We start from the raw sequence: 72,089 nt of genomic DNA on the forward strand, positions 1-72,089 counted from the left end.
CATCTCATGATTGTCTCTTAGGGCTAATTACTAACAGTTAGAGGCAGTTGGGTTAAGGAATTACAAGTGTTTTATGGGCTTACCAAACTACATCTTGGGAGAGCACGGTGATAACCCCTTTTCACTTGGTCTATGGCAGAGAACTGGTAGTTCTTGTGGAAGTTGGCAAAGAATCCGCTCGGCGAATGCTATATGACTATGAAAATGTTGATCATCATCTCCTAGTGTTAGATCTCATCAGTAAAACCAGAGAGAAGGTTGCCACTCGACTCACATCTTATCGACAGAGAATGTGCCAAAATTATAATCGAAGGATTATTCTATATTTTTTTTCAGGTTAACGATTTAGCATGGAAGAGAATTAAGTCAGTCGAGGATATCAACAAGTTGAAACCTCAATGAGGCAGGCCTTATAAGGTTGTTCAAAAACTAGTTTATGGCACCTATTATCTTCAAGATTCCAATGGAAAGGAGTTGGATAGGTCCTGGAATGCAAACTACCAACAACCCTATCGAACATGAGGGTATTCTTGTACTTCTAAGAAATATTCGCTACCGTGTATATTCCTTTTTACTTATGAAAATGTAGGCTATTTTCACTCTTGAAAAAAGACTTAGCCCCATGCTTGACATAAAGAAAAGGAGTGTCTTATGACAGGCAAAAAGACCAAGAGTGCATTGTGACAAATAAAGAGACTAGGAGTGCCTTATAATAGGTAAAAAGAAAGGAGTGTCGCACGCTCGGCAAAAAAGATTATGGTCGTAGGCTCAACTTAAAGGAGTGTCTTACGACAGAAAAAAAGACCAAGAGTGCCTTACGACAAGCAAAAAGAAAGGAGTGTTGCACGCTCGACAAAAAGATTGGCCGAATGCTCAACATAAAGAAAAGGGGTACCTTACTAAAGGTAAAAAAAATCAGGAGTGCCTTACAACAGGTAAAAAAAAGGAGTGTCGCATGCTCGACAAAAAGACAATGGCCACACACTCGATATAAAGAAAAAGAGTGTCTTATGACAGGCAAAAAGACCAGGAGTGTCTTACGACAAGAAAAAAGAAAGAAGTGTCACATGCTCGGCAAAGAGATTATGGCCACACGCTTGATAGAAAGAAAAAGGATTGTCTTATGACGGATAAAAAGACTAGGAGTGCCTCATGATAGGCAAAAAGAAAGGAGTGCCACACACTTAGCAAAAAGAATAAGAATGTACGCTCGACATTAACATTACTATCGCTCGCTCGACATTAATATCATAGCCGCTCACTCGACACTAACATAATAGCCACTCACTCAACATTAGTAACACAACCATCTACTCAACATTAATATCACAGCTGCTCACTCGGTACAAACATCATAGTCACTCGCTCAACATTAAGAACACAGTCACCCACTTAGCATTAATATCACTGCAACTCGCTCATCATTAACAACACAGTCGCCCACTTGGCATTAACATTACAACCTCCCGCTCAACATTAACAGTACAACCACTAGCTTGGCATCGCTCGACATAACCCTGGCCACCTCTCGTTCAGCATAAAGGCTACTATTGTTAACTCAGTAAAGGAGTGAATGTGTCATCTTATGAAAACACAACTTTATGTGTAGCCATGAATAAAAACTTACTCTTTTAACTTCCGAGCCTAGATTAAAATCTTCGATAGAATAGGAGCATCATTCATTAGAAACAGAAAAATTAAAGCTAGATTTCATAAGTTGAGGTCCGAAGGTGATATTGAAAAATAGCAAAGTTACAAATCAGGCAAAGTCAAGGAGAACATCATCAGGAATATCTTTATATATCTTTGGGAGACTTATAAAATCTTTAGAAAGGCCGATTGTCAAATGTCTCGCTTCACGGAGTTGCTTTATATCTCCTTCAGCTCCATAGGAAAATATTTTTACAATATGTATGCCTAAGAGATGATTGAACTCCACTGATCAAAGTTATTCCACCATTTTGGCTTCATATCATTCAGCTTCTCCGGCCTTATGGCTATCCAGCTTGGCTTTTAGAGCTTCCAATTCAGCCTTTTGGATTTTCAATTCATTTTATTGGTTTTGGATAAGCGCCTCCTTTGCCATTAGCTCGGTTGTCTTTTTTGCCATTTTCCCCTCATAAGTTTGTGCCTTTTCCTATAGTTCAATGGAGAGAGCTTTAGTCTCTACAATTTTCTTGTCTAGATCGGCTAGCGTTTGTTGCCTCCTTTTTTGCTCCGAGGAAAGTTTGTTCTCGGAGTTCTTTAAATGGGCTTGAAGCCTATCCATAGCCACCATTTGGGTGACAACCTTCTCCCTCTCCTCCTCTAAAATCCTCCTTGCTTGTTGCAGAAGCTCCAGCTGAGTTACAACCTCTTCTTGCAACTTTGCTATTTTGACACGGGCCTCTTGCAAAGTTTGGTCTTGTTGGGCCTGAGTGGCTTTTAACTCTTCTACACACTTCTCCAAGTTTTGATTGGTATGAACCAAGTTGACGAAAGAATGACAGACAACCAAGTCCTCAGTCTAAAACTGATGAAAGACAAAAGGATATGGTTAATTACACTAGCAGCAACGATGTTTTTCAAAATATAATCTTATCACAGTTAAGTCTTGGGTGAAGTTATCCACCGACCCGAGCGACGTCCTATTCTTAGGCCTGCCTATACCCGCTTGCCGGGCTTTAGTGAGCTTGCCCCTCATGCTTATGATATGTTGGACTTCTGATGGATCCTAAGAAGGGACTAGAGCTCCTTTGCGTGAAGGAACTCTAAACATTACACTCAGCTTAACGTGAGTCCCATGTGAACAGGATGAGGTTGGATCAATTGATGCGGCGATAGGACCAGAGTTGGACGAGGGTGACAGGACCAGAGTCGGACAGGGGCGACATTGATAGGGCAGAGGATCATTGAATAAAAGATTGATTGATTGGCCATGGGGGGGGGGGGGGGGGGGGGGGAAGTTGGTCGATCAAGAGTTTGCTAGTAGATGAGTCAATCAGGCACGAGCTCAGTTTGCCTGACTGGGGTACTTCCTATGAGGGCACTATTTGCTCCCCTTGGCTGGATAGGGAAGGCTTTAGAGCCTCCGTTGAAGGAGCATGCACGGTTGGACTTGCCGGTCGGTGTCTCTTTCAGAAGATCTTAACGGTTCTTCGGACTCCAAAGACTCTAAAGAAATCTGCACTAGCCTCATGGAAGGCCTGGGTGGTGGCATTTCTCTAATATTCGTTGTCGCGTCGCTACCAGTTGTCTCGCTGGCAGCCTCTTCACTCATTGTTGCGTTGCTTACGGAGTTGGTCGGCTGCACATCATGTTCTGCTAGTACAACCTCTCCATGTATTTTCAGCTCAGCCTTATCCTACTTCATGATCTAGCCAATAGAAGATTTCAACATTGTTCGAGCTACAAATAAGAGAGAGAATTTTAGTTAGCTATCATATAAGTTTAAGATAGAATCTCTTAGCAAAAGTGAATTGCAGCTTGACCTCGATTAGACTCAGTAAAAAAATATACAGAATACCCTCCTGAAACAACTTAGTAATGTCGAACTTAAGGTCGGCCAAGGTTACAACAACTAACACGAACATGAGCTCTGATTGATAGTTATGTAGATCAAGAGCCTTGGGTAAATACATTTGCCAGCCAATCGACCATGACACCGGAGGAACAGAGTGGATGTAAATATAATGAGATTTTCATCCCTTATTGGAGGATGGCATCTCATCAAAGAAAATACATTTTGATCGGACCTAAAAAAAGAAAACCCCCAATTCCATTTTCTTGGGATAGTAGAAATAATAAAAGATCCGAGGAGTAAAAGGGATTTTGTATAGATGAAAAAGGATGACTATTTCATAGAGTATTAGGATATAATTAGGGGAAAACTGTTGAAGGAGAATGTGAAAATATTAGGAGATTTATGGGGAAAAATTGGGGAGTGGAAACCAAAGACCTACAAGAAATTGGTCATTGAAAAAGGTCATGAATTCCTTAGGAGGAACGTGAGGTCAATCCGAGGCATTTGAAATGATGATGTGATAGTTCTTAGGGACTACAAAAGCCAACCTATTTTAGTTTATGCCCCGTCATTGAGGTCTAAGGTGGTGGAGGTATACCACAGTGTGGAGATGTGTAGGGGAATATCAAGGGTCGTGGTTTAAGAAATAAAAGAAGGAAATGAAAGGCGGAGAAAAGAAAGCCTACAAAGAGAATGGGAGGCTTATGGAAAAATAAGAGGCTAAGGGAAACCTTGAGGGAGATTGCCAGAATCACTACTACTAGAAACACTATCGCCGAACACCGGAAGACAGAGACAAACTCGTCTGTTCACCCCCAGCATTAGCCCTTATAAATCCAAAGTCTCTCAAAGTATAGTCATATGTTCTAGAAGGTGAAAAGGTGGGATCCTCACTGCCACCACTCGATCGCAAGTCAAATCAACAAAATCTCAACAATCGCCTCAAAAAGACAACCTCTGTATGGCGGTGCCTCAGGGTGATTTGTTATTAGTCCACATTTATAGTGAATTTAATAAGGTCAATCATCACACAGATACTCTAATGCGGCGATAGAGGGAGGTCTACCTGGCACGGGGTCAACTGCCAAGGTGGAGGTCAAAGTTAAGGTGGTCAACACCTGTGTGTCAAAGGGTCGGATGGAGAATAATTGCAATGGCCGGTCTGGTAGTCAGGGCCCGACCGACGGGAGACATACCCGAGTAGACCTCTAGTCCAACTCGGGATGATACGTAAGACAGCTGATGCTCAATACGGAGTAGCAAGATGTCGAGGGAGATCAGATAGCTGGTCTGAACGGGGAGGACATGTTACTACACAGTCATAACACGGAAGAGCCGAACGACGTAGCATGAAGGAGTGACATCGAATAAAAAGACTCGCCGAATGAGCGATCATTCATTAACACTTGCATAGTTTTTACAAGACCATAAGGGCAGTACAAAAAGGGGGGGCTAGCGTTGCGAGAGGCTTGCTCACTCAAGGTAGTCCAACACATCGTCAGGCAGTGACTCGGCTAGCTGGTCTCGACTGATGACCTTGTTGGCCAGAGCAGAAGGGACATAGCCACCCCTCTTCAATTGGTTGAGTGTCCTTAGAATAGCGAGGTTGAAGAGATCAAGTGCCCGCTTGGTGAGCCGATCGTTGAAGGGGTCTGATCGGAGCTAGTCCCACTTCATCGCCTCAAACCGACTTGACTTAGCACCCTGATAAACTTCAAGTGCCGAGCGGGAGGTCACAAGTTCAGCCTTCAGGGTTACCAGCTCGACGTCCTTGGCGGCCAGCTAGTCCTTGTTGGTTGCTACTCGGAATATCGTACCGGTTCCCCTGTACAAAAATTTTGTACAAGTCCTGAACCATTCCTAACAACCTATTGCGTTCTTTAGAAATTAAATTTGGAATCGCAAACAGAACTTAACATTATTGATTCCAAATTCAACTTATCTGTTCTTAGTAGTTTAGACTTGGATCACAAACGACGCTTAACATTGTTGATCCAAATCCACCCATGTTACAAATTCAATTAAATATTAATTTCAGAGATCAGCTTCCAGGTTAAACATGGCGAGGCACTAGGCCTTCTTGGGTATGGGAGCATCCACCACTTCCTAGACAAAGCCTTTCAACGAAATTCAATATTTAATTTCCTTATAGTAACCCTAGGTTTAACCAAAAAGAACAATCGAATCACAAGTTTGAAAAATAAAAGAAATATAAAATCGAAAACATAAATTCGATAACCTAGATTCATTAGCCTCTTGTGTTTGGTATTTTAAGATCTAAATAAAAGGATGAACTAGTTATGATGCGGAAACTAATAACTAGTTATACCTTTTATAGCTTATAGACCTCATGATCTTCTGTCGTATTCCTCTTCTTATCTCGGACATCATGTGGGCGACGATCTACCGAGACGAGAATCCACCCAAGCTTCCTTCTTCTCCAAGCAAGTTTCGGCCACCACCTATCTTCAAGAGATGATAAACTTTGGGCCACCAACCAAGCTCCAAGGGATGCTAAGAAACAAAGCCTCCTATCTCTCCTTCTTCCTCTAATAAGATTTGGCCACCACTAAGCTCCTTGAGATGAAGATGCCGCCGGCCACACAAGGAAGAAGAATAAGAGAGGAAGAGGAAGAGAGGGCCGACCACCACCAAGGAAGAGAGGAATACTAGAGGATATATTGTTGTGAGGTGAGACACCTCTACCCTCTCTTTTATATTCCTTGGTCTTAGCAAATAAGGAAAGTTTTAATTAAAACTTCCTTAATTTCCTTGCCATTGAAAGGAAAATTTAATTAAAAAAATTTCCTTTTCTTCTCTTAGTGTGGCCGGCCACCTCAAATCCTCCAAATAAGGAAAGTTTTAAACACAAAATTAAAACTTTCTAATTTGTTTCTGGAAATTTTTAAAATAAAAATTTCTCTTTAAAAATTCCCTTCATGGTTGGTTATAAAAGGAAACTTTTATAAATTAAAATCTCTCTATTAAAACATGTGGATGATTTCAATAAGGAAAGTTTTCTCCAAAATTAAAATCTTCCCTTCAATCTACAAATAAGGAAAGATATCAAACATTTCTCTTAATCATTTGTAGAAACTATAAAAGGTAAAATTTAATTTTAAAACTCTCTTTTAAAATCATGAGGATGGTTAAAAAAAGGAAAGTTTTATCAAAAATTAAAATCTTCCTTTTAACTACAAATAAGGAAAGATATCAAACATTTCTTTTAATCTTTTGTAGAAAGTTGTAAAAGGAAAGATTTAAATTTTAAACTCTCTTTTAAAACCATGGATTCCACATAAGGAAAGATTTTAAAATAAACTCCTTTTATTTTTTATGTGGCCGACCACCTAAGCTTGGCCTCTAAGCTAGGGTCGACCACACCTCAACCCATCCAAGCTTTATCTTGGCCGGCCCTTGCTTGGGCTCTAAGCTTGGCTTGGTTGGCCACCTAAGGATGGGTAAGAAGGTGGGTATAGGTGGATATAAGACTTTATAAATAAGAGACTACGACAGGGACCGAGAGGAGGAATTGGTTTTGGTCTCCCGATGAACTTGAGCTTCCCGTGTTCGCCCCGAACACCTAACTCGAGTTCATCAATAATATCTTATTCCACTAAAGAGTTATTATTGAACTACCGCACCAAACTCATATTACTATATGGGTTCTTTCTTATCATGAGTGTGTTAGTCTCCCTGTGTTTAATATATAGAATGCCCACTAATTAAATGAGTTACTGACAACTCACTTAATTAATATCTAGCTCCAAGAGTAATACCACTCATCTTCATTGTCATACCAGACTAAGTCCACCTGCAGGGTTTACATGACAATCCTTATGAGCTCCTCAAGGGGACATCATCAACCTACATTACTAGGACATAGTTTCATTCTATAATCAATAGCACATCATATAAATAATATCATTTCCCAACTTATCGGGTCTATTGATTTATCGAACTAAATCACACCTTTTGATAAATTAAATAAATGAATATTGAGTATATGTGCTTATTATTATATCATGATTAAGAGCACACACTTCCATATTAACAAAGGTCTTGATATTTTATGCAGTCAATATAAAAAGAAACTACCTCAAATGGTCCTGCTCAATACACTCAGAGTGTACTAGTGTAAATTTATAGTTAAGATAAACTAATACCAAATTATACTACGACTATTCCAATGGTTTGTTCCTTTCCATCTTAGTCGTGAGCTACTATTTATAATTTATAAGGAACTGATAACATGATGATCTTCTGTGTGTGACACCACACACCATATTATCTACAATATAAATTAATTGAACAACTACACTTAGCATATAAATGTAGACATTTGACCAATGTGATTCTTTATTTCAAAATAAATGTTTACAAAAAGTTAGACTTTTAGTATACACTCTAACAGTCCTGCACCGCCGCTTTCTCAATTGATCGACCCTCCCGTTCGGACTTTAGGGCGGCCTCCGCCTCCTTCAAGTTCTAAACCAGCATTGAAACTCTTTGTAAAAATACCAGATCTTTGATAACTCGGAGCTTCCTAGTGTTGGTCGAGTGGATCTTCGCTTCGAAGGAGGTGGCATGTTTATTGAGCCTTGCCAGTTGCGTTGCCTGCTCGACACTCTTCCCCTTCTCTACCTCCAACAGCTCGGAACTATGCTACAGGTTTACCCTTAATTGGGTCGCTTCGGCGCTCATCTCCTCTAAGCGCACTTGTGAAGCAGACAATTGTCCGCTCGAAGTGCGCAACTGCTGGACTTCATGCTCCAAATAGGCGAGCCTATGGTACATGGCCAGACTCTCTACCCAGAACTGTAACAACAGGAAAATGGTAAGCGCCGAACAGATAAAATGTAAATACAAAAGAAGAGTACATACCCTAGTGGACATCTGAGTGTGACTATTGGGGAGCTCCCCCAGAGAGATGAACGTCGCACAGGCTCGGGCATGGGCATTGGCTCATATTTGTGCGAGCGACCCTTGGATCCTTATCTGGTGCTCAGGGGTGAGGGAAGCTGGGTCGTTCGCACTATGATACTTATCGATCAACAAATGTATGATTGTCGTTATTTGCCTCTTGCTGCTCGAGCCAGAGAGGTTTGAAGTCACCTTGCCCAAAGACTGGGACTCTGGAACTGGTCGAATGCGGGACACTTGGACTGTCGGTAAAGATGGTGGCATGAAGGAGACTGACAACACACAAATTGTCCCTTAGGGCAATGCGGATAGCGAGCGTGCCCGATCAGATGACATAGAATCAGGGAGCTTTATGACTCCCTGCTCGAGAGGAGGAATGGAGGTCTCACCCTGCTCGGAGGAGGGTTAGGAGACGACCGGTATTGGGGTTTGCAAGGCAGAAGTTGCAGATTGAGAGGATGCCTTTGCGCGACGTCTCTTGTGCTGTCGCAAGGGTTCACCAGAAGTAGCTGACTCCAAAGCAACCACAATCAGAATCATCAACGGTCGTTCGGACGAAAAGTCTGCTGTACAGCAGCCGAAAGGAGTTCAACACTAATTGATTAAGGGAAATATGAAAATATTTATAGACTGCGGGGAAAAAAGGGTGAACTGGGAATCGTAGACTGACGGTGAACTGATCCCTAAAGAAGCATAAAAAATCTGACGGTGGTTCATGTGGTCGGTCAAAGGCAGAAGGAATGCCAATTTGGTAGCTAGGGGGAATTCGTAAGCAGATTTCAAACTCTCAGCGTTGCCCCGGTTGAACCTAGACTCGGTAGAAGTGTACCAGAGTCCAGGGGCAGGGACACGAGGCTGCGAGGAGCTAGCCATTGAAAAAAGGTTAGGGAGGAACAATGAATAGATTAAATTGACAAAAAAATGAAGGGGCATACAAGAAAGATCGCCGGAGAAGAAAAAGCAGCAAGGCGTCACGGAGAGAGCTCAAAGAAAAAGGCGTGAGGGAAGAAGAAGACGGAGATGCACGAGGGGTTTATAAAGCCTCACGACCGATCGTCCTGAGCCATCTGATTCAGGGTTGTGAAAACCTAGGAGAAGATTCGACCATTGAATTTGAAAAAGTGCATGTCGTATTGCCAACGGATATCCATCTGTCACGTCAAACGTGCGGCGGTAGAAAGGAGGGCACGTGGCACTCAATCACCGGGGGTTATTAATGAGGCTTAATTAAAAGGTATGACCGCGTGCTTAGCCATAATGATGGAAGATTTACATGGTCTTCAAGAAATCTGGATGATGTCAGGATGTTCAGCCAAGGAGGTGCCAGGAAAGGAGAAAATTCACCTAGTATTGTCGCTCAACATCCCGACCGGGCGCAGATAATGGACTTGCACATTCCTTCCATAAATGTGTCTTTTTCTAACCATCTTTCTCATTATTGTTTGCTTCTAGTTCTATGCCTCAGGATTAAACATAAGCCACCTAATGGTGGACCAGAGAGGGATTATAAAATCCTGAAGGAATGCGTCCAAGAGTTGGAACTCTTTGCCTCCAACACGAGCAAGGAGATGACTCGACTATAAAAGGAGATAGAATACTAGGTCGAGCTGCTATCATGAATGGAACAAACCTTAAGAGAGTCTCAGTAACTAGGGTGACTCCTACTCCAAGGCTCACGCTCGTTGAGCATTTACTTTGAGCAATCACTATAATCTTGCAAACTATTACAAAGAAGGTACAATAATTCAAGTGCAGTAAGAAAATATACCAACAACTTTAAGAACAGTAAATTCGAAGCTTCAGGTCGTCGGTGTCTTGCTACAGCTTTATCGGATGGTATTTTGAGCAGTGCACGGAAGATGGATCACATTTTCATTGTTGTTCCTTGCTGCTGCTCGAGACTGCCTTTTATAGCCTGTGAAGGGCGCCTCTAACACCATGGCGGGCACTCTCAACCCCGCCAAAAATGTAGCGTCGATAAGTCTTGACTTCTTCATGTCTTATCCTCCTGAGGGCGCCTCCAACTGTATGGAGGGCACCCTCCACCTGCGTCCAGGGCGCCCTCTGCCCTACTGCGCGGAGATCTTCAACCAGTGACCTGAGGCGCCTCCCAGCTCATCCGAGGCTTTTGCTTCTTTTTCACCCCCTGCAAGATGGGTTAATCCAAAACACAAAACACATCCTGCAAGACAGAGTTTAGCACAATAAAATAAGTTAAATATAATATTTTGAAAGTCACCGAATTGTCCGGTTCTGACTTCGGATTTTCGATCGGAAACCCTAGGTCGATCCGATGCCTATTGTTCCCTCACCGGGGAACGCGCCCTCACCTACTCCACTCAGGAGAGTTTACCTGTTGCCAGTTGATCCTCTAGGCCAACTGGACTTTTGCTCAGTGCCCGAGGCTCCAGGACATTCCACTGGACATCCGCTCCACGATCTGCCCAGTCTTTCATCTGGTTCGCGACACCAAGACTTTTCACCTAGAGTCCTCGACTCTAGGATTTTTGCTTGAACATCTCGACCCATCAAGACTTTCCACGTAGGGTTATCATCCCCTAGGACCTAGGGTTACCACCCTCTAGGATTTTTCCTTTGCCTAACCGCAGCTAGGACTTTTCCTCACCTAAGGTTACCACCCCCTGGGATTTTTCACCTGCCTAACCGTAGCTAGGACTTTTGTCTAAGTACACTTAGAACTTTCCTGTAATCTCATTTAACTTGTTAGATAACAAAACAACTTAACTTACGACCCTTTGACATACTCAAAATATAGGTTCGACTGTCGGATGCTTCCCGTACCAACAATATCATCCGGTTCTTAGAGTCGCCCGAATATATGCTGGGAGTCTGGAAGTCTGAGTGAAATATCGTCTGGTTCTTAGAGTTGCTCGAATATATGCTAGGAGTCTGGAAGTCTGAGTGAAATCATAAAAAGCATGGCCCTTGAGCTCGGTCGACTTTATGGTCGTCCTACTGTATATAGGACTACTCATCTTCTAGAGAATGGAGAATTAAGCCCCTAAGAACTAAACCAATCCTTCGATTGGGTGTCCCTATCATTAGGGACTAGTCCTTGATCACTAAACTAATATCCTGAGTCATGCAAGTCCAGTCGAGCGATTGACTATACCTAGGACTGAAATACTCGTTCCTTAGGCAAGACCGGCCATCCTTGAATTAGGGGTCTTAGTAACCACCACTTTTCTTTGACTTGGACCTCCTCCTCATCTTGACTTCGACTTCCACCTCACCTTAACTTCACGGCTTCACCCTCCACGTCAATCCGAGATTCCCATTTAACACTCTATACTACCAGTAATGTATGGTGATGAGACTATATACTATAGTAAAAATATACCAATTTGACATATCCATATATTGATATGAAATTTAATTAATACGGAGATTACCCTACAAGTATAGATACATCTTTCACTTCGTACATATTTTATATTCTTCTACGGTCCATCTTTTACATTTCCTCTACTTCACTAACTTAAACGTCAGAATAAGTCGGAATACTGTGCCTGAAACCGTTGACCAACTTATTGGCAATCTCTCTTCCTCCTCACCTTATGACCTTACAAGTGATTTCCTTTTAAGATTCTTCTCCTTCGAAGTCCTCTTGTGATCAACTTAACGTTATCTCATTAGTGGTCCAACTTATTGATTGTATATACATATATACTCACAATATTTAGGGTGACCTAAACCCTGACCCATCAGTCAAATCACACTGTCCAATTCATTGACTATAACCATTCCTTATGTCAACGTTCAGATGGACTCCATGAAGAACGCCAACAAAGTAGACAGGCAATTACGTTGAATTAATTCACTGCAAACCCAGACAAAATTCTAGAACTGTATACAGTAGATTTATTTATTTATTTATTTTAAAAATATTTTTTTATAATCTAGATATTTCGTTTTTATTATCCGACTAATTTTTAAAATGACCAATTTAATCCTATAAAAATTTATCATTAATTATTAGGTAAATCAGTAAGTACATATGAATTCTAACGACTAATCAAGTTTCATAAAATTTTCACCCTCCAAGTGGAATGTGTGTCCTGGGCCCAACTAATTTTGTAAATGACCTTCAACTCTATGGAAGTTTTTAGTACCGACTACCAGATAATTGGAAAGCACAGATGAATTATAGCATTCGGTCCAACATCATGAGTTTTTTAAACTCTCAAAATATAATATATCTGGAATGAGATTTAAACCCTCGCTGTCCAGAGATTCCATCCCATCTCTCAGCACTCTAGCTCGAGCAAAAAAAAAAAAAAAAAAAAATCTAAAATTGTACAAGAGTGGTTGTGTTTTGCCGTGCAATAAATTATGAGCTAAAGCGCCATCAATCCGAGTCAAATTGTCATGCTATACAATTTAATTAGTGACAATTTTTTTAAAAAAAAATAAATTATGTGGATTTTACACAATGACTTGCATGTCAAAGTAGGTGAAGGTATTTATATGAACTTGTATGAATGGCTTTCTTGCACGCAATAATTAATGATGCAGTTTGGAGCTTCTTCAAGTTTGGAATTACGGCGATAAATTTTTACAAATAGTCCAATATGTAGAGTGTGTTGTGGCGATCAAGTGCTATTATATGTTTGGTGTTGATGGGCGATAAATTATCGATATATAAGATATGCTTTTTATGCTAGAAACGTTGAAATTCGCATTGAGTATTTATATGATACAATTTTCATCCATAATATCACTCATGAGAAAGATCAAACTAATTGATTGAGCTAAGCTAATGTCATCAAAAAGGTCAGTTATATATGGCAAAAAGTGATGTGCTTACTCAGATGTCTCTCCATATCCATCCCAAGCTTTTGGAAGGGATGTAAATCATGGTAATTGAGCGATGTCTTTTTATATGGAAGAGATTTTATTCTAAAATTTATTTCTCTGGAGTTCAATCTTTGTTTTCACGTGACAATTTACCATCTGAGTACCGATCACTCGTCGGGATAAAAAAAATGGCAATCATTAAGTTTTGATTGGAGTGGGAGAAGATAAGATAGAAAAGGCACAGGAAAACTATTTAATTTAATGTTGCTGCTTGATAAAGTTGGCAACTTGATTGAGTGCACTTCATCAATCGTCACCGAGCATGCTGATCCAAACCTGGAGTTCAAGCAAAGTGCCTGGGGAAGTTAATTCTTTATAAGAAGGTCGTTTTCATGTAATTTGTTTTTTTTAGAAAAAACAAAGTGGGGAAAGTTCCTCAGTGATGGAAATTTTCATTTTTAATTATAATTATGTGCTCGGCCAAGGGGTATCTATATAAAAGGTAGACTAAGACCACATGGACCTATGAAGGAAAGATTGGCTAAAAGAAAAGCCTAGCAAATTAGAGTAGAGAGATTGATTTAAGCTTCACACTTAATCATAGCAATGGAATCCAAGGGCACTTTTTTCCTTCTATTATGATGTTCTTCCAACAAATCCCTATCTTAGTGAAAGGAGAATAAGGGATTATGAAAACCCTTTTTTGGAGGCAAAAGGCAAATATATAATAACTGATGTCTTTCTTAGATGTAAGGATCTACATGGGGAATAATCTTTCCAAACCAATAATACATCAAAGCTTTTTTTAATATTGGATGTACCTATAGGGATGAAATGCACCAATTGAATTCTAACATTCGAATTATGTATATTCAATCAATTGAGAGCTATATTACCTGAATTTTTTTTTTAGAACATTCAAAACAAAGGTATATGTTATCTTACAATGTTTTGGGCACTAAGAAATAACAAACTTTTTAAAAATATTGTAGTTGAAGTGTATAATCCACTCAGGCTTGCCCAACCTAATTGTCCTCCCCATTTATCTTACTTTGCTCAACCAATTTGGTAAGCATAATCAACTAACCTCACTGGTTCCATGTAGCTGCCTTGACCCATTTGTCTCTTTCCATCTGAGTAGTTCTATATGATTTGCCCAATTTCTAACATTCAACCTGTTCAGCCCATTAATGACAATGGATAATTCAACTCGTCTAATCTATCTACTTTGCATAATCTACCTTAGCTCGTTTGAACCATCTAACTCGCCTATGTTTTGACTCACTAGACCTAATCGATCAGCCTATTCCACTCAATTAGTGTATTTTGCTTCAGCTCACCCAATTTGCTCAATTCATCAATCTCTTCAAATAAACCTAGCCTACTTACCCGCTTACACAATATGTTCAACTCCTTACCTCACTCAAACAGTCTAGTCCATTTAATTGACTTGACTTAATCAACTTACCTAAAATGTAAATTCTGTGGAGGATGAAGTATCATAGAAATATGTAATCCTTGATACACTCAATTCAGCTGGCTCATTCTTTAGAATAGTGCAGCAACTAATGTGTTGTTGAAACCTAGGATGACTAGTTGTGGACACAACCCAGACAATTAAAACCTGCAAGTCATCCTGTTGGTTGGTGGTCATAACAAGTTAAAATTATACTGACCGTCTACAACATAAACAGAACATGGCTAGCTCATCCTAATCATGTGCCTAGCCAACTATATTACAAAGATCCAGTACTCATATTGAACGGCTGCTGCTTCAAGAACTATTCTGGAAATTGAACTTGATACAAGCAAGACTTTTGATGGTATACATCAGCACAGCGCCATTAGTTTAACTGTACAAAAACTGGAATGACAAGGTGGGAAGCAAAATTTTACTCTCCTGGATGCAGGTAATTGCACAATGCACCCTTCTTGCAATGCCCACTCTCATAGAACTTGCACACCCCTCTCTGCCCTTGTCCTCTCAGAGGTCGTGCAGGCCCTCCAGCTCCACCAAAATAATTCCGGGTTTGTGAATTATATCTGCCACTATAACCTGAATCACTGCCTTCATGGTATCTATCCCCACCATGTCTTTTCTGAAGGTCCACATTCTCATGGTATATGTTTGCTGAACTCCAGCTAGCACTCTTGCTTCCGTGAAACGTTCCCCCACTAGAGTTGGCATTTTCATTCTGATGTATATATCCTGGGAGTACCCAGCCAGATTCTGCACCAGAGCTTATCTTCATTCTTGGTTCCCACCCAGGATTGGTTTTTTGAGGTGCTCCCCAGCCAGTATTGATGTTTAGGTTGCCTTGAGTATTCAAGGCTTCTCTTGAGTCCCTCACTGCCATTTTTGCCCAACATGTGCTTGTATCAGCAGCATTTTTCATTGTGGGCATAGTCCAACCGGTTTCAGTGGTTGTCTGTTCTGCAGTTCCCCAAGCCACATTGGTTTTCTCTTGAACTATCACTCCACTGACCATACCAGGTCCAGCTCCATGAGCTCCTGCTCCAATTCTTGGGCAATGTGGGGCTATCTCCCAACTGTTGTCAGCAGAATCATCAGCCATCTCACAAGCAGTGTTTCCTGATGACTTAGGTTCAGCAAACATATCTGTTATAGTTGGAGATAGTGGAGGAAGAAAATCAACCGAAGAAACCAATATGTCACTTTGGTTCTTCCCAGAGGCAGAATCAACAGCAGCATTCCATTCATATGGTCCAGAGGTTGGTGTGGTATAAGGTGATGCCAACTCAATGCCCTTTGTATCAATGTGGGCAAGGCCAGAGAAGTATTCTGGATTTTCAGTTTCCATTTGATCCAATTTATTCCCTGAAAATGCAACATTTGTGCCAAAAAAATCAAGATTATCTTGGTCTTTTGTCACTTCAGGTGCTAGTTTGGGATCTGTCAATGCTTCTGATTTCTGAACTGAATCATTGTCTAATGCATCAGGTTTATATGCCGCCCTCCTAATTGGAGTGAGGTTTTGCACCTTGTCATCTGTCTGTGCAAGAGAAGGCTGTTTGTTCTCTGATTCATAAGACAGGGAAGCCAACCTTTCAATCTCAGTAATCTTATTTGTCATTTCAGCCTGGACTTTCATGGAGGCTTGTATGCCATCTATCTCAGCAGAAAGGCAAGGACTAATTCTATTTAATGATCCTGATGCAGGAACAGTAATAACAGGACTCTGTACATCTACATCTTCTGTGGGTCCATCCCTGTGAGAATCAGAGTCATCTATTGGAAAAGAGGAGCCATGCTCCTCACTACTTGGAGTTGGGCTAGGACATGAACTTTCAAAAAATTGGCTGTTTTTCCTAAATGAAGCACTTGAAGAAATTGGATGAGATAAATGCTTTTTCTGCTGATTGCCCAGTGATGAATTACTCAAATTATCCATTTTGCCAAGATCCAGGTTGGTATCAGCAGCTGATATTGGTGTAGTAGACTCTGAGACCCAGCCTTTTGGCTCTGCATATTGATCAAGGGCATTCAGTGATGACTTTGGACTCCATCCACCAACAGCATCCACTAATGGAACACTAACCTTGGTGTCCATAGTGTTGGTGCCTAATTGATGCAACTGAGCACTTGGTATAGCATTCCAGCTATTGCGTACTGTATGAATAGAAGTAACAGATGCAGACGGTGGCATAGTATGTGCTTGATGACTTGTCCAGCTACTACTTGGCTGCAGAGTGGGAGTAGGTGGGCTGTATCCATCATTTTCCCAGTGACTTCTAGGATTATTGGGTGATTGAATTTGTTGGTAGAGTTGAGAAACCTGATGGGATTGTTGGCTTAAAGGGGGGCTCTGACCAGTAGGTATTATGGGTCTAGTCCTAATTGAATTCCAGGAACTCCTGTTGTCCTGGTTCCTGCTCCATCTTTCAGCATTTTCTACTTGCATTCCTATGCTTTGATAGGCTGGAGAATTGTACGGACTTCTACTTGAGGGAGGAGAAAGACTTGGTTTTGGGTCTGGGATATTATAACTTACATGTTGGTCGAACCAAGTATTTATATCTGCTGAAGATTCCCAGACACATGTAGAGGCTCCAACCCTTCCCTGAGTAATGAGTTCCCTGTTTTGCTCAGTGTAATTAGATACCTGAAGAACCTGTTTATCAACGTTTGTCACATTGAACCCAGCAGCAGATACAGTCACATCATTCTGATTTGCATTCGAATGGTGATCATTTTGCTGGATATCTGCAAGTGGCGGTCTCAAACCCATATCCCAGTTATGTCCACTATTAGCTGCACCTGAAAAACTTGGAGACTGGGTAAGATTAGCAGTTTGAGAATTTTGTTGTGAACAAGTCTGGAATTTCAGCAGTGCATCAGTCAATAACATGGATTCTTGATTTTTGGATGCTAGCCATACCCTAAGATCTGGTGGGAAAAACCCAGTGGAACTCCATTTGCGCAACTGCAAAATTGAAAAGGGTCCCTGGATTTTTCCAGATGGATCTTGATAATGCCACACTTTGTCATGCTCACTGCCATATTGTGACACAGAAACACCTAAAGATCTGATCACAGTTTCAGAAGCAGCAGTATAAGAGTTTTCTACTTTAGTTTCAAGTTGGGTACTGTTCCAAACAGTGGCATCGTGTTTCACTGCATGATTATATGCAATCTTATCTGCTGCATCTTCGGGTCTATGATTTTTGTTTGATATCCGATCAGTGCTTAAGGTTCTTGTCGCCTCATTCAATTGGTAACTTGAAATTGATTCTCTACTAGGAGATAATAAATTCCTTCCTCTCTTAAGAGATAAAGGAACACTGGACCTGTTAAATCTATCTGCATAATGGGAGCACATCAACAAATACTGAGGAATGTTATCGACCTAGCAGTTTAATAGGGTAAAAGCTGATAAAAGTTCACCAATAATGCAGGAGAAAATACCTTCTTCCTTATCATATGTTTCTTCAGGAGATTCATAAGTGGGATCCATATGTGGATCAACATGTATTTGTGAAATTTCACCAAGTCGACGCTGGTGTTCCTCAGGTGTGTCCAAAATCTGCAACTTCTCAATGCACTCTCTGAGCGTAGAAATAGTTATGGATATTTCAACAAAATAATGGAAGGTGACTTTAGCAATGTAGTTGATGTGGACAAATATATCAACAACAATCAGATATATTACAAAGCAGAGGAGGAAATAATGACAAGGTCCATTTCTTCTTTTAAGAAAAACCCCAAAAGCCAAACCAATTGTATATTTGAATTACTGTAATGAGAAAAATATCTTATGTAGCAAAGAGAAACCCTAGCTCCGAGGACGGTAAATGAACCAAATGTTCCTTGCCAAGAACTTGTTTATCTTTGTTCAACATAATATCAATTAAATGAACAAGCTAAAACATTTTACTAAGCAAATGAAGAATCTTGAATATATATATGTTCAACTCATTAATGCTTGTGAGAGGATATTGTGCACTATTTGTGAAATATGTCAACAAACAAAACTTGTGAATCATGTTCATCAACAGAGTTCTTATAAAATAAATATACCTATAAATAAACAAAGAACCTCTCATAAGCTTGTAATATGAAGCTTGCTAACCAACCAAACATGCTTAACAATGAAATAATTCAACCAAACTTAAATTAAGAGCTCGATAACATCTAAATGAATCGATCTTGAACAACTATTTCAACAGCCGGACTAATTTTAGACTTGGTTCGACTCAATTAGCTTACCAAACAATCTTGAGGAACAAACACAAAGCATGGTTTGGCTTGACTCATTTGCAGCCCTATCTCCAAGAGTCGTAGGCCTTGGGAAGAAATGGAACAAAGTTACTCAACGTCAAACCATAAAAATGTGCCACATGACAAGCAAGGTTCAGAAGTAGTCATATATCCATACCACCCTCAGTTACAAGTCATGCCAAAGTACCAGATCAACAGACACTACACTGATCCACATAGACATACCACTTAACGTAGCCTCCATCCAACACCACACAACATCAGATGGTAGTCATCAATGGCCTCCCTATCAACAAGTTCAGCACCACCTCATCAAGTTGCAACTAGTGAGATGGGCACTCCACCATAGGACCCTAGGTCAAGATGCAATTTGCATCACTTATTCGTCCCTTATTGTTAGAACAGTTGAAAAAACGGCAAGATGGCTAAACAGTACAAATAATTATCTGAATTCGAGTATCCAAGAAGTCACATGTCAGAGTAGTCTACGTGTCGAAGCGAGTAGAGTTGTCCAAGGAGGCATAAAGGGAAGGGGAATTCTCAATGCCTATTGAGTTGTTGGGCATGACACCCAAAGATGGCTAAATCTTGGACAACATCACTCAAAATTCTATACCCATCATTGATTCTTTTCAGAAGCCCAATCACCACCATGAACTCCTCGCTCCTTGCCAAGCCCTACTAGAATTGTCAACCCCTCACCACCGCAAACACCTCGCACTTCCCCAAGCCCTATCATCAACACCGCAAACTGATGTAAACCCCTATAATTTTAGCTTAGTGAAGATGTAGCAACAATAGTTCCCACTTTCAGTCGTTGTCTGTTCACTGAAACGTGTCCCAAGCTTCAGCATGATTCGCCAAGCCTCTAATTCATTGGGTTCAGCATAATTCCTTCATGGATTTGCCACCTTTGGATCTAGTAAATTCATTCTTACCTTTCTAATTGATGATTTCTGATGTTTTGTATTAAAGGTAGGTTGACTATTGATGAAACTTTCTTACTTGACTTTGATTACCCCAAATGAATAGACTTTTGCTTTCATCATAATTTGATTGGATCCTAACCTGGAATTTGATACTCATAACTCATTTTCCTTTTGTTTATATTGATATTGAATTCTTGTGTCTAGAAAATGCAATTTAATGAAAAGTTTTATGAGACCTAAATTTTTGGAAGGGTTCTAATTTCTGAAAGTGAGGTTTGTCCATAAAGTGCAGAGTGGATACAGCTCATGACATTTATTGATCACCTCCCGTTATCATTTTCATTTAATCTCCATGATTTGTATATTTACAAAAGAAGGGAAGCCTTGGCGTAACGGTAAAATTGTTGTTTTGTGACCAAAAGGTCATGAGTTTGAATCCTGGAAACAACCTCTTGCAAAAAGTTGGGTACCGCATAGCGGGAGCTTTGTGCACTAGGCTGCCTTTTTTTTATTTGTATATTTACAAAAAGGCCCTTAAATACACAAATTGGTCCCTAACAAACCCTAATTGATTCACGATTTCTAACTATAGAACTTAGTCATCTACTTTGAACATGTTCTTGACATCCCTATCTTTTTTTTCCATTTTATCATCTATTAAAATAGCACTCTTCTCGAATGTCAGAATTTATTATTTTATCCTATCTAGGGACTTCACCATCCATCTAAGCATTTTTATCTATATTACATTAACCTTTTCCAAATGTCACTTCTTAATCGTCCAATACTCAATCCATAAAGTATGGCAAATCATACCAGAGTATAATAAAATTTTCCTTAGCCTAAAAGGACAATGATCAACCAAAACATCAAATGAAAGGTTATATACAAATACAACAAAAACAACAAAAATAGCATACTAAAATTAGTTCAGAAACTAATGAGCTAAAATAAAATTAACCAACAGGGGGAATCAAATCACAAGCTAAACCAAGCAAGCATATACAAGGTGTTTGTAGCTACACCATAGAGCATAAACAAAAATGATGTTACTGTCTTTATGCACAAATTTATTTTCTTTTTTGGAAGAGACAAGTAGAAAGGCAATGAAAATAGCTCACTAACAATGAGAATGCTACATCTATCACATGATTCCACAAATATATTGGTGGTGGAGGCTACACTGCACAATAAATTATAGCTTATAGGGTTATATGTGAACGACCTATGAAAGAGGCTTAAGACACAAGAAGGAAAGAGGGGAGAGAGGGAAGGGTTATAAGAAAACGGGGCTTTTACGTGGTTTTTATTTCAGTGGTCCCCACTCACCAATTAATCTTCCATCGTGAATCACAAATGAATGATCATTGACAATAAAGCACAAACTACTATATACCTCATATTTCACCTCTGTGAGTCATATTAAAGATATAATCTCCAAGCAATCAAATTACATATACAAGCAGAACCATTCTCATCATTGATTGGTGAGAAAAAACAATTCATAAATCTTCTGGAATAGAAAATTGGAGTATAAGAGCAAGAACAAGCAAGCAGGTCATCAAAAAGAATTGCTTGCCTAAAAAAAATATTGTTCAAACTGAAATCACCAAAATTCAATATACTTGAAACAAGAAATTCTAACAAATAGTTCAACACAAAAGAATATAAAAAATTGGTAGATTTTAGTTAATCTAGCAAAACCTTATTAGAACAACAACAACCACCACCACCATCAAGTCTTATCCTACTAGATGAGATCGGTTATATGAATCCGTTTATATCATTAGGCTCTATCCCCTACTATAACATTATCTATATTCAAATAAATTTTATCTTATTTTATTATTGTTAAGTCTTTTTTTTATCTTCCTTTTCCTCTATAGATTTGTCATAATTTCACAACGTCTGAAGCAAAACCTTATTAGAAGGGAGTAAAACACCAAAAACATTTGATCTAAAAGGATATTCTTTTCTCCTGCCTAAATCACTTGCTCGATCACGAAGATGACTGAGTCGCATTCTCTCACTTGCTAACCACTGCAGATCAACAATAAGATTCATGAACCATGCAAGTGCTCAGGAATCATCAACAGAAAACTTTCAGTTAATAATATTTTTTGCTGATTTACCCACATCTTTAACTCTCACTTCTTGTATAGCTTTGACTTTTGTTAAAAGATCCCCCTTTAGCATTGAAAATGGAAAAGACATTCAGAAATTGAATTAGGAAACCAAATGATCCTGAACTACTAGCCTAAATGACACATCTTACCACAGTCAATCTTCTAATCAAGCCACATTTTATGCTCTGCCTCAAACGTCTGCATTCCTCCTGAAAACATAAGAATACCATGAGTTAGAAGAACAAATATCAAATTATGATCGGTAAATGACAAATGACTTTAGCAAGCTAAATGCATTATTCACTCTGGTTACTCGTTCCTCGATTTACAGAGGGAAAGGGCAGATACGTTTAACATTACAATACGAAATAAAGCATCACCAAAAGAGATTCACGACGTTTCATATCACCAGACAGAGATGTAGGGTTGATGAAATTTAGCACAATCCATTTACATGATGGTTCAAAACGCAACCTGTAAGACCATTTAGTCTTTTGCATATCTGCATAATATCTTTATTCATCTGATACATCAATTTTAATATTATTAATTATTTAATTTACCTAAATACCTCTTGATTTCCTCAATCCTCAATTGCTTTGTGAATTAAGTGATAGATATTGCTCACTTGCAGTTTCTTGTCCATTTCAAACTTGAGCAGAACAAAGGACTCTATCACTATAAAAATGATTAAAATGTAAATGTTGCAGATAGAATACATTTTGTGTCTCCCTACCCTCATAGGACTAGAACACCAAGACATTTCCTAGTCCTCAAAAGTAAATAGTTGTTAATTTGACCTTTTTTCAGAAAACAATTTCAACAGGAGTGAGTTGTAAACCTAGTTATTCTTGATTCTAGAATCTCCCAATCAATAAATTTTCTCACTAATCATTGATGGTTACAAATGAATTTTATTAACAATTACGCTTTCTACACCATCTTTTTCACTTTATCAACTTTAGCATTGTCTGTCATAATCAAATCAATAAAATGTGTTATACATAGTGACTAGAACATTGTCTGACGTTCCTACACCATCAACTCTCTATCCCTCTTTAACTTGACACTGTCGTCTGCACTTCTCTCAAATTACACCGTTTGTTATATTTTATATGTAAGATACATCATAATATTTTGCAATTGCATCAATAGATTATAAAATATTAACCTTCTAAAGGGCAATCCAGTACACGAAATTCTTGACAATGCAGGGTTCAAGGAAGGGTCGGACCACATTAGGTCTATTATACGCAGTTTTACCTTGCATTTGCAAGAGATTATTTCCGCGACTCGAAACATGGCAATGCAGTATAATAGAAAGTTAATGATCCTTATCCGTGTTGGTCTTGTCAAGTATTGCACATTAGCATAAGCCTTATATGCTCCATTGCTTTTAACATGATAAGATTCATGTTTTGATCTCCTCCACTTGTTCATCTAGATATGGACTAGAAATTTCATACACACTTAAGTGATGGATACCAAACCTAGACTTTAATATTGGGCATCATGCTACAATGGTACATATTATTTGTTCCATTAGATGTAATTCAATTGAACTAGAAAAAAAAAAAGCAGTAATGCCTTGAACAATGTGAATGATGGATTTCTTCTTCTACTTTGTATAAGCCTCATTAATCTTGGTCAGCTTACTAGCTTACTAGTCTAGTCAGAAGGTCATCAAATCAATAATCAATATTGACAATATTCCCATGGCTCCTTCCCATAGAAGGAAAGAAATGACCAATGTCACATTACCATGCAATGCAAGAACATGAACACTTGCACTCCTCTCCAATATTAATGCAACACCTGAACAAGTTCCATTAACACTCCTTGTGTCATAACTATGCTATATTTGTTACATTGTGTCTAACTCGGAAGGTGCAAAGAGCAACTAGAAATTATGATCATCTATGATCTCATTGTCATATCCTTCAAATTAATAAGCTTGCCCATTAAACTTTTCATCTTGTTATTATTGTTTGCATTTGACATTTTTTTTTTACATTAAATTCCTTCATTGCATGATAGATTTCTGAAAGGAGTTTTGAACACATTGAAGTATCAATGTATCCACTAGTAAAATATTGATTACTGCATGGCTCCACTGTTGCATTCAATCGTGATATAATCATTGCCAGTGGAATTGTTTCTTAAGGTGGTGTGCATGTCTCCAAGTCAGATAATAAGATTGTTGTGTTAATTATCTATCCACACATCATTTATGAAACCAAATAATTAAGATAAATAAATAAATAAATAAATAAAGCTTCATTGTTTAATATAACCTATAATACCAATAGTAAAAAGTAAACGCACTAACAATTCTATTAGTTTAGAGGATAAACTGCAGCAAGATGAGTGACTTTCTTGCAGTGAACAATGTTGATTATAATTTAAATATGGGAAAATTTCCATTTAAACAAAGTCAGAGCAAATTTTGCAGAGTGAAGCACCAGAAAGCTGATCAGTAGGCAGAACAGATTCTGATCTGATTTGTCTTCTGTCTCAAGGATGATTCTGCAGAAAACAGATGCTGCAGAAAACAGACTTCTCTAAGCAAGTCAGAAGAAACTGATTCTGTTTTCAAAGAGAAACACAGAAGATTTTTGTACAGAGCTTCTGGATCAGTTCTGAACACATTAAATAGAAAAGGAAACAGAAATACATTCTGCGTATTTCTGGGAAACACAGCAGGTATAGGAAGTAAATGTGAGAAGCAGATTTGAGAATCTAGGAAAGATCTAGAACAAATCTGAATCTGGAGATGCTTGAAATCTGGGAAACTTTTCATGGAAAACAGCTGGATTCTGTGGGGAAAGGATGAAATCCAGAAGAAAAGCTGCAGGAGATCAGCAGGTTGGGGATTTGTTCAGTGGCCGGAACCGAGAACAAGGGCACAAGAAATCTGGAGAGAAGGAACAGGCAACAAAAACAGCTTTCTGTTACAACGCCAAGAACATAGAGGCACAGATACTGAAGAAGGCAGTGAGTGGGCCACATGTCTAGAAGATGAACCCATGCACACAATCGCACTCGGATACCATTTTAAACGGCGAAACTTGTCAGGATTCTTTACCTAAAAAGATGCTACCCCTCAGTAGATAGGTTTATAATTAATCCTATTCTATTTGAAATTTGTTTTGCAACAAATTGAATGCGTTTAAACCTTGCCGAAATTGAACCAGAAAAACTTTTGAGTCATTGGCTCACTAGTTGAGCCAGTGGACTAATTGATCAAACTGCATGTTGAACCAGGAATAGACCCAGGCAAGCTAACTGGTCAAACTACCCCTGATTAACTGGTCCAATTGCATAATTTATTACAATAAACCCTAAATTTTAATAAAGGAAATCATGTCTAACACAGTGATCAATATAAATAATTAATTTATTAGGACCTAAGAACAAGTATTGATTAAAAAAAACTAGAATAACCAATTACAACAAAGGTTGCCAGAGATGGAGACATCTAACCATTGAGGACTCAGGGTCGGGAGCGGACAGAAGACTTACAACTGTAAAAACTAGGGATTTTTTTTTACTGATGTTGTGTTAGTGTTAGATTAAAATTGTAAAGTGAACTCTCTGCCTATCTAATATTATAACAGATAAATGGATATTTGACGAATTCTAAGGGCAACGTAAAAAAATCATTCCAGTTCTCTCAGATTAGTGAAACTTGGCAGGTTGCCTAGTTTAACGGGTTTTTACTCAGGTCAATACTAAATCCAATCTAATTGCATACGGACCTCTGGTCCAATTTTTTCTGATTTGGCAGACCTGATCCGGTTTTTATAATTGTGCTGCATCAAAGAGACAAACACCTTATCCATGTGGTCAATATTTACATCAAGTACCAGGAAAACTCCCATGCCAAGAAAATGTATTTTTATATATTCTAGTATAGACCCAAATGATGCTGTAGTTTAGTTCTATTAACTTAAACAATCAGGTACGTCACTGTCCATACATTGAATTTAAATCAATACTATAAGGAACCAATTCACAGATGCACATATCATAAACCTAATAACAAGCCTTATTTCTTATAGCCGAGTAAATAACAACATTTTAAAACTTTTATCTTTGATCCCTTTTGTAGCAATCCAAAACTCAAAAAGTAAATCAAAACTTTAGACCATAGCACAGGTCCTCTAGTGAAGTCCTCCTTTAAGAAATGGTATTTGTTGATGACAAATTTGCAATTTGTACAAACAACAAAAAATAAAAAAGTAAGGGGGTGTTTGGTTTGCATTTTTCATGTTATTTTCTATTTTCATTTTCTGAGAAAATGGAAAACGCGTTTGGTTTGCATTTTCCATGTTCATTTAAAAAAAAAAAGAGCATTTTCTAAGAAAACGAAAAATACAGAAAAATCATTTTCTGAAAAATGAGAAAATGCGATTTTCTGGAAAATGAAATGAAAATGCAAATAAACCAAACGCACCCTAAGTTTTTATGATTTCTTGTATGATGTCTATAGCATAAAAAGGCACCTTCAAAATGCATATTTAGGCAAGCATAAAAAAGAAAATCAACTTTTTTAAACTTCCAACCTCTGTAAAATCCTGGTTTGAGATGGCATCAATGGATGAAGACTCCATCTTGTTTAAATTTAAAATATCCAATGCAATGTCTGTTGATTTCTTGCCCACTTTGTATTTTTCAGAAACTAAATGTGTGCCTGTATATAGAAAACATGATTCTAAGGATAGAAGACTTTGAACTGACTGGAAGCTTTGATCAATAAACCTTACCAATAACTTGAACAAGCCTATACATCTCTTGCTTTTGACCTGCAGCTGGAATCCTTATTCTAACAAAAGAGCCAACAACCTTCTCAGTGAATTTGGCATCATCAATTAAATCCTCCATCAAATTTCGACGTAGATAAACAAGATTGATGTTATGGACATCTATTGCTGCATAATCATCAAGATTGGACTGATGTTCTCTCTCTCCAAATCTTCTACGATTTTTCTGTCGTTTATCAGAACCAATATTTGTGAGATTACTGTATTCTTCATCATCCATTTGACCACAATCAGAATCCATAGCTCCTTGGTTGTCATCAGTACCAATCTGGTGAGCCTCTTTAATTAAAAAGTGAGACTCCAAGAGCTTTAACATCTCAAAGTGTCCAACACGTTCTTTACCAAACAAATTTTTTAGTCTTTCATCACAAACAATTTGACTTTTTTTTCGAGGATCGCGAAGGTTATTTTGCTTTATGTATTTCAGTAAAAGGGCTTGAACATCAAATTGAGAAAGAACAGAATTGTCACCATCCTTCATGTGTGCTACAAATTCTAAGAGTGCTGGCGAAGCCCATCTATTGTCTTCAGAAAAAAATTCCTTCTCCCTCTCAATGCCTTTGGCAGAATGTTCTTTATCAACCGACCTTTTAGAACCCCTCCCAACTCTTTTCCTTAGAGAAATGTTTTGGCAATGTTTGGAAGAGTCATCAGAGCAGGCTTCTTGGTCACCATTAGCATCATATAATTTGTCAAATGTTTCATCTTTACACAAACAAGTACCAGATCCTTTCCATGAACTTCTAGCATTACTAAGCTCTTCGATTGTGAGTGATACTTTTCCTTTGAGAGTTAACCAATACACTTTGAACAAATATTCCCAGCTACTCTTGTCATCAAAGTCTACTCTGATCTGCCACAAAATAAAGAAAATACTTTAAACAAAATACTGGAGTAAAGAGATGATGTTTTCCACTCAAGTGCTCTAAATCATCACTTTAAATGGCTGTAAAAATCGGTGCACATATTTCATAACATCATGTCATTGGCACAAGTTTTGTTGAGGATAAGAATTTAAATGAAATGAGCATTAACATTAGAATCTAAATGCAAATGATCCTAATTGTCTATATTGGAACCATTTTTGACATATAAGGTGAGCTGCAGATTTGTTTTCATCTATCAAATATCCCTAAAAGAGTGATCTTCACATGGGATCATAGCTATGCATCCAACCTATGATCCATAGCGCAGCTTTAATCTGAGGTCATCCACACAGACAGGGCCTCAATCATTAGCCTGATCATCCAGATACACATCCTTGTAGTCCAACTAATGGATATCCTAAGTTTCTCCGACCTAAGATCCTGACAACAAAAGGCCAATAGCACTCACCTCCCATTTTTTTTCCTCCCCATCTCGTCCATCATAAGCTTCCAATTGCCCAGGAAAATTTACTGGCTACACCTGCTAATGAAAATTGGCCCCATTATATCACTCGGACACAACTTTGATTTAATCATCCTTGCTCAACCATAGCACACCCAATCTGGCTCTCTGCATGGCCAAGCCAATGCACATTTCCTTGTCTCCACTTGCTTATTCCCAGAACTTCAAACCACCCCTGAAAAACATGGACTTAGACCTGACACAATGTGAAATGGAATTTGAATATCCTAGGAGAGTAGAAATTCCAACCCAGTGGAAAAATGGTGTACTATGGGACTGTGACACCATATTTTAGTCCCACTGGAACTCTTACTAATTCGAGCTTATGCATTTTGGACCAGTTGTAAAGCCTAACAAAGTTAATGGGTTAATTCTCTCAATTAGGCGGGTTGTTGAAATTTATTTTAATAAGGCCTAATATCCAAGGCAGGCGCAATATTTAAAAAATATTGCCAATGTGACAATGAAACAATTACATACTACTGATTTTCACATCTTGCTGATTAGTGATGATTGAGGGTTGTTAATTGGATTTGAAAATTGACAAATGTAAAGCCTTTACAAGGGGAAGATTCTAAGATCTTCAGTAGGAGAAATTGTGACACCCTAGCTTAAATTCACACAAAGAATTGTGGGGTAATAAAAGCACTTTATAAGCTTAGATGAGTTATTAACAACTATTGATTTAATTTAAGCTAAATAATGCTCCTAAGATGACTAGTATTGGAACTAATTTATCCACATGTTCATAAATATACTTTGGTCAATCAATGATAGACTTGAATTGAAATAACTGAAACAAACTCAATATAAGTACACCATAGTATAGGATATGGATACATTTTGATATCAGTATCCTTTGGTCAATCATTGAGAATCAGACTTGAATTGAAACAAACTCAAAATACTTACAAGATAGTATAAAATATGGGTACATTTGATTTTTTTTTTTTTTAATTTTGATATAGAGTTGGCAATATCATACATAATCCAATAAGATGATATGGCCAGAATTAACCCAAAATACAAAGAAAAAACCTAAAAGGGGAAGTGACACGACATAAATATATAAATTAATGACACAAATTGACCTTTTACAACTTAAGCTATTTTTAAAAAATCCTCGTTAAAAGTTTAATCAATCGTAGACTATAAAATTGATTTAAAAACATAAACTATAAAATGAATTTAAAAAGAATATGTAATTAGTTTTATGTTGCCTTTTATATTTTTATATTGACACAAGTGGCACGACCTATTTACCACACAAACTGTCACCCTTACTTTGGCGTCATGTTACCCTTACTTTGGAGTCAGACCTCTCTGTTGTTAAGTAGTACTTTAGTTGCTATTTCTTCTCTTTTTCTTACTAGTCTTTTTATAGTATGTTATCTGCTACCCTAAACAGTACACAAAAATTAAGGATGATATATGGAGAAAATTTTCTCATCTCGACTAGTCATGGATGGAACCATCCAAGATGGGCTATGTACTGGTTAATACCATCAAAAATGTGACAGCAATGCTAATTGCAACAGCAAGGTGGATTGTCGTAAAGTTCATTGGGCTGTGTTAATTAAGATAAAAAGAATTCACCCGTTTATCAAAAAGTAAGACAGCTTTATATATAAACAAGGGATCTATTTTAAGGAAATTATAATTAGGTTGATTGACAAATTAACCTAATTAACATATATCTATTAATTAATATGTACCAATAATACAGTAACTAATATATATAAATATGGTAACTTGTGAAGATGTCCCCAAGTTGTTCTCTAGTCTTCACATATCTGGTAAAAATCAAATTTTATTAAATTTTCTCACGAACAAAATGACAATGAATTTCATTGAGCTTAGTTCGCTCATAACACACAGGATTCGATGCAATATGAAGAGCAGCTTGGTTATCACACCATAGTTTAGCTAGCACTGAAATTTTAAATTCTACTTCAGTCAAAAGTTGATATATCCATATTATCTCGCACATGGGTTGTGTCATGATCCTATATTCTGACTCTATACTAGATCATGACACAACGTTTTACTTTTTTCTCTTCCATGAGACTAAATTTCCTCCAACAAAGATACAATAACCTAAAATAAATCTTTTATCCATTTTAGAACATACTCAATCTGCATATGAAAAATATTCAATATGAGTGCGCCCGTGATTTTTATATACGATACCCCATCCGGGTGCTCCCTTCAAGTAACACAAAATTTGCTCTAATATTGTCCAATGATGAACGGTTGGAGGTGACATAAACTAACTAACAACACTAACTGAATATGCAATATTTGGACGAGTCACGGTAAGATAATTCAACTTCCCAACCAAGCTTCGATATCTCTCAGGATGCTCAAATAGTTTTCCATCTCCTGTGAGGCATATGTTCTGAGTCATTGAAGTACTACAAAGCTTTGCTCTCAATTTTCCTGTTTCAATTAATAAGTCGAGGACATATTTTCTCTGAGATAAAAATATATCTTTTTTACTCCTCATAACTTCAACATCCAAAAAATACTTTAGTACCCCAAGTCTTTCGTATGAAGCTGAATATGAATGAAAGATTTAAGAAATAAGATTACCATAGTATCATTTCTAGTGATAACAATATCATCTACATATATAACTAATAGAATGATACCAGCTCCTGACTGTTTGTAGAACACAGAATGATTAGCCTTGCTTTTCGTCATATCAAATTTTTCAATAATTTGACTAAACTTTCCAAACCAAGGACTCTATTTCAAACCATACAAAGATTTCCAACGACGGCAAACTTACCCTAACTCCCCCCTAAGCAACAAAACCAGGAGGTTGCTCCATATACACCTCCTCCTAAAGATCACCGTGAAGAAAAGTGATTTTCTTGATATCAAGTTGATGAAAAGGCCAATGATGGATAGCGACCATTGAAATAAATAATCAAACAGATGTCAACTTTGCAACAGGAGAAAAAGCGTCAGAATAATTCACCCCATTAATCTGAGCATATCCTATAACGACAAGACATGCTTTTAATCTGGCAACTAATCCATTCGGATTAACCTTAACTGTGAATACTCATTTGCATCCAATAGTCCGGTTCCTTGAAGGTAGATCAACCAAGTCCCAAATATCATCATCTAAAGCATTCATTTCTTCTATCATTGCTTCTCTCCAACCAGGATCAGATATTGCCTCACGCACATTCTTAGGAATAGAGACAGAATCAAGTGAAGCAATAAAAGAACAAGAGGAAGATGACAAGCCGTTATAAGAAACAAAAGAAGTAGGATAAGTACAATGCCGTTTACCTTTGCGTAATGCAATAGGAAAATCATCACTCAGGACCGATCTAATGACATAGTAGGTGCAAGACATGAATCTCGAAGGTGACATCTGGAGCAGACTTGAATAATAGGAGGTTTGAGAGGAGACAATTCCGGGACAAGTGCAGAGGGTATGATAGAATATACCAACAAATCATCATCCTCCCTTTAATGAGTCAGAATCGGTGAGGATAGAAAATAAGGTATGTCTTCCCTGAAGGTAAACTGAGATAAGATATTTGTTAAAACTAGGACAATAACACCTATAACCTTCATAAAGATGAGAATAACCAAGGAAGATACACTTCAAAGACTTAATATCTAATTTAGTGGTATCGGTGCAAAATTAGGGTTCGCGTCGCTGCTTTGTTCTGTCTGTGTCAAAAGCCACCTCCCACCGGTTCTTTTCCTTCTCTCGACGACCACCGACTCTCTTCCTTCTCTTAACGGCGCCGCCTGAGCTCTCTTCCTTCTCTTAACGGCGCCGCTTGAGCTCTCTTCCTTCTCTCGACGGCGCCGCCTCCCACCAGCCTCTCTGCTGCACCACTTTGATCCTTTCTAGCAGTTGGCAATTTCGTTTTAGTGTTGCGTTCGGCATTATCCTCTGGACCCGTAGATTTGTTTGCGTTCAACAAAGTCAGCCACCGCCGCCCTTCTTCCCTTGTTCATTCGCCTCATCAACCCGTCTTCTAGGCACGCCAAGCTGCTTCACTTTCTCTTGCTACCTCGGCGTCTACACTAACTTCCTAGTCAGCCACTTTGTTATCTTCGTGTGCTTCACCGAGCTATCGCACAAGCTGTTTATCAACGTCTTCCACCTCATTGGGCATCCCTTCGAAACGAAGTTCTTTGGCGCGCACAACCTCTTTGACCAAAAGCACAAGTGCTCTCCACCTATGTCAACATCCAACAGAGCTTGATCACCGCCCACATCTCCAGGTGGCTTTAGAGATACCACGCCTAAAGCTCCAGTGAGCAGCAGCAGTCGATGTTCTCATCATCGAGCAGCTGCTATCACTGCCCTCCTTGGACGTAGTTTCTTTGGTCACCGACGCCGTGCGCAGCCAGAAAAGCTAACAAAACAGAGAAGTTTCACTGCTCTCCTCTTCTAGCAGCCATAGCAGCGCCTTGGACTTTCTTTGGCAGAAATCAGAGAAGTCTTCCTTCCTCTTTTATTTGACTTCTTTTGGGATAAAATTTTATGGCTGAAAATAAGCCTTCTTTTGTGACGGATATGGTACCAGTGATGTCTAAAATCACGGACTATAAGCTAAATAGTTTGAACTATTTGGATTGGAGTAAGACGGTTCATCTTTATTTACGAAGTATTGATAAAGATAGTCATTTGACTAATGACCTTCCTCAAGATGATTCAAAGCAAACATAGCTTAGAGAAGATGCTCACTTGTTCCTTCAGATTCAGAATTGTATTGATAATGAGGTAATAGGTTTGATCAATCATTGTGAATTTGTTAAAGAACTAATGGATTACTTGAAATTTCTGTATTCTGAGAAAGGAAATCTCTCTCGCATGTATGAGATTTGTAAAGCAATTTATCGTGTAGAAAAATAAGATAAACCTCTTATCAATTATTTTATGACATTCAAGAAAACATATGAGGAGCTTAATATGTTTTTTCCCTTTAGCCCTGATGGTTCAACAATGCCAACGAGAGCATATGACTATTATGAGCTCTCTTGTTGGTTATCTCCTAACTTCGAGTCTACCAAGTCACAAGTTCTCTTTGGTTCTGAGGTCTCGTCTTATAAGATGTATTTCATTATGTTCTTCGTACAGAAAATACTGCACTCGTTTCACTGAGTGGTGCTTTGGTGAGTCGCAATACTAAACATATGCCTGGAAGACCAATTAGTCACAGTGGAAACAAAGGAGGTGGCTCACGTGACTTTGAAACTCGAACACTGAATTCAGGTAGTATTATATGCAACTAGTGTCGTAAGTCAGGTCATACAAAGTTTGAGTGTAGAAAGCTATAAAAATCAGTAGAAGCACTTAGCCCATATTGCATCCACTAATGATGTCTCTGATAAATCGGTCTTTATTTCTCAGATGAATTTATCAAATTATCAAAATATCATGAATCACTCAAGTCTTCATCTTCCTCTGTCAATGTTATTGTTGATTCAAGTAAACAAAACACATGTCTTTTTTCCTCCTCTTCCAAATGGATCATTGATTCTAGTGTCATAGATCATATGACAAGTAATTCTAGTCTATTTTCCACTTTTCAGTCCAAAGTTAACACTCCTACTGTTACTTTAACTGATGGGTCTCTATCTTGTGTTCGTGAGTTTGGCACTATCAATCATACTTCTTTGCTTTCTCTATCTTGTGTCTTACATTTACCTAATTTATCCTTTAATTTGCTCTCTGTCAATCAACCAACTCGTAATCTTAACTGTTGCATCTCATTTCTTCCTAATCATTATTTATTTCAGAATCTTTTGACAAAGAAGATTATTGGTAAAAGACATGAGTCTGGAGGCCTCTACAGTCTTGACTCACCGCTCTCATTCTTTTGTTGGCTCAAGTATCACTTCTCCGTTCGAGGCCCATTGAAGGTTGGGACATCTATCTCTACGTTTGCTCAAAAAACTTTGTCTATAGTATGGTAAGGTGTCTTCATTAGATTGTGAGTCATGTTAGTTTGCAAAGCATCACTGTCTTAGTTCAAGTCCTAAAGTAAATAAACGTGCTACTATTCCTTTTGAATTAGTTCATTCCGATATTTGGAGTCTTTGTCATGTTCTATCTAAATCTGATTTTAGGTATTTTGTTACTTTTGTCGATGATTATTCTCGTGTGACCTGGCTCTGATGCCATGTTAATTAAGATAAAAAGAATTCACCCCTTTATTGAGAAGTAAGACACTTTTATATACAAACAAGGGATCTATTTTAAGGAAACTATAATTTGGCTAATTGACAAAATAGCCTAATTAACATATATCTATTAACTAATTTATACCAATAATATCGTAACTAATATATATATATATATAGGCTGCAACAAATTAAACTAAGATTAGGGACCTACTTTACACTTCTTCTCATGTGACTCAGATTATATCTAAATTAGTGATTAGCCCACTTGGCTTTGTTGGAACATACAATTAACCTACATGAGATGGGGAAAATTCTTGATAATTTTTTTTTTGAAAGAAAACAGATTAAGTAAAAACAAATCCAATTTAGACTAAGCTACCAATAGAATATTGGCCTTTAAATGTGATTTTGTATGTCACTAAGAAAAGAAAACATAATTATATAAAGCATTCCATGCAAGCAAAGCCAAACTATTCTAAAAAATCCAAAAACAAATTAAATTGATTTATATAAGTTAGATTTTTTTTGTTTGGACACAATATGATAGACACCAATATTTGTAGAACAACCACATGAGTTTGTTGTTCAAAAGAAATAATATGATGTGAAGATTAGAAAATAATTTATAATGATTAGAGACTCCTGTTAGGCATAGCTTGGTAGATTTAGAAAGCCACTCCTGTTCACTTCTTTGGCCATCAACTTTCTAACTTTCTAGATCAGATTGAATTGTTTAATGGTGAAGAAGTTAGATGATATTTCTCTAATTGATCGTGACACGAATGTGGATAGCATTATGCAATTAAACCACAAATGCATGGTCATTACGAATCTGGACTTTGCACGACCAAGCATGACACTCTCGCCATGAATTGGGTCAATCAAACACCACACTTCTATAACAAGTTTCGTATTGATTATCTCATGCAACGACAAGAGCATGATACATCGTGCAAAAAGTAATGTGCATAATAGCTTAGGAAGATGGTTGGCCCATCCATGAGCTTCAGCATTATTAGATTTGTGAATATAGATGCCATCTATATGTCTATTGTTAACTTGTACCGGCGGAAGACCACTTTTGTGTTGTCGTAAACACTTCTTGTATGGACTGGTAATGTTGTAATCTTCATTGTATATATCTAGTACAAAATAGTTTTTTTTCCTGACTCAACGCCTTTCATAGCACAAACACCAAATACTCAAGAAATAAAGGGTAGTTTTTAGATTCAAAAGGAACTTGGAACACATAATGCTTTTAGTAAAATAGATTAAGTCCGCATATATAGTCATCAACTGTATTGGTGAACAAACAAGACAAATCTAGCCATCATTTGTGCGCATGATATTGGTGCTGCACTAACAGCACATGGTGAGATTCCTGTGCGTTGAGGAACCAAGTAAAAGTTTCCTCCTTTAAGGACCATATAATTTTTTTCTTCGTGATCTAGTTTTCTGTATACATTCATACTAAAAACAAGATATTGCTCCAACATCAATATTCAACTGAAATCATCACTTTGTACAATCTTTAGCAAACTAACAATACAAACCACTATCATATACAACCTAAAGCCCAAAAAACATTTGACATAATTGAAGATAAGGAGGAACAATGATGTTCCATAAACATCAGCCTGAGCCCTGATGATTGCATCTAATTTGACTTAAAACCGTAATAGGTTCACAAGTTCAAACTCCAAAAAGAAAAGAATGTGTGAGTGACTAAAGAAGGCAAACCTTTTCCTCATTAGCTTCTTCATTTGATTCTATTAACATTATAGTCTTGTAGCAGGTCTCACAGAATCCCTTTTGGCCCCGAACACTGAAAAAATTAGCTCGACTAATGCAAGCTTTGCATACAGAATATGTACAGGTATAGCACATGTAAGTGACAGCCTTTTGACAGATGCTGCATATATGCCACCCTACAAACCAAAACAAGATCCAACATGAGGGCAAAACACAATCTTCCAGATACAGGAAATCAAACTTTGGATATGTAACAAAACCAGCATGGTATGGCATCAGCTTAATGGAATCCTCCATAATCAGAGGTATAAGTTAGCCATAAATAGAGCAATAAGTTGAAAATATGGCATAAATAATGATAGCATAACCAAGGTTAGGTTCAACCTAAACTGATAGCAGAACTTATTCAAGTTTCGATTGTATTGCCAAAACTAAGGTGCGGTTCAACCTAAATTGATAGCAGAACTTATGTAGCCTCAAATCAAATCTAAACATTAGTGATAAATTAAAGATTGCCTATGTTCACTCACACCTTTGGTATAGTATTTATGAAGTCATATTTAAGTCCAACCTAAAATGCATATCAAACGAAACCAGTCAAAAGTAACCCAATGTGTCATGGGTTCAACACTATCACAGAATAATGATCTTGAACACTGCCAAAAAACTTCACAAAAGCTGTGAGCACAATTCCTATCTCAAATTGCCACATTCATGTTGGCATCCCGCTTGGTGATAGAGTTGATTTACCTTGTTTTAGCATAAAGTTCATTAGAAACAATAAACTCATAAGAAAGTGGTACAGAACTAGTGCCTATAGGCACAAATAGCAGATCAACTTGGCACAATGGCTTGTCAATGTTTGGGTGGTATATCGTTGATGGTGCATTGATCTGTGTCATTCAAGCATATAGCTGCTACTGAAAAATTCAGTAGAGGTGGAAAAAACTTCAAATACAAAAAACAATGAGTTGAAGGTGAAGAAATAAAGAACAAGAAACTGAATTGATGATATAAAGGGATTAAAGGGTGCTTGTCTAGTGAAACCACAATGGAGTGAATCTTTCTAACAAGAAACACTTAGGAACTGAAAAGGAATATTCCACATCCTGCATAGCTTAACAGCACGAATGTAAACATACCACAATTCCAACGACTCCGTGGACGAAAGAAGGATTCATCCCGGTGGATGCAGGCGGGGTGATATACTTTAGGACAGCCCCTAGTATAAAGAGAGTAATTCCGATCAATTAACAACAACAAAAAATAACTTGAAGAATTTAGATAAAACACCAAGAGAGAGGAGAACCAGATAAACCCACCTACGATCACAGACCACGAGGTTACCACCATCAAAGCATATAAAACACACTTCCTCCTCGTCCTTCTTCTTTGGCACCGTAGCCTTCCTCCCGCCGCCGAGAACCTTCGGTGGACGCCCGCGCTTCCGCTTCACGGGAGCCGGAGCGGCGGCCGCCTCGACTCCCAAACCCACTGTGTCCTGATGGATCGGCTCAACCGAATCCACCGGCTCAAAAGCATAAGCTTGCTCGACTGCAGAGCCATCGAGGTCAGCGGCCGTCTCTGCGCTTGTCGGCAGGGCATCTTCCCCATCGAAGGCGTCACAGCTCAGCTCAGTCGGCTCGAAAGCGGGCGTAAGGTTGAAGAGAGAGCCCAATAGGTGGGATTCGACCGTCTCGTAGGCGTCGGAAGGCACCACATCGCCACAGTCATCGCCCGGCACCAGTAGTGGGCGGCGCGGTGACAGTTCGTTGTGCTCGGGATCGAGGACTTCGGAGGCTGGGGCATCGCCGACCCCTGGCTCCATGGATGGAGACCGAGAGCTCGAGCGAGCCCTAACTGAGATTGCCTCGGTTGCTATGTCCGAGGGGGGGGAGGGAGGACAAGTAGTTCGGGTCTTTGGGCGGCCCGAGAACGGAGAGGAACCGAGCGGTGAATGGGGCGAGGCGAGGAGATCACGTAAATAGTTTGTTTTTTTATTATTATTTGTTAGTTTCGTCTAAGACATGAACCCAGTGCGTACAAACCAACACCACACGAGGCCCATTTGTAGCCCATTTACCTGAAATATCTATATTATAGTTCATCTCTGCAAAAGAAAATTAAATAAATAAATAATATCGGTTCGACCTATTAGTTGTGTCATGTGTGAATGTTGGTCACCGAGATTGATTTTTTTTAAATTAAGTCAATTTATTTTATAATTTTAAAATAATTTAATTTGGGACAATAAATTATTTTATTCTGTATTTTAATCTACCTTAATAACAATATGTCTAAAACATTTTTTTAGATATAACTATAAGCTAATTATTTTAAGTTTTATATCAATTACTTTTTCACATGCATTTTTTATCAAATTGCTGAGTTTGTTTAATTAAATTAATTTTTCTGTTATAATGCTCTATGTCAAATCCATTTTAAAAACCCATTTTCACTTCAATTTTTATGACTATGACTAGAATAATAGAGAATGACAAGATTTCTCACTTTGAAGAAATTTTTATCCTTATTAACAAAAACTTTTGATGTTTAAATAATGCTAATGATATTTTTTATCTTTCTTCATAGTTACGTTAGCCTCATAAAATATAAGGATCACATGGCTTATTAGAAACTGCAAAATAATTGACCATCAAATAAAAATATTTATTCTTACTAATATAATACACACACAGAATATTACAGTGAAAAAAAAATACAAATAAAATTATTTCTATTATACGCTTAAGATTTATTAATGAATCACTTCTCTAAGTTCACTCATTTTCTTTTTCTTTTTTACATTTTAAAAATTAAAAAAAAAGCATCTTACAATAAATATCTATCTTTTATCTTATATAACTTAATATTTTAAATTTTTATTTAATTATATACAATTATTTATGCGTCCCATAAATTTTTTGTCATTAATCAAGCACAACAAGAAATACACCAACAATATAAAAAATACATTGTTTAGCCGATTAAAATTTTTTATCCCTAAAAATTGGAGATAGAAATTTAATTCCGTCATTAAAAATTAGTGAAGGAATTAAATATCGTCGCTACAATTGAGACTAAAATTAAATTTTACCTCTAAAATTTGAGATTAAAATTTAGTTCCGTCACTAATTTTAAATTAGGTCAAAATTTACTAAAACAATCCTAAAAATATTAAAATCTTAGATTACATCACATAATTTAATTCAAAAATAGTAGACAACACAACATTCAAAATTCAACTTACATTCATGCTTCAATCAACACTAATAAAAAAATATTATTAAAAGCATTCAAATATATACAATTACAATAACAATACTAATCAAAATTTAATTTACTAACAATATCCAAGTATACACATATTGATCAAAATGTCATTGGAAGTATTATACATTAAAGTTTAATGACATTAATCAAAATCTTCTTTGTCCAATTTAATTTGTTGTCAAATCTTCAAATTTCTAACAATTGGAATTTTCTAAATTTGCAATTGCACATCAGTAACTCTATTTTCTAAATTATAACTCTATTTGTCATCTTTAAATCCATTTTATCCAAACAAAAATATTCAGGATCAGTTTTAGTATATCTTAGTTCTAAAATTGTACAAAAATATTTTGGACTTTCTAGAATGAACAGATTATAATGAAAGGACTAGAAATGTAGAAGAAGATGGTGTGAAACTACATATTCATCAGTGGAGCAGGATGAATTTCATATAACTATAATTATAAGATGATAATCAAGGTCATCATGCTTATGAACAACCTCTGGAAAATTAAAGACTACTTCTACCAAGTTAACCTATCATTAAGCTAAAATCAAACCGTCTAAAAGTTGAAAAAAGTCTTTTTCACCCAATTGATAAGACAACTTGCTAAAAAGAAATTATATGAACATTGTTTTCTTCCGTCAATATCTCCTTAGCCTTTTCACAAAGCACTCTAACCCTAAAATTATGAATTCAAATAAACAAAAAGGGAATTTTGTCCTAGTACCTTTAAATAGTTTTGAAATGATAAACCAAGTTAAGTTAGGTCATGTATGTATTTGATATCTTATGTCTAAATGCATAAGAATTTAGGAGCACAGGAAGTCGAGCGAAAGACGCAACTAGTGAGAAGGATGACACGCGATAGAGTCAATGAGCTTAGTGCGTATGAGGGACGAGGTGTTGTGAAAGAGTACGCTAGCAGACGAGAAGGAAGCACGCGACGTTTCTGAGGGACGAGTAGTTGGAGCGAAAGCTTGCTTGAGGAGAATGTCGGAAGATAGGTCTGGGGAAGCCCAATTCCGGATGGACAAAATCACTCAGGCGATCGAAGTACCGAAAAAGCAAACGAAGTGTTGTGGAGCTACTAGAGGCGCCCTCAACAGCGTTGAAGGCGCCCTCACGTCTTTTTTGGTGGAAGGCGCCTTCAATCCCTTGAAGGCACCTTCACGCCTTTATGGAAAGCGTCTTCGACTAGGTAAACAGTAACTGCTAACGAAGATAGAATTTATCTTCTCGCGGATAAAACTTGTCACACTGGAGATACCTTCAAGCCTATTAAAGGCGCCTTCCAGCCGGGATAGAATTTTTCAGAAGTTATAAAAAGACCCATGGAGCTAGGAAATATTGAACAACTCAAGTATTCATTTCCTAGTAACTTTCTGAGCATTCAATAAGTGTAAGAGACTTCTCCGCCTCACCGAAGGAGATCTGTAGTATTTTTTTTTGTCTTGGATTAACAACCACCTAGGTTGTAACCAAGTAACTTTCTATGCCTCTTATTTTATTAGTTATTAAATTGCTTTAAGTTTATTAGTTAATCTTGTTTAAAAGATTGAGAAAGGTCCATTTTTAATTTACAAATAATTCACTCCCCTCTTACCGACTGCACGAGTCCTAACAAGTGGTATCAAAGTCAGGTTCACTTCAAAAGGACTAACCGTCATCCAAAGCAAAAGAAATGGTCAGATCTAGTATTTTTTCGCCGAAATTTGAGGGAGACTTTGCAACGTGGAAGAAGCACATAGAGGTATTCTTCAAAACTGACTTCAAAATTCTATTAATTATAAAATACGATTTTGTAGCACCTACGGATTAGCACAGAGCCGAGAAAGAAGACTACACATGGATAAAGAAGGAGCAAGTTAACTTCGTAGCTAATGAAAAAGTAGAGTTCCATCTACTTAGTGTTCTTCCACCCCAGGAGGTTAGTCGGATCAGAATCTATGACTCCTCCAAAGATATCTAGGAAAAATTCCTGGAGCTTCACGAAGGTACTTCAAAAGTCAAACTGGCAAGCAGGACATCCTCCAAAGCCAGCTGACGAACCTCCGGATCCACAAGGGAAAGAAGATAGCCTAACTCCATATAAGGATCAAAGACTTGATCACACAGCTCAACAACCTTGGAGAAAAGGTAATAAATCGTGACTCCTAAAGTACACACTTAATGTCTTTCCAAGAACTCAAGAATGGTCAGTTTTAGTAGATGTTTGCTACATCTCTAAGGACCTAGAGGTATGCACTTTTGAAAGTTTATTTTCAACTCTTGAACTTCACGAGACTCGTTATGTAAATTCTCAAAAATTAGAAAGATCTAACAACATTGCTCTAATAGCCAAGAAGGACGAATCAGACATCGACACCTCCTTGGACGATGATGAAATAGCTAATATTGTAAGAAAATTTAAGAAATTTTTTTAAACTAATAAGTTCAATCAAGTGCAGGCAAAGAAAAGAAAAATAAGAAAAATAAGATGCTATAACTATAATGAAGAGGGACATATCAAGGACAAAACAATTAATAATAGACTATATTATCTAAAGTTTTAATCATACACACTATATTTTTGAACTTGTAGCATGATACCAAAATAAAACAAAAACCATTTACTTTTATTACTTGTTAACGATACACTAATTATTATTTTTTGGTAACAATACACTAATTGCTTATGAGGAACTTGCATAATATTTCCATTATTTTCATACATGTTCAGAAAGAAAAAGTATCAACAATAGATTAGAGAAATGTTCTGCTATCACAACATAATGTTGTCTATGACACATCCCCTGCATCGGAATTATAAAGTTATATGAGGGATGAAGGCATTAATCACAAGAATTATTATTACTTTTCATTGTGAAGTTGTGGTTGTTACAACAATAGACTTCAAGGAGTGTCTTCAATACCAAAATCGATGGTATTGCAGGCCATTACACCAGAATGAGAAACAACCACATCAGCGGTTACATAAACCAAATCCAATTCATGCAAGAACCTTCATAGATTATGACTACGCGATATTAGCCATGCAATCTGAACTTTCTAAAATTAATGTTACAAATTGTATATGCTAAAATATCAACCAAGTAGAAGATCAAATATGCTCTTTCTGAACTAAGTGATGCGGCGATGGAGGGAGATCTATTTGGCACGAGGTCAATTGCTAGGTGAAGGTCAAAGTCAAGATAATCAACATCCGGGTGTCAAAAGGTCGAACGGAGAACAATGACAATAGCCGGTCGGGCAGTCGTGCCTCAATCGGCGGGAGACAGGTTCGAGCAGACCTCCAGTCTAGCTCGGGATGATGCGTAAGACAGCCGACTCTTGATATGGGACAGTAGGACGTCGAGAGAGATTGGATAGCTTGTCCAAACGGGGGAAGGCATATGCTGCACAACCATCGCACTGAATAGTGACTGAGGTCGACAGAGCGGAGGGCTCCCGACCGAGCAACTATCATACTTGGCCAAGCGGCGGGACCTGGCTGCAAATGGAGCGAAGTCCCGACCGAGAGGTTATCCTGCTCGGCCCAGCAGCGGGACCACTGTAGTATCTCTCGACATCCGTTTGGAAGGTAGTGCCGCTGACACGAGGTATGATCAACAGGCGGATTGTACGGTGGAATCTTCTACTGTCTTGTCAGGGATATGCATACCCTATTAAAGTATGGTGTTAGAGGTACTTTCTTGACAGACCCTTTTGTGGGACACATTGGAGAGGGTGCCTATGGCTTGAGAAGCGCGCACGTTGTCCGCCAAGGCTCTATATAAAGGGGGATCCATCACCGGCGGAGGTACGCATGATCTACTGTTTGCGCATTATTCTACAGTTGCTCCACTTTTCTCCACATTCCGATAACTGACTTAAGCGTTAGAGAGCCAACGTCGGGGATCCCTTCCCTAACCCGACACTGACGTTACTTGTTTTGTAGAGTGGAATAAGGTCTTCTACAGGTTAGCGAAGCTGCCACATCTCCATCTTTAATTTCTAGCTTCACGCTTTCAGACAGGATCATTTTGGCATCGTTTGTGGGAAGATAACCTGCATCCGAACGAGAAGATGGAAGACGCTAGATGATTCACAACGGTGACGTTGACACAAGAGGAGCTCGACATACTGGTACAAGCCCGAGCAGCCAAGATAGTAGAGCAGCAACAACAACAAGCCCAAACGTCAAGCGCAGGAGCCTACAACATCAACCGCTGGCCGACTAGCCGAACACAGTGACCGAGCGGACCGAGTATCCGCTCTGGGTAATAACAAGAGGTTGGCTGGTACATATAGGGAAGCGCCCAAAGCGTCTATCCCCTTCCACTGAGCGCTGTTTAGGACCTTATCGGAGGAACGAAGTCGAGCGGACAAGAACCGGGGGGGTCTTCCTCAGACGATGCGTCCGTTCAGGACGTAAGGAAAGGGAAGGCACCCAGGGAGGATGATTCGCCCGAGCGGATCAATCAGTAATTTTCGGAGGGGATTCTAAATGACCCTTTGCCAAAGCACTACACTCCACTGGCAATCGGAGAGTACAATGGAACCATCGACCCAGATGACCACTTGGCCAAATTTGACAATGCAACCACACTTCATCAGTACATCGACGGAGTTAAATGTTAGATCTTCCTCACCATTCTCTCCGGATCGACACAACGCTGGTTCAAGAGATTGTCGAACAGATCAATCCACAACTTTAAGGACTTCCGGGTGACATTCATTCATCACTTCGTCAGAAGCTGCAACCACCAGAAGATGAGCGTGAATTTGTTCTCGTTGAAGCAAGGGCTTAGAGAAGCATTGAGGGCCTACATCCAACGCTTCAATCAGGTGGCCATGGGCATCCCAATGGTCTCCTCGGACGTATTGGTGAACGCCTTCACCCAAGGGCTCACCGAGGGGGAGTTCTTCCGATTGCTCATCTAGAAGTCGCCAAGGGACTTTGGCTACCTGCAAAAGAAGGTCACTAAATACATCAACGTGGAAGAAGCCCAGGCGACAAGGAGGAGAGGGACGCCCGCCGAGCCTACAAGAGCGTCTGAACGGCGATAGCAGAGCAGCCATTAGCCCCCTAAGGGGCCTTGGTCGGGAGCAGCCCAGCCACACCATTAGCCCAGGACGCATGTCATGCAACATGTGGTAGTCGATCGCTCAAAGGCCACAAAGGAAAAAATATGGGCACCGATGTTTTATTCCTTCCATCAGGTCAGTGACACACAATACTCGAGACTACTACGACCTAACACTGATAGCCAGCAGGTCGGCCCCAAGGGGGTATCACCATCGATCACCATCTCCTGATTGGCAACATAGGCCCCGATCAGCCGGTTGAAGGGAAGAAGAAAGGACAATGGTCGAGCCACGTCATCATTAACCCTAGAGAGGAAATAATCCAAGTCCTACCCGAGCACCTACCGAATGGAGCATGCCTTCAGCTCGAGAGGAGGAAAACAAGAGCAACGCCGCTCAGGGTGAAATAGGAATGATTGTCAGAGTGCCAACCGGTGGTGATTCCAACCGAGCGAGGAAGTCGCACGCTCGGCGACTCAAGATTCATATTGTGGGTTGTAGCAAAGAGAGAGTCGAAGGACCTGAGATTAGCTTCGACTCGAGAGACTTAAAGGGAGTGGAGATCCCTCATGATGATGCGCTGATTATCCGAACGGTAATCACAATTACACTATTCACAGAACCTTTGTTTGATAGGTTGGCCATCTTGCTCAGGGAGGAACCACTGAAGAGAACAAGAACGACAAACTTCATTGTGGTAGAGCACCGTCGGCCTACAACATCATATTGGGTCGACTGGCTCTCAACGAATTTCGAGCGGTGGTGTCCACCTACTGTCAGAAGATTAAGTTTAGGGTGGACGACAAGGTGGGCGAAGTCAAAGGCGACCAATTGACCACTCGACAATGCTACGTCGAGATGGTCAAATCCTAAGTGAGAGCTGCTCGGAAGAACCCGCGCTTGGAGGTGAACGCTATTATAGAGAAACCTCCTACGTTGGACTATGATGAAAAGGAGGGGGTACAAATTCACCCAAGCTGGTTACAGGCGACTACCTTCGTTGCCTCAGACTTGGAATGCGAGAAGAAGGCAGAGTTGGTCGCTTGCCTTAGATAGAACTATGATGTGTTCGCTTGGTCGACACACAAGCTGTTGGAGCAATCCCGATGGTCCGCGGGACCATGTGTTTTAGTGTTTGGGCAAAGGGTTTAAGTTAGGTTCACCCTTGTATTTGATATGTGTATTTGAGTTGTGCAGGTTTGCATGTTACACATGTGACTCAGGTTGATGGCTTCGGGTCCGGTGAAGGATGGAGCATCCGAGAGACCGTGGACAAGGCAGCGAGGACAAGGGTCAAGGGAAGCGACTTCGAGGCATACGCGAAGGATGGCATTGGGGACGAGCCGCGGGCTTGAATACATCTGAGGGACGAGAGCCAAAGGAAGTAGGCTTGAAGGCAAGATGTCAAAGCTACAAATGAAGCGTCAAATGAGTCATAAGGGTGAGGGTACGAGTGCATGAGAGATTGTACTCGGAGTAAAATCCTAGTTTTAGGGTTTTATTGTAGCAGTACTGTAGCGCCACTGTAGCAGTGCTGCAGCGCTATTGTAGCAGTACTGTAGCAGTCGACTGGCAGCGAACAGAATGTCTCTGTTCGTATGGAATCGAGCCGTTGGGATGTAACGGTCGAATTTCCATTGAGGGCAGTCGACTACATGTTTTGGCAGTCGACTGGTAGGCGGGGTTTTCAACCCGCGGCCTATATAACCAAAGCTTGGGAGCTTGGTTAGAGCTGACGAAATTAGACTTGGTTAAGGTCTAATTAGTAGTCTACAAGTACTTAAGAGTTTCCCGTGTGTCCAAGAGGTCTTGGTGAGTTTGTGGTGAGGTTTCTCCACCCACAAGGAGATTTGAGCTAACCGGAGGTCTTCCGGGGAGTAATCCACCGACGGATAGGGATCGCCCACCTTACGGACATGCCGTGGAGTAGTAGCTTTATTTCCGAACCACGTAAATCGACGCGTGTTGGTTTGCTTGCTCTTTCTTGTTCTTTGTATTTGTATTTAGCTTTCGTATTTGTGTTTGTATTATTTGTATTCCGCTGCGCAACTAACTAATACGTAGAAAGCGAGTGATTTAGGGGCGCCGTCTATCCAACCCCCCTTCAAGCCAGCCATCCGATTTCCAACACAAGCTTCCCAATATCTCGCCGAGCGTGGCTCAACACGAGCTTCACGTCCGATCGGACGCTCGGCCGATAAGCAAAAGAAAAGGGACTTCAACGCGGAGCAAAACCTGATCATCTGGGTAGAGATAGAGAAATTGCTAGAGACCGACCATATACGGGAGCTCCAGTTCCTGAGCTGGCTCGCTAATGTTATGCTAGTCTCTAAGCCAAACAACAAATGGAGGGTCTACATCGACTTCCGCAACTTGAATAAGGCGTGTCCGAAGGACTTCTACCTGCTGTCAAAGATCGATCAGATGGTGGACCATATGGCAGGCTGCGAGATGATCTGCATACTCGACGCGTACCAAGGGTACCACCAGGTGCCGCTCGCCCGGGAGGATCAGGAGAAGGTCAGCTTTATCATGGCCGATGGAACATATTACGACAACGTGATGCCGTTTGGATTGAAGAATGTCGGTGCCACCTACCAGAGGCTGATCAATAAAGTATTCCGTTGGCAGATCAGCTGTAACATGGAGGTATATGTCGATGACATATTAATAAAATCCCTCCGAGCTGTTGATCTTTATGCAGATATTGAAGAAACATGCCGAACCTTAAGGGCATACGGGATAAAACTAAACCTGAGGAAATGTCTGGTCGTCGTGAAGAGTGGTCACTTCCTGGGATATATTATCACCGAATGGGGCATCGAGGCGAATTTGAGCAAGGTGAAGGTGCTACAAGACATGCCTACGCCCCGCAGCTTGAAGGAGCCTCAACGGCTAACCGGACGGATCACCGTGCTTTTAAGGTTCATCTCCAAGTCATCCGACTGGAGTCATCCGTTCTTCAAGGTGCTGTGTTGAGCGACGAAGTTCCAATGGGATGCGGAGTGCGACAAGGCACTGAAAGAGCTCAAGGAGTACCTTAACTCCTTGCCTATGTTAGCTAAGTCGAGCGCTGCTGAGCCACTCTGGATCTACCTGTCGTCCACCGAGTATGCGGTTGGCTCGACTTTAGTTAGGCAGAATGGTCATGAATAATAGTCCATGTATTTTTTGAGCTATATATTGAAAGATGCAGAATCCCGTTACACCTGTCTTGAAAAGTTATCTTATGTGTTGGTGCTAGCCGCTTGGATACTCCGCCAGTACTTCCTGATGTATCTGATCATCGTAATGACCCATAACGCCCTAGAGAGAGTCCTCCTCAACCCAGAGGCGTTGGACCGACTGATCAAGTGGACAACCAAGCTAAGTGAATTCGACATATAATATTAGTCTCGAACGGCAATCAAAGCTCAGACATTGGCTGATTTTGTCACAGAGGTCCAGAACACCGAGCCGGAAGCAACTTGGAGAATATATGTTGATGGTTCTTCCACCCAGCAAAGCAATGGGATTGGCATACTACTAATTTCACCGCGAGAGGATCAAATGTAACTTTCTATTCAGCTAGATTATCGAGCCACCAATAATGAAACTGAATATGATGCATTAATGAAAAAGAGGGTCAAATGATTCACCTTAGTCGAGGATCAGCTGTACAAGAGAGCCTTCTCCCGACCCCTGCTCAAATGCGTTGGACCAGAGGATGTAAAGTACATTCTCAGGAAGTGCACCAAGACTCCTATGGAAGCTATTTGAGCAGTCATTCGTTGGCTCGAAAGATTCTCCTGGCCGGATATTTTTGGCCACTCTCTAAGAGGATGTGGATCGGATAGTAACCACATACCTATTCTACCAGAAGTATCACAATATCTCATACCGACCCACCGAAGAGATGAAGGCATCCACGGTGTTTTACCCGTTCGACCAATGGGACATGGACATTGTGGGACCATTTCCAATAGTGACCGATCAACGGAGATTCCTACTCGTCGCGGTGGATTACTTCTCAAAGTGGGCGGAGGTCGAGCCACTAGCTAAAATAAGTGAACAGATGGTTATCAAATTCATCTGGCAGAACATCTTGTGTCGGTTCAGCATTCCCTGCCAGCTCATCTCAGATAAGGGGAGGCAGTTCGCTGGTCAGAGGCTCAGGGAGTGGTGCAAAAGTTATGACATCCAGCAGCCCTTCACCTCAATCGCCTATCCCGAAAGCAATGGTCAGGCGGAAGTCACCAACTGGGAGATTCTCAAAGGCCTACAAGCTTGTCTCGACCACGCAGGGGACAACTGGGTTGATGAATTCCATAGAGTCTTATGGGCTCTTCACACGATACCAAAAGAGGCGACTGATGTCACACCATTCCAGCTGGTGTACGGCGATGAAGCATTGGTCTTGGTGGAAGTCTGAGTAGAGACCAATCGGGTGCAACTTTACGACGAGGGGAATGCCAAGTGGAGGCTAATAGAGCTCGACTTGGTAGATGAAGCGCAGGATAAAGTTGTCGTTCGACTAATGGTGTACCGACAGCGGATGAAGCATAACTACAATCGAAGGGTGATCCCGATGTCTTTTCAGGTCGACGATATAGTGTGGAAGAGGATAAAGTCAGTCGGCGATGTTACCAAGCTCAAGGCACCATGGGTGGAACCTTACAAGATCGTACAGAAACTCCGTTCGGGAGCTTATTGTTAGAATTTGAGAGATGTCCTAAGGCAATCGTCATACGACTTTTTTTCTATTTATTTGATAAGTATAAATTCACTATTTGAGTACATATTATATATTTGATTGTCTTAAACTCATTTACTAAATGTCCGTAATATAATTCATAGCATGAGAGAATTTGTGATTGGATCGCAACTAGTGATTATCTCTACATGTACAATTATCAATATATTGAAATTTTCCTAGTCGTCAAATTGATGCATTGACATTAGCCTTTTTCGCATGTCACTAGGCGCTCTAAATTAATTAAAATGGAAACTTATTAAAATTAAAACAAGCGTTGTAGTAATTAATGAGTCTCAAGTCGTGTTTTTCCAAGGATAGCTAACTAGTGTGTGCGAATTCTAGAATTGATTCAAATGGAATTCTTACATCATCAAGGTCTATTTGACATTTCTTTTCCATTCACATTGCAAATTGAATCCTTCTACAATCAAAAGTAATGAAGAACAATTCAATTCAGATTCTAATGCATCATTAATTCAAATGAGCCACCAAGTCTTCAATTCTAAATTATGATCAACAAAATTAGACAAAAGAAAACAATGAAATTCATAGGTTACCAAATTAGCATTCAACTCACTATCATAGTCGAATTCAACAATTAATCTCAAAAGCTCAAGTCAAATATTCATCATTCGAGCACATTCACAGTCACAAGAGTAATGGTATAGAGCAAAAACTTTCTAACTAATTAACCTAAAGTGACAAGTTAGTAACAAACTGAACTACAAAATCTAAACAGGACACAGATTGCAAATTAAGTATGTAGCTTAAACACGATTTAAATTGCAAAAATTCAACAAGATCAGGGGTTTCAAGTAAGAAAATCAGAACTGAATTACATAAGAAAACTCAATAAAAAAACTGAAGTAGGTAATGCAAAACAAGGAATTAAGTGTGATCTATCTATCAGATCTTTAGATCTGAGCAAAGGTATAAGGAATCAAAAGTAAAACAAATGAAAGAACATTCCACAATCTAAATCTCGAATCCAAACTTCTTCTCTTTGCCGTGAAGCAAAGATGCATCTGGGAACGCCCATCAAGCACTCAACGGAGAAATTCTGAACACCCTGTTCATTCAGGTGATGTTCATAGCCTTCAGGGAACACCCATCTAGCTCGCAACAATCTAAATTTACCAACAATCGAAGAACAAAGGAGATTTTTCAGATTCGTCTGATTCTGGAAACGCAAGGTGAAATCGATGATGGAATGGAATCGGAAGTGCTGGGGAACGCCCTCTGACACCTCCGTTGGATGATGACATCACCAGATCGGGGAACACCCTCAAATCTTGGCCCAGATAGCATCACTGGAATCAAGACCACGAACGGGGAATGCCCTCAATTCGTGCCCTACACTTTGATTGCTGGTCGTCGGATCGTTGAGAGTTCGCCAGAGATAAAAAAAGGTAAGGTTCTTAGATTTGGAAGAGGAATGGGAGGCTTCGGCGTCGATGAAGAAGAAGAGTATACAGTGGATGTGTCGCGAGAAACGTCGAGCTCCGGGAACACTGTAGCTTCTCACACGATTTAAATCAGCCTCACATCTGATCGGACGGTCCAGATCACTCCGAGTCTTAATCAACGGTGAGAGCTTCTCAGATCTGGATCAAAAGCTTCTGGGTCTTCATCAATGGCTGTGATGTATTTCCTCTTGGCTTGGATGGATCAGATCCTTGACGGATGACTCAGATCTCTCTGATCTTCAATAGATGGTCCAAATCACTCTAAGGCTTGATCGACTTGATTAGCCCTAGATTTGAGCTCAAATGTGGCCTGATCTGATCGGGTCCATGACCCTTTTGATACCTACAAAGAAAATATCAAAATATTAGCATCAAATACCATGAAAATAAATTAATTTGTAATTAAGTCCAAGATAAATGCAATGCATGAATTATGATGTCAATATATGTTTCATCTATGAACAATATCATTAAAAACATGCATTATAAAATAAAATAGTGTAACAAAATCATGGTTATCAAATCCCCCACACTTAATCTTGGACGTCCCGTTCAAGTCAAGAAAACTAAAAATCATCTCCACACAAATTCCCTAGCAATACCTAGAAGATGGTAAAAGGTAATTAACTAAGGTCATCTACAAGATCACAAACAATCATGAATACAATCCAAACAATAATTAGTAGGTATGGTGGTTTCAATCCAATTGAAAAATTAAGTAAGTTGCAATCTCACAAGGTATTTACCTATTCTAGCTCTCACACTCAAACATGTATAAGTGGAGCTCACTCAATGCAACTCACAACATTTCACTACCATAAGCTTGCTTATTTTCTAATTCTCGACCACCATAAAATATAACATATATGAATCAAAAGGATTTTATCAACAATAATTGAAATAGAAGCAAAAGAACAAGTGTAATGAATGTAGTAAGCAAAAGAAAAGAATTAAATGAAGAAAATGAGAAGATAAGAGTATTGGAGGAATATACTTGATGAGTTGACCAATTTGATGTAAAAAGAGATGAATACCATTTGTCGTTACCAATTCAAAATATCAAGCTAACCTCTCCTTCAATTTGATGGCAATCCAAAATTCTTGATACTCTATTTTCACACTTGATACTCTTTGTCTTGCCACTATTTTTCTATTTTTCCACTTCAATTCCAGCACTTTGAAACTAAAACAATCTTGAATCACCTTATGGAGAAGAGTTTCCTTCCCCACACTTAAAGTATTGGTCGTCTCGGACAATAGAACATATCATGATTTTCAATGACTTGATACTCTTCTAGCCACTTCTTTTCCATTCTTCATTCTGCAGATTCTGTTCTAGCCATTTCTGTGGTTTTTCTTCAGTTACAAAATTCTAACAATTGCAGTAGAAAAGTACAAGATTTCAAAAGTTAAGCAGCATAGAATGACTAATACTCAAGTAAATCTTCATTAGGTGCACTAACAGTTGTCATGGAAGATTGCACTAACAGTTGGTTGGAGCTCTTTGCCAATTTGACCACTACCATAGAATCTTGGCACACTGTCCTCTCTATTTGATACTCTTCTATTTTTTTTTATTCTCTGTTGACATAGTTTCAGAATTCTAAACTCATACAGTGAGTCTTAAGTTGTTGTTTCCTCCTATCCAATATCAAGAAACTAACTTCACTTCTTGTATCAAAATTCTAGGGCCTATCAAATTGTTCCATTAAAATGTCAGCAACTGTAATGTTCTATCAAGCTCTTTGAGTTGCAGAATCCAAACTGGCTGTGCCAACATGCCCACTTTTCTCAATCCTCTAAATTCCTAATGTGTATGTTGAATGGAAAAAATACTTGGACTAATATAGAAGCTAGTAATCTTCTCCATTTCCCATCAGCATTAGTGAATAACCACTTCTGATATTTTTCAGAGTCTAAGGTTCAAGTTTTAGAAACTAATTCAGCAGAAACTCAATGGATTTATCCACCTTAGGTTTCAATATTTCTGATATTTGGACTCGAAACAGCAACTATCCAAGATCAGTTTCAAGAGTTGATTCATAGAAATTCTAGATTTTTAATCACAAGAGACTTGAGAAGAAATGAAACTTATCTATTATTGAACTTCTTTTTGCTCAAATATAGGAAAAGCAGCAAGGATTAACTCTGGAAATGGAAATGAGACCTTGTAGAAATAAAAAATTAGTGTCTCCAACAAATACAACTCCCTATGTATCACAACAACTTCTGAAATCAGCATCAGGCTTCAGGTTTCAGCAAATTCTCTTTCAAGTTTCAGATTCATGGACTACTCAACACCAGGCTTCAATCCAATATACTGGTTACTAATTCAAGCTCCCAGCAAGTCCATAATTTTAGCAACAGAATCTTAAACTACAACAGACCAAGAATAGACCATGCTTCAAGAATAGAATACAATGCTCATGAAACCCTCCAAAATATTTAGACCTCTGATTTTATGCAAAAGGAATGTTATGGTGTCCAAGTTCTGAGTTTAGAGAAATCTCTAAGTGAAAACCAACCCTTGCATTTGAAGATTTTAGTTGACTAACTTCCCAGTATGACTGAAATTGATCCCAATTCAGCTTTTTATAATATCAGGAACTTCAGAATCTCTGAATTCCAAATTTCTGAACACTTACTAGACTTGGTGTCACAGCAACAACAATTTTAGAAACCAGGACTGTCTATGCTGTTGTCATTGCTCCTCCTTATAAACGACCTCAAGCTCTACACAGGCAATGGAAACAATTCAAAAGTCAAAGGTAAAGTAATAGCAACAGGCCTGAAAATAAATGAACCAGCGGTGTGAGCTCGATATAAAATTGGCACAATGGGTTCTATATTTTTACTGGCTGAATTGTAATTACTATTGTTGAATTGTATACTCTAGAGAGTTTCTTTATTTCTACCTGTTGGTTGCTACTCGGAAAACCTAGAGGTTCCATTGTACAAAAATTTTGAACAAAGGTCTGAACCTTTTCCTAGCTACCATGTGTTCTTTTAAATTAAATTTTGGATCGCCTGCGGAACTTAACACGTTTGATCCAAAACTTAATCTATTCGTTCTTTTAGGTTTTGACTTGGGTCTCCTGCGGAACTTAACACGTTCGACCCAAATCACCTTAAGTTATTAATTCCATTAAATATTAATTTCCATAATTGGTTCCCAGTACTGACGTGGCGAGGCACATGGCCTTCTTGGATATGGGAGCAACCACCACCGACTAGACAAAACCTTTTATGGAAAGCTAATATTTAATTTCCTAAAATAACTTTAGGTTAACCGAAAAGAACAATCAAATCACAAGGGAAAGAAAAAAAAAAAAAGAACACAACATCGAAAAACATATTCGAAATACTAGAATCGCATGCCTCTTGTATTTAGTATTATTTCCAAAAATAACTAGTATGATGCGGAAACAAAAATTACTAGTTATACCTTTTAGAAAGACCTCTTGATCTTCTACCGTATTCCTCTTCTAACCTCGGACGTTGTGTGGGCAACGATCTTCCGAGATGAGAACCACCAAGCACCTTCTTCTTCCTTACAAGTTTCGGCCATCAAAACTTCTCCTAGGATGAAGAGGTTCGGCCACCACCACCATGCTCCAAGGGATGCTAGAAAAGAGGCTTCTTTTCTCTCCTTCTTCTCCTTCTTAGATCCGGCCACCAAAGCTATCTCCACCATGAGAAGGTTTCGGCCACACAAAGGAGAGGAGAGGAAAGAAAGGGCCGGCCACACCCAAGGAGAAAAGAGAGGAAAAATAGAATAGAGTCGTTAGCATTGAAGCCTCCTCTACCTCCTCTTTTATAATCCTTGATCTTGGCAAATAAGGAAAATTTAATAAAAACTTCCTTAATTCTTTTGCCATTGAAAAGGAAAATTTATTTAATTAAAATAATTTTCTCTTTTCAAATTATAATGACCACTCTTCCCCAAAACAAGGAGAGTTTTAATTAAAACAAAATTAAAACTTCCTAATTTGTTTCTAGAAATTTATAAAATTTCTCCAATAATTTTAATCCTTCATGATTGGTTAATAAAAGAAATTTTATAAATTAAAATCTTTCTTTTAAACATGTGGATAATTTCCAAAAGGAAAGTTATCTCTAAAATTAAAATCTTCTTTCAATCTACAAATAAGGAAAGATATTAAATCTTTTCTTAATCTTTGTAGAAACTAATAAAAGAGAATTTTAATTTTTAAACTTTCTTTTAAATCATGAATATAATTAAAAGGAAAGTTTTACCAAAATTAAAATCAACCTTTTAATCTACAAATAAGGAAAGAGATTTTAACTCTTCTCTTAATCTTTTGTAGAATCTTATAAAAGGAAGGATTTAAATTTTAAACTCTCTTTTAAATTATATTATCCACATAAGAAAAATTTTAAAATTAAAATTCCTTTTTATTTTAATAGGGCCACATGAATTCACCCATGAACATACCCATGGTCGGCCCTAGCTTGGTCTCCAAGCTAGCTTGGTTGGCCCCTATAGGATGGGTAAGAAGGTGGGTATAGGTGGGTATAGTACTCTATAATTAAGAGGCTACGATAGGGACCGAGAGGAGGAATTGGTTTTGGTCTCCCGATAAAATTAAGCATCCCGTGTTCGCCCCGAACACACAACTTAATTTTATCAATAATAATTCATTCCACTAGAGAACTATTATTGAACTACCGCACCAATCCCAAATTACATTTTTGGGCTCCTTCTTATTATGAGTGTGTTAGTCTCCCTGTGTTTAAGATATCGAATGTCCACTAATTAAGTGAGTTACTGACAACTCATTTAATTAATATCTTAGTCCAAGAGTAGTACCACTCAACCTTATTATCATGTCGGACTAAGTCCACCTGCAGGGTTTAACATGACAATCCTTATGAGCTCCTCTTGAGGACATTATCAACCTAGTATCTCTAGGACACAGTTTCCTTCTATAATCAACAACACACACTATAAGTGATACCATTTCCCAACTTACCGGGCTTATTGATTCATCGAACTAAATCTCACCCATTGATAAATTAAAGAAATAAATATCAAATATATATGCTTGTTATTATATCAGGATTAAGAGCACACACTTCCATAATAACCAAGGTCTTTGTTTCTTTATAAAGTCAGTATAAAAGAAACGACCTCAAATGGTCCTACTCAATACACTTTAAGTGTACTACTGTAATTATATAGTTAAGATAAACTAATACCTAATTACACTACGACCTTCCAATGGTTTGTTCCTTTCCATCTTGGTCGTGAGCTACTGTTTATAATTTATAAGGAACCAATAACATGATCTTCTGTGTGTGACACCACACACCATGTTATCTACAATATAAATTAATTGAACAACTACATTTATCATAAATGTAGACATTTGACCAATGTGATTCTTATTTCTAGATAAATGTTTATACCAAAAGCTAGGCTTTTAGTATACATCCTAACAATCTCTCACTTATACTAAAAGACTAAGCTGCTATATCTGCTGTCATACATCTGATTCCTATCCCTTCAACATGCCCATCAAAAGCTCTTGCCTTAAGGACCTCAGTGAAAAGATCTATAGGTCATCTCCTGATGCAATCTAGGCGGCAACAACTTCTCCTCGTTTATACGATTTCTCGTTTTGGGTGGTACTTGCGCTCTATTGTGTTTACTTGCCTTATAGACTTATGGTTTCTTCGAGTTTGCTACTGCACCAACATTATTACAATAAATTGTAATAATCTTTGGACAAACCAGAAATCATATCTTAGTCTATCTTGAGGTTATTGAGTCATTCAGCTTTTATGGCTACCTCAGAGGCTTGCCATATACTAAGCTTCTATGATAGAGTCCAGAAAAACACCTATGTTTATCACTCTTCCATAGTTATGACTTTACCTCCTAAAATAAACACAAAACCCCGAGGTTGACTTATTATTGTCCCTATCTGATTGGAAGTTAAAATCCATGCAACCCACAAGGACCAAATTAACTGCCTTGTAAGCTAGCATATAATCTCTAGTGCCTCTAAGGTACTTCAATATATGCTTTACTGCAGTCCACTGTCCTTGTCCAGAGTTACTTTGATATCTTCCATCTATGCCCTTGGCAAAACAGATTTCTTATCTCGTGCATAGCATTCATTAGGCTTCCGACAGTCGGAGCATAAAGAACTGTCTTTCTTTCCTTTATCTCCTTTGATGTCTACAGAGACATATCTTTAGATAAAGTCACTCCATCCTGAAAAGGTAAGAAACCTTTCTTGGAGTTTTGCATGCTTTAAAACGAGCAAGGATTTTTCCGTTGTATGAAGCTTGGGATAAGTAAAATATTCTTTTCTTGCGATCCCTTATTACTTTGATCTCAAGAATATATTCATTCTCCCAAGTCCTTTATATCGAATTGTTTGGACAACCATACCCTTACTTCTGACAACATTTTGATATTATTTCCAACTACCAAAAATGTTATCTACGTATAGTACAAGAAATACCACCACGCTTCCATCACACCTTTTGTATACACAAGACTTATCCGGTTACTAAATAAATCCATAGGTCTGAATTACTTTGATAAACCGGATGTTCCAAGACCTTGAAGCTTTGCCTCAGTCCATAGACTGATTGAGCTTTACACAAGATGCTCTTAGCCCTTTGCAATGAACCCTTCTGGTTGCTTTATATGGATGCTTTCTTCAAGACTTCCATTAAGGAATGTTGTCTTGACATCCAATTGCCAAATAGATAAAAGAATCCGGATAGACTTAAGCATGACTACCAGTAAAAAAAGTTTCCTTTTTCATCAAGCCTTGCTTTGAAGGTTTCTACCTTCCTGTCTATCCCTCTTTTCCTATTATAGACCTTTTACACCCAAAGGCTTTTACACCACTTGGTGGTTCTACAAGCTTCCAGATTTTATTAGAATACATATATTCTAATTCTATTATTCATTACTCTTTGCCAAGATGCTGCATATTCATCTTGGAGTACTTCGTCATATGTCCGGAGATCAGGTTCATGTCCTTCAGGGATCGAGTTCAAAAACTCTCCCAAAACATGAATCTTTTAAGGTTGCTTAACAACCCTCCCACTATGACAAGGCATTTTCTGCAATTGTGTATTATTTGTGATACGTGTTCCAGTTTTCTTGTGGTATCTCATCTTGTACAGTTGGTACTAGATTAGACATGTCTTTTATTATTTCCTTAAGAACAAATTTACTTATGAGCACGTGGTTCATTATATAGTCCTTTTAAAATCAGTCATTGATGCTAACAATGACCTTTTGATTTTTAATACTATAAACCTACTTTTGTTTATCTAGGATAACTTACAAACAAGTGAACTCCTATCCAACTTATCATTATCTCTCTTTAACATATGTGCTGGATTACCCGAATCCGAATATGCTTCAAAATAGGCTTACGCCTATTCAGCAATTCTATATGAGTAGAGAGTTCTAACTTGGAAGGTACTATGTTCACTTTCGTTTTCAGAGTTTTATCCTTAAAACAAACTTGGTAATTCTCTGAATAACTCATCATCTATCTAATTATTCCATAAGAGTCATTTACCTTCTTTCTACTACACCATTCTGTTGGGGTGTACCAGATGCAGTTAGTTGGGATTGAATCCCTACTTCTAATAAGTGACTCCTAAATTCTCCCAAGAGGTACTTGCCACTATGATCTCACCATAGTGTCTTTTTACTTTATTGTTTCTCCACATCAGCCTAGTACTCTTTGAACTAATCAAAGTACTTAGTCTTGTGGTACATTAAGTAAATTTATTTGTATCTTGAATAGTTGTCTATAAAATAGACAAAATATTCAATACTACCTCTTGTCTGGATAGTCATAGGATCACACAAATCAGAATGAACCAATTTCAACATATCTTTGACTCCATACCCCTTAGACTTAAAAGCTTCTTGGTTATTTTTCCTTCCAAGTAAGACTCGCAGGTTTGGAAAGATTTCCACTACTAATGAACCCAAAAGTTCATCAGCTACCGATGAATCCTACTTAAGTTAATATAACCTAGCTTTAGATGCCAAAGATATAATTGGTTCATTTCCGAAGGTTACTTCCTCTTAAAGTTAGAAGATGTGTTACTAATTTCCATTTGTTGCATCGTGAGAGTTATTGGATTTATAAATTGCCAACCAACGTACCAGAACAGATAACTTTCCTCTTTTTCTTAATAACAACTTTGTTATTAAAAGAGGCAGAATATCAAGTTCTTTGAATAGTTTAGAAACTGAAAACTAATTCTTTCTAAACTTAGTGCGTAAAGACAATTACTCAAAAATCCATATTTTATTCTTATCAAAAGATAAACATCTCCCATTGCAACAGCTACTACTTTTACAGTAGTGCCCATGTGGACGGTGATTTATCTTTCATTTAGTTGTCGGGTTTCCTGGAACCCTGCAATGAATTTCAGACATGACTAATGGCATCTTGTATCTACACTCCAGGTTCTGGTAGATAACTTCACTAAACATGTTTCAACTAATGAATACACCTATGTTGTTCTTAGTTTTAAGAAGACAGTCTACCTTAATGTCCAAGTCCTATTTCCAATCATTACAATTGGGACTACTAAGCCTTTTCTATAGTATGACTACTAGGGGATTGACAAATATTTAAATCCTAAGAATCACAAAAATATTTGGTCAAGATCAACTCCTTAAAAATCCCCATGAATTTTATATGCCACGATAGTGTGGACGTATACAAAATCGAAGAGGAGATTTTATTCATTAATTTTATTATCTCGTCAACTTTACTTTATGACGAATAAAATTAATAGTTGATCTGTCTTTGATCAAATATTTGGTCAAAAACTTTTGAATTTAAAAAAAAAATATTGATTCCTCAAACAATATTATTTAAATTCACCAACACCTCAAACACTATGAATTTTGCATGCCACATTAGTGTGGACGTATACAAATTCAACATTTGTAAAAGGAAGGTTTTAACCCATTAATTTTATTATCTTGTCTACCTAACTTTTTTGACAAATAAAATTAATAGTTGGTATCATTTGGTCACACAAATAATAGCAGTGACTCCGATGGGGAGGATACTATTAGATGTGTCTAAGTGTATACCATTACTTGACACTAAGTCCATTAATAAGATTATGCCCCTTCCGTTGGGGAAGATCACACGCTCTTAATTAACTTCCTATAGTCATCCAAAAATGGAAGTCTGTTCTAGTGATCCACAAACAAGCTCATCCGTTATGGAGGAAGGCACTCAGAGGCAACGTGCAAGCTTGTTTGCATCACTTACAAACCAGTAATGGAGACCATGGGATTTACTTAAAAATCCTTCTCCCACTTAGTTATTTATAAATGAGGAATTTTAACTATGCTAGCCTACTAAATATGTAAACCAACATGCACACACAGCACAATATAAAAGCAATAAATAGAAAATCTAATTTTCAACTATTATGGCTTTTATCTCTAGTTGTCCTCCGTGTGTTGTCATCCCAAGCTGCTGCCATATTTGGCCACCGCCACCGGGTCTAGCTGTCGCATCCATCTTGCTCCTAGTTCCGCTGCGCCTCTGGTCCTTAGAAGGTTCCACGCTTTGCAAGATTCGATTCGCGACATAAATAGAATTTTACATTTTTGATCCTATATTCCATAAAAGGAATGTACATGTATCTAGATAAAAAATAAAATCCTAATAAAACTAAATACAGCTCCTGCTGTATTTTATAATACAATCATGCACACACATTAAAATGCCCTTGACATGTCCAAGGGTCCAATCACACACATAATAACTATAAGCCATAATAGTTGGATCCTGCATCCACAAAGTTAGCACATCCTACTATTAACCTGCCTAAATTATGTATGACATGTGCATAATTAAACTAATACCAAATACACAGAGGCAAAACCCTAGCTCTGATACCAATTGTTGGTTGCTACTCGGAAAACCTAGAGGTTCCACTGTACAAAAATTTTGTACAAAGGTCTGAACCTTTTCCTAGCTACCATGTGTTCTTTTAAATTAAATTTTGGATCGCCTGCGGAACTTAACACGTTTGATCCAAAACTTAATCTATTCGTTCTTTTAGGTTTTGACTTGGGTCTCCTGCGGAACTTAACACGTTCGACCCAAATCACCTTAAGTTATTAATTCCATTAAATATTAATTTCCATAATTGGTTCCCAGTACTGACGTGGCGAGGCACATGGCCTTCTTGGATATGGGAGCAACCACCACCGACTAGACAAAACCTTTTATGGAAAGCTAATATTTAATTTCCTAAAATAACTTTAGGTTAACCGAAAAGAACAATCAAATCACAAGGGAAAGAAAAAAAAACAAAAGAACACAACATCGAAAAACATATTCAAAATACTAGAATCGCATGCCTCTTGTATTTAGTATTATTTCCAAAAATAACTAGTATGATGCGGAAACAAAAATTACTAGTTATACCTTTTAGAAAGACCTCTTGATCTTCTACCGTATTCCTCTTCTAACCTCGGACGTTGTGTGGGCAACGATATTCTGAGATGAGAACCACCAAGCACCTTCTTCTTCCGTACAAGTTTCGGCCATCAAAACTTCTCCTAGGATGAAGAGGTTCGGCCACCACCACCATGCTCCAAGGGATGCTAGAAAAGAGGCTTCTTTTCTCTCCTTCTTCTCCTTCTTAGATCCGGCCACCAAAGCTATCTCCACCATGAGAAGGTTTCGGCCACACAAAGGAGAGGAGAGGAAAGAAAGGGCCGGCCACACCCAAGGAGAAAAGAGAGGAAAAATAGAATAGAGTCGTTAGCATTGAAGCCTCCTCTACCCCCTCTTTTATAATCCTTGATCTTGGCAAATAAGGAAAATTTAATAAAAACTTCCTTAATTCTTTTGCCATTGAAAAGGAAAATTTATTTAATTAAAATAATTTTCTCTTTTCAAATTATAATGGCCGGCCACTCTTCTCCCCAAAACAAGGAGAGTTTTAATTAAAACAAAAATTAAAACTTCCTAATTTGTTTCTAGAAATTTATAAAAATTTCTCCAATAATTTTAATCCCTTCATGATTGGTTAATAAAAAGAAATTTTATAAATTAAAATCTTTCTTTTAAACATGTGGATAATTTCCAAAAAGGAAAGTTATTTCTAAAAATTAAAATCTTCTTTCAATCTACAAATAAGGAAAGATATTAAATCTTTTCTTAATCTTTTGTAGAAACTAATAAAAGAGAATTTTTAATTTTTAAAATTTCTTTTAAATCATGAATATAATTAAAAGGAAAGTTTTTACCAAAATTAAAATCAACCTTTTAATCTACAAATAAGGAAAGAGATTTTAACTCTTCTCTTAATCTTTTGTAGAATCTTATAAAAGGAAGGATTTAAAATTTTTAAACTCTCTTTTAAATTATATTATCCACATAAGAAAAATTTTAAAATTAAAATTTCTTTTTATTTTAATAGGGCCGGCCACATGAATTCACCCATGAACATACCCATGGCCGGCCCTAGCTTGGTCTCCAAGCTATCTTGGCCGGCCCCTATAGGATGGGTAAGAAGGTGGGTATAGGTGGGTATAGTACTCTATAATTAAGAGGCTACGATAGGGACCGAGAGGAGGAATTGGTTTTGGTCTCCCGATAAAATTAAGCATCCCGTGTTCGCCCCGAACACACAACTTAATTTTATCAATAATAATTCATTCCACTAGAGAACTATTATTGAACTACCGCACCAATCCCAAATTACATTTTTGGGCTCCTTCTTATTATGAGTGTGTTAGTCTCCCTGTGTTTAAGATATCGAATGTCCACTAATTAAGTGAGTTACTGACAACTCATTTAATTAATATCTTAGTCCAAGAGTAGTACCACTCAACCTTATTATCATGTCGGACTAAGTCCACCTGCAGGGTTTAACATGACAATCCTTATGAGCTCCTCTTGAGGACATTATCAACCTAGTATCTCTAGGACACAGTTTCCTTCTATAATCAACAACACACACTATAAGTGATACCATTTCCCAACTTACCGGGCTTATTGATTCATCGAACTAAATCTCACCCATTGATAAATTAAAGAAATAAATATCAAATATATATGCTTGTTATTATATCAGGATTAAGAGCACACACTTCCATAATAACCAAGGTCTTTGTTTCTTTATAAAGTCAGTATAAAAGAAACGACCTCAAATGGTCCTACTCAATACACTTTAAGTGTACTACTGTAATTATATAGTTAAGATAAACTAATACCTAATTACACTACGACCTTCCAATGGTTTGTTCCTTTCCATCTTGGTCGTGAGCTACTGTTTATAATTTATAAGGAACCAATAACATGATCTTCTGTGTGTGACACCACACACCATGTTATCTACAATATAAATTAATTGAACAACTACATTTATCATAAATGTAGACATTTGACCAATGTGATTCTTATTTCTAGATAAATGTTTATACCAAAAGCTAGGCTTTTAGTATACATCCTAACACTACCTTGTTTCTTTCACTGCCAGAATTTCAAAACTTCCTTAGTTCATCATTCTTTGAACTTCTCCCCTACTAATCAGCTTAGAAATAAGGAAGTAATATATTTCTTTTGTATGAGAAGAGATTTGTGTAGCCATCTACAGCTCGCTAGGCAATTATCTAAATTTAGTAACTTCTACACCTTCAGTTTCAGAAATCAAGGAAACCTTAGACTTAGGTTTCAGAATCCAATAGCTAAAGTAGCTCCAGCTTAAGTTGTGAAGGTTTCAGATTAGCAGAAATTCTTATTTGGCACCTAACAATAGGAAGCTGAATTTTTTTAATTGCTGCTGTCCTGAAATCATAATACAATTTGACACTGATATGATGGAAATGTGAATTCAAATTAATTACTGGTCAGAGGCAACCTTTAGAATTGATATTAAACAATGGTTCTTCAATGGCTCAAGTGATACAATCTACATGCCCGTAGTCTTCTGAACTTCATATGTAAATCATGACAATTTAGTGTAGTTCTCAACTATTGCATTGCCATCAAACAGAATACATTTTGTAGGAAATCAGAATCTGATTTGTGAAAACATCTCAGTCCCAACTACTCTTTGTTTCTCAGATGCATGCGTTACTGAATTAAAGCCAACTACTATATTCTAGCTCAAAAAGTAGCTTCTAGAATTCCCACATGATGATATCTTCAATTGTTTGTACAACTTCTAAATATAGCACTGTTGTAATTAATAGTACAACTAACCAAAACAAAACTAAAGAACAGAACCTTCAAATTCCAGGTTTAATTTTTGCACATTATATGTATCAAGACCAATAGCAAGGGCATGAAATCATCCAAAATCATCAAGATCTCCAAACTCTTGCAAACCCTTCCCCCACACTTAAACCTTAATCCATCTTGCAAATCTAACTCATCAAGGATTCAACCAAAACTCTCAATAAAAGAAAAATGACAAGCAAGGAGGATCAAGCTAAAGGTTAAAATGCTAGAGGAAAATGCTTTTAAGAAAATTATGAAGAAAGGGTATTGGGATTTATGGGAGATCAAGAATGAAAACAATCTTTCATTTTTCATGTATACATATGCTATTATGACTTTGAAAAGAAGCAAAGCAAGTTCTAGAGTTTCAATTATCATGAGTGCATGTCACACAAAGAAAATAATAGATATAGGCTTAAAGTGGTCCTCTCTAAGTAATTTTTTTGCAATCAAGCTTAACTAATCAAATTAGAATCCACCACTAAACTGATCAATATCATGTAAGTAAAGCATCCAATCATGTCCCATGACCTAAAATTGATGATCAAATTTAAGAAACTTTTACCATTTTAAAAATATTACTAGAAAATTCCCATAAAGACTTTTATTCTAAATGACATGCTATATACTAAACAAAATGCAAAATATGGAATTAAAATGCAAATGTAAGAAAATATGAAACTCAAGAAAGTCGCACCAAAAAGAATTTATTAAAGCAAAGCATAAATTAAAATGCAAAAGAAAGCGAAATTGGAACCAACTCCCCTTTGCAACTGATTGATGGATGATGCAATTTGATCTAACTGAATCTGTATATTCTATATCCTTGAGAATTGCTGCTCTTGATGTTCTCTCATTTGTTGCATAATCTCCTTGACTTTCCATCTTGACTCTTTAATTTGAGGTTCGTTCTGTTGAAAAGAATATGGTATAAAAGATGTTGAAACCTCTTGAAACCCATATGAATTCTGATAGGCTGGATATGACTCAATAAATTGTCCTTGTGTACTTTCATACCTAAAACATCAATGATCCACCCAATTAGCATTATAAGCATTAGAAAATGACTCATACCTATTTTGTTGATCCATGGTTGGGTAAAATTGATACTCAGGCTGAAAACACTAATTCTCCATTCCTCCTCCAAAATTCTGAAAATATGGATCCATGCTACAGAAATCTCCTGTTCTTACACCACAACACTAAACTCAATGTTAGAAGACTCAAGAGCATAAAGTTTCAAACACATGAATTTATGAAAATTAAAGAACTTGACAATTTAGAAATAAGCCAACATGAAAACATAAAAAAAAAGTAATCAAATCAAGGAAGATGCTAACAAAATAAACCAATCAATGCTCAATCCAAAATAAACACACACTACTAGTTATCTCCCCGACAACGGCGTAAAAATTTGGCGTTAGCCTTTTTCGCATGTCACTAGGCGCTCCAAATTAATTAAAATTGAAACTCATTAAAATTAAAACAAGCGTTGTAGTAACGAGTCCCAAGTCATGTTTTTCCAAGGATAACTAACTAGTGTGTGCGAATTCTAGAATTGATTCAAATGGAATTCTTACATCATCAAGGTCTATTCGACATTTCTTTTCCATTCACATTGCAAATTGAATCCTTCTACAATCAAAAGTAATGAAGAACAATTCAATTTAGATTCTAATGTATCATTAATTCAAATGAGCCACCAAGTCTTCAATTCTAAATTATGATCAACAAAATTAGACAAAAGAAAACAATAAAATTCATAGGTTACCAAATTAGCATTCAACTCACTGTCATAGTCGAATTCAACAATTAATCTCAAAAGCTCAAGTTAAATATTCATCATTCGAGCACATTCACAGTCACAAGAGTAATGGTATAGAGCAAAAACTTTCTAACTAATTAACCTAAAGTGACAAGTTAGTAACAAACTGAACTACAAAGTCTAAACAGGACACGGATTGCAAATTAAGTATGTAGCTTAAACACGATTTGAATTGCAAAAATTTAACAAGATCAGGGGTTTCAAGTAAGAAAATCAGAACTGAATTACATAAGAAAACTCAATAAAAAACTGAAGTAGGTAATGCAAAACAAGGAATTAAGTGTGATCTATCTATCAAATCTTTAGATCTGAGCAAAGGTATAAGGAATCAAAAGTAAAACAAATGAAAGAACATTCCACAATCTAAATCCTGGATCCAAACTTCTTCTCTCTGCCGTGAAGTAAAGATGCATCTAGGAACGCCCATCAAGCACTCAACGGAGAAATTCTGAACACCCAGTTCATTCAGGTGATGTTCATAGCCTTCAAGGAACACCCATCTAGCTCGTAACAACCTAAATTTACCAACAATCGAAGAACAGAGGAGATTTTTCAGATTCGTCTGATTTCAGAAATGCAAGGTGAAATCGATGATGGAATGGAATCAGAAGTGATGGGGAACACCCTCTGACACCTCCGTTGGATGATGGCAGCGCCAGATCGGGGAACTCCCTCAAATCTTGGCCCAGATAGCATAGCTGGAATCAAGACCACGAACGGGGAACACCCTCAATTCGTGCCCTACTCTTTGATTGTTGGTCGTCGGATCGTTGAGAGTTCGCCGGAGATAAAAAAAGGTAAGGTTCTTAGATCTGGAAGAGGAATGGGAGGCTTCGGTGTCGCTGAAGAAGAAGAGTATACAGTGGATGTGTCGCGAGAAACGTCGAGCTCCGGGAACACTGTAGCTTCTCACGCGATTTAAATCAGCCTCACATCTGATCGGACGGTCCAGATCACTCCGAGTCTTGATCAACGATGAGAGCTTCTCAGATCTGGATCAAAAGCTTCTGGATCTTCATCAATGGCTGTGATGTATTTCCTCTTGGCTTGGATGGACCAGATCCTTGACGGATGACTTAGATCTCTTCTATCTTCAATGGACGGTCCAAATCGCTCCAAGGCTTGATCAACTTGATTAGCCCTAGATTTGAGCTCAAATGTGGTCTGATCTGATCGGGTCCATGACCCTTTTGATGCCTACAAAGAAAATATCAAAATATTAGCATCAAATACCATGAAAATAAACTAATTTACAATTAAGTCCAAGATAAATGCAATGCATGAATTATGATGTCAATATAAGTTTCATCCATGAACAAGATCATTGAAAACATATATTATGAATCAAAATAGTGTAGCAAAACCATGGTTATCATGCATTCGAACAGCATCAATTCTATAAGACTAGTATGAGTTATACTCCTTGATTCGGTCAAGCAACTATTTTCTCACTGGTTGGAGACATTGGGATGTCGAGAGTTAAACGTGGATCCTAGTTATGACAACTAGTTCATTGGAGTGACTCGCTGTAAGACTTCATATGGTTCTCTACATATATATAGATATATCTATAAAGTTCTTACTGCAGTACGAGTGCAAATTTCCTTTAACTTGAGGTATACAAGTCATTTTGGTCATGGAGACTTATACTTTGACATCTTAAGCAAGCATCTCATTGAGGTGTGGACCCGGGATGATTGGGTATAAGTTGAAGTGCCTAAAGGTGTTTGAATAGCCCACAGAGAATTCACCACTTCTTGCGAGGAGACATATACCCTATGACCACTTTTTAGGATTATTACTCAAAGTATTTGGTCAAAGAATCACATGTTAAAAGTGTGAGACTCTTGTACACATGTATGAGTAATTTGAATTCACAGGACGAGGAAGTATTACTTAGGCTAGGTGTGACGTAATCAGCCTAGTAGGGACAAGACACATAGACCATGTCCTAAACCAAGTGGAAATAAGACGAGTGAAAGGAATGAGGCACGACTCACTATAGCTGCTGAAGGATTTAGAATTAATTCTAAGATCAACTATCATTTTCCGACTAATTGGGGATCATAATGTACTACTAGGTGCCACTCATGATCGTTCTATAATTAAGTAGTTAATTATGGACGACCAAGATAAATCGGGAACCTATTATTAGGACCCTTGGTGGCCGGCTAGAGGGGGGGGGTGAATAACCCCTGCATAAATTAAGCAAACGAACCTTTCTCGACTTATAATTTAATTAAAATAACACTTGCATAAGAATAATAAAAGAGACTAAAAGGAAAGAGGCACAGCAGGTTTACTTGATTACAACTAGGGAGGTTGTTAATCCAAGGCAGATGAAATCACACTAATTTTTCCTTCATGCAGAGAAGCCTCTTTATAGCACTGAACACACAAAAATAGAAGCTAAACAAAAAACTGAACGAGTATAAGTGTTGTTTCTCTTTTTCTTGTTCTTAGCTTCTGGGAGCCAGACTGCTTATATAACCCTGCTTGGGACGCTTGGAAGGGTTCCAGGCGCCTGGAATAGGATAGAATTCTATCCCTGATGTAACGTTTAAATGTCACATCAAAATGGCTAAGAATCAAGTTCCGGGCGCCCTGGGCCCAAAAATCAGCTTTTGCTGATTTTTGGTCCCGGTCTCCTGCTCACATTGGTCCGGGTTTTTCGCTCCGACTATGCTCGCTTGGGTGATTTCGGCCATCTGGAATAGGGCTCACCCGAATCTAACTTTCAACCTTCTTCTCGAGTAAGCTTTTGCTCCAGCTTCTCATCCCTCAGAATCGTCGTGTGCTTCCTTCTCGTCCGCCAGCGTACTCTTTCACAGCTTTTTGTCCCTCGGGCAGTTGCGTCTTTTGCTCCTCGAGCAGTCTTCTGCTCCAGCTTCTCGTCCCTTGAAAACACCATACGCTCCCTTCTCATCCGCCGGTGTACTCTTCCGCAACACCTCATCCCGCAGATGCACCGAGCCTGTCGGCTCTCTTCTGTGCCATCCTTCTCGCTAGCTGTGTCTTTTGCTCGACGTCCTGTGCTCCTAAGTTCCTGCACACTTAGACACATGGTTAAACACAACAGGATCTAACTTAACTTGTTTGATCACATCAAAACTACCTTGGGGTACCAACAATCTCTCCCTTTTTGATGTGAGCAACCCAAGTTAAGTTAGGATAAACAAACATAAAGTAAAAGAATTAAATTTTATAATAAAGTGAAAAAAGTGAAAAAAAAAAAATTAAGCTACCTCCCCTAAACTTAATCTTCCCTTCTCCCCCTTTAATCACATAAAAAATGAGGTACTAAAAAATCTAAGGGTAACTTGTCAAGAATTTTAAGTCGTTTAACAAACAAAATTCTGAAAAAGGTTAAATTGACTTAAAAAAATTTGGTCAATCTTAAACACAAGTCTAAGAGAGAATAAATCAAAATTGAAAGCCTTTAAAATAATTTTTGAAATCTTGAAATATTTTCTTAAAAAAATGTATAGAGCATGCATTTTGACAAAAGAAAAATACATTTTCAAGATTTATAAAAAAAATTATATTTTTAAAAAAACTTTCAGAAAAGTTTTCTTCATTAGTAGGGATAAATCTTGCAAAATAATTAAATATTTAAAGAAATCATATGATACGAAAAAATTGAGATTTTTCCTTAAGATGAATATTGAATTCTTCTTTCTAAAAAAATGGGATCCAATTTATTTTGAACACAAGTTAAAACTCAAGAGGACTTTTGTATAAAAAAAATCAATTGAAAAAAAATAATTCAAGTATGATCTTAGAATCCAAAATAGATTCCTTTCTATCGGATTAACAAGAAATTTTTTTAGCTTTTCATCAATTTTCTAATTTGCCCATTATAATATTTAAATTTCTATTTTAGTCTATAATAATTTTTAAAATTTGAAACGGCGAAGTTTGAACAAGCAGAAATTTTTAGAGTTTGTATATGTTCCTTTAACATTACATTCTCTATTTTTAGTTTGTCGAAATCCTCTAATCGATAAGCTGTTGCTAGAGTTCTTTTTAACTCATTATTCTCTATTAATAATTTTCTATTTTCTATTACTGATTTACAAGAATCTTTCGCTAATATTTTTATCAAATTAAATAATTGGTCAGGAGGTAGAGACCGTACATGACTTACCTTGTCGACTTCTAATGCTCCCCTGTAGAGCTGCTTTCCTCCGACGTTGCTCCTGTTGGGGTTGCAAGGTTGCAAACATAGTCCCATATTGGAAATGTTGGAGCAATCCCAATGGTCCGCGGGACCATGTGTTTTGGTGTTTGGGCAAAGGGTTTAAGTTAGGATTACCCTTGTTATTTGATATGTGTACTTGAGTTGTGCAGGACTGCAGGTGACACATGTGACTCAGGTTGACGGCTTCGGGTCCGGTGAAGGATGAAGCATCCAAGGGACCGTGGACAGGCAGCGAGTGTTAGTTAGAGCCCTAGAGCCAATCATTTGATGATTGTATGGACTCATTGTATCATATTCTTGTATATTAATAAAGGCATTTAGTTTGGTTATTATACTTACATATATTGGTGACAAATAAACTAAGTATAATAATGTCCTTGAGTAGATGGTTCTCACTTATATCAATCGGTTAGTTGAACCGATAGTGAGATGATATAGGGAACACTACTCTAAATCATTCCTAGTCGAGTATTAACGTTCAGGGACAATGTTAATGCAAAAAAACAAGCATGTAGGTCAACTCGATGACTTGATCTCACAAGTCATGAATATGGAGATATCAAGTTGACACATGGGTATGCATTGGAGAATGTATACTGAATGACCCGCCATGAGAAAGTATCATGGATCGTTATATGAATGTCATATACTTTCTCATGTGGCTATTAGTATGACTATTAGTCCTTAGACCTGAAGTCACCATGGATCCCTACATAAGGAGTTATGTACTTTGGTTTCGTCAAACGTCACCCGTAACTGGGTGGACTATAAAGGCGATTACTGGGTATGTAACGAATTATGCAGAGGGATGTGAGTGATGTAGATGGGATCTATCCCTCCTATATGACGGGAGTGACATCGATATTCTTGATAGAGTAAGACCACGAAGTGTATGGCCATACCCAAATGAGTCAATATGAGATATTGAGCTTATTTGATTGAGTGAGTCTACTTGGAGTTCAAGATTTAGATTAGTCAGAGGATGACACGGTCTATGCCTCACATTGATCAATCTAGATGTCTAGGATAGAAGGACACTTGTCATATATTGTGAGGAGTCACAATTAATAGTCACAAGGTGATGTTGGATCTCAACATTTTTGTAACTTGGGTAGCAATGATGTATTGCTAGATGTCGCTCATTGCTTATGTTTCTAAAGGAGTTTAGAAACATTGCCAACGTTACAAGAACCTATTGGGTCACACACAAAGAACAAGTGGATGGAGATTAGGTTCATATGATGAACCAATTGGATTAGGTTCATATGATGCACCAAAGATTGGATTCAAATTAGACTTATTGAGTTAGACTCAATTAGATTCAATTGTTGAATGAGTCTAATTTAAATTTGATTCATTGAGTCAATTTATATTAATGAATTGAGATTCATTAAATTGAAATTGACTTGAATCAAAGGTTGGATTTAACTCAACAAGGAAGAAATTGATCAATTTTGACTTGACCAAATGGAAGTTGAAACATCAAGTTTGACTTGATGCATTGCCACATCATGTAGGTTGACTCATCCTATATGGCATGACACATCCTTGCCACATCATCACCACCTCATAATGGTGTGCCACCTCATGGAGGTTACACACCCATACCACTTAATGTGGCCAGCCACATTAAATGAGGGGGTTACATTGTGTGGCCGGCCACACAAATGTGAGGAGGGGTTTTGATTTTGTGGTAATAATGTGTGCATTCATTCCATCTTCTTCCTTGGTCTTTTCCTCTTTGTTTTGCTGCTGTTGCCGTGAGCTTCCAAGGGAGGAAAAGGTGGTTGAGTGAATTCCAAGAGCAAAGGAAGAGTGAAGGTCACAAAGGAGGGATACTACATCTTGAGTGTATGACATTTCTTTTTGCATCCTCTTTTTTTTCTTCCTTTCCAATCCCATTCGAGAGCTCTAGAAAGTGCTAGCACACTTGGAGCTCTTTTCTCCATCCTTTGAGTGTGAGAGACACTCCTTGTTCGTGTGGATATCATTAGAGGAGTGTCTACGTTGACACTCTCGAGATCCGGCGTACCGTTGGACGAGCAGGATTTGCGAGGGCACGCTTCAAAGGTAA

General features: G+C 38.0%; 1 protein-coding gene across 1 annotated transcript; it reads right to left on the reverse strand.

The window, feature by feature from the left end:
- Nucleotides 1–14,882: 14,882 nt before the first annotated feature.
- LOC122007986 (zinc finger CCCH domain-containing protein 19-like) lies at nt 14,883–38,136 on the reverse strand. Its single transcript, XM_042563535.1, has 10 exons — nt 37,490–38,136; nt 37,310–37,389; nt 36,156–36,343; nt 26,805–27,714; nt 26,604–26,731; nt 22,188–22,247; nt 22,049–22,099; nt 21,882–21,952; nt 18,171–18,316; nt 14,883–18,065 (listed from the first exon to the last, which is right to left on the reverse strand). The coding sequence occupies exons 1-10, from the start codon at nt 37,993–37,995 to the stop codon at nt 15,136–15,138; spliced, it is 5,070 nt and encodes a 1,689-aa protein (XP_042419469.1). The 5' UTR covers nt 37,996–38,136; the 3' UTR covers nt 14,883–15,135.
- Between the last annotated feature and the right edge of the window lie 33,953 nt (nt 38,137–72,089).

This window comes from Zingiber officinale, chromosome 8A (genome assembly GCF_018446385.1).
Source record: "Zingiber officinale cultivar Zhangliang chromosome 8A, Zo_v1.1, whole genome shotgun sequence".
In the NCBI taxonomy this organism is placed as follows: Eukaryota; Viridiplantae; Streptophyta; class Magnoliopsida; order Zingiberales; family Zingiberaceae; genus Zingiber; species Zingiber officinale.

Bases quoted from the DNA above. Each gene is read 5' to 3' on its own strand.
- LOC122007986 (XM_042563535.1), bottom strand. From the start codon at position 37,995: ATGGAGCCAGGGGTCGGCGATGCCCCAGCCTCCGAAGTCCTCGATCCC. The intron at 37,390-37,489 runs GTGGGTTTATCT...TCTTTATACTAG, and splicing joins CTCGTGGTCTGTGATCGTAG to GGGCTGTCCTAAAGTATATC. The intron at 36,344-37,309 runs GTATGTTTACAT...TTTGGTTTGTAG, and splicing joins ACGGAGTCGTTGGAATTGTG to GGTGGCATATATGCAGCATC.